Source organism: Vigna umbellata, chromosome 9, assembly GCF_029865625.1.
Source record: "Vigna umbellata cultivar VRB3 chromosome 9, Vumbellata_1.0, whole genome shotgun sequence".
Taxonomy (NCBI): Eukaryota; Viridiplantae; Streptophyta; class Magnoliopsida; order Fabales; family Fabaceae; genus Vigna; species Vigna umbellata.
The window spans coordinates 19,372,587-19,438,513 of record NC_142173.1 but is presented as its reverse complement, the minus strand read 5'-3'; the positions used below and the strand labels follow the sequence as shown (position 1 = coordinate 19,438,513).

At 39.3% G+C, this 65,927-nt stretch overlaps 3 protein-coding genes, 1 long non-coding RNA gene and 1 pseudogene across 5 annotated transcripts; 1 reads left to right on the top strand and 4 right to left on the bottom strand.

Annotated features, from left to right (window-relative positions):
• Window positions 1–20,128: 20,128 nt before the first annotated feature.
• Window positions 20,129–22,551, bottom strand: LOC148192820 (uncharacterized). Its single transcript, XR_015781830.1, has 3 exons — window positions 22,426–22,551; window positions 22,242–22,327; window positions 20,129–20,412 (listed from the first exon to the last, which is right to left on the bottom strand). It is a non-coding gene; the product is annotated as an uncharacterized LOC148192820 (long non-coding RNA).
• Window positions 22,552–24,122: 1,571 nt separating this feature from the next.
• On the bottom strand, window positions 24,123–25,746 carry LOC148192819 (notchless protein homolog). The gene is made up of 6 exons (XM_088099293.1): window positions 25,582–25,746; window positions 25,410–25,491; window positions 25,128–25,217; window positions 24,830–24,955; window positions 24,274–24,401; window positions 24,123–24,197 (listed from the first exon to the last, which is right to left on the bottom strand). The coding sequence occupies exons 1-6, from the start codon at window positions 25,744–25,746 to the stop codon at window positions 24,123–24,125; spliced, it is 666 nt and encodes a 221-aa protein (XP_087955419.1).
• A 1,895-nt stretch (window positions 25,747–27,641) lies between these two features.
• On the bottom strand, window positions 27,642–29,258 carry LOC148192818 (ribosome biogenesis protein BRX1 homolog 2-like). The gene is made up of 3 exons (XM_088099071.1): window positions 29,139–29,258; window positions 28,570–28,671; window positions 27,642–27,741 (listed from the first exon to the last, which is right to left on the bottom strand). Exons 1-3 carry the CDS (start codon window positions 29,253–29,255, stop codon window positions 27,667–27,669), a joined length of 294 nt encoding a protein of 97 aa, XP_087955197.1. The 5' UTR covers window positions 29,256–29,258; the 3' UTR covers window positions 27,642–27,666.
• A 91-nt stretch (window positions 29,259–29,349) lies between these two features.
• LOC148192817 (uncharacterized) lies at window positions 29,350–32,575 on the bottom strand (annotated as a pseudogene).
• Window positions 32,576–38,133: 5,558 nt separating this feature from the next.
• Window positions 38,134–39,771, top strand: LOC148192816 (uncharacterized). Of its 2 annotated transcripts, none has more exons than XM_088099792.1 (2): window positions 38,134–38,716; window positions 39,257–39,771. In XM_088099792.1, exons 1-2 carry the CDS (start codon window positions 38,152–38,154, stop codon window positions 39,679–39,681), a joined length of 990 nt encoding a protein of 329 aa, XP_087955918.1. In that variant the 5' UTR covers window positions 38,134–38,151; the 3' UTR covers window positions 39,682–39,771. The 2 variants fall into 2 exon arrangements, with proteins under 2 accessions (XP_087955918.1, XP_087955917.1); XM_088099791.1 differs by having other exon boundaries at window positions 38,134–38,746; window positions 39,290–39,771.
• Window positions 39,772–65,927: the final 26,156 nt, after the last annotated feature.

Genomic DNA, 65,927 nt, shown 5'->3' with positions numbered 1-65,927 from the left:
TCATTTTTCTCCTCCTTCTCTCTAGAACTCTCCGTCTTCCCTCTTCTGCAACTCACCCTCCTTTTCTCCGTTCACGTTTCAGCACCGTGATAATCAGCACTGCACCGTGAGCTTTCCATCAAACCGATTGGTTTTGGATTCTGAAACGGGTAAGTTTCACGTCCTCAACCACTCTTCATTTTCCACATGCAAGCTCGTTTTAAATCTGCATGCACCTTCTCTGAACCAGTATTGGTTTTCTGAATTTTTAGTTGAAGAGTTTTTGGGTTTTTGAACGAAAAAGGGTAGAAGAGTTGATACTGGGATCTGGTTTTCTTTTAAAGAACGAAAGCACGTTTCCAATCCAGGTAAGGGAAGCTTGTTAGAATTTAATTCACATGATCTCTGTACTGCATGCGCGTTACGTAATGTTTGAAAGTATGATTTATGATATTTGACTTTGGAGTTTAGGATTATGATTCTGAGATGATATATGAAAATGTTGCATGTATGTACTGGGAATTATATGCTGAGTGTATGAATGGTCTGTGACGTTGTACGTGGATGATTTTGATATTTGAATGTTAGTATATGATGTTGATTAAAAGCATGAGAAGTATGGAAAAATACTATGTTAAGATTGATTTAATGCATGAAAGTTTATACTGGAAAATGAGTTACTGTAAAAGAAGAATTATATGAAAAGTGCATGAATTTGAACGTTCGTATTGATACGGTCATTGACCGTTCGGTATTATCAGTAAATTCTTGTATTAGTCGGACCCTTTCATTTGGAAAGGACTCCCTTTGAGAACGAACGCCCTCTAATATATTTTTACGTTGTGCTTTCGGCCAGACGTAAACATCACGAGTGTTGTGTGAGAATTGAGAATTTTGATAATATCCCCGTGAACTTTTAGTCAAATTATTGAAACATAAACTTTAAATATCTCATCTTATATAAATCCCAATTTCTATGATTTTGAATTCAGCCAAGAGTCTCGATCTAAAAACGTACGTCCTAAGTGGCGTTCGGTCTTAGACCGAACGTTCGTTCAAAAAGGCAAACGATTAGTAGCGCTCTTTCTTTTGTCGAGCGTTCGTCTTTGGTGGCGTTCGACCTTATGTCGAACGTCCGTTCTTGATAGCGTTCGTTCTTATGTCGAGCGTTCGCCTGTGGTAGCGTTCGACCTTATGTCGAGCGTCCGTTCGTGATAGCGCTCGTTCTTTTGTCGAGCGTTTGTATTTGATAGTGTTCGACCCTTGTCGAGCGTACATCCTTAATAGCGTTCGTCTTCTGTCGAGCGTTGGTCTTTAAATAGCGTTCGTTCTGATCTTAAATAGCGTTCGTCCAAACAGTGAAATAACGTTCGTCTTTTTATGGAAGTGTAATTAAGAATGAAAATGTGATGTTGAGGGAAGTATAAATTGTGCGAACCATATATGATATGATATTATGATTTTGGAATTTGAACGAGCGTTCCAGGGTGGAACGACTCTTGACTGGATATTGATATTTGTAGTATGAACGTGGTAAGCTTAGATGGTGATCCATCCTGATATTCCGTGAGTGCTCGTTCTCAAGTAGAGAGGAGTAGGTCATGCGTGGGAATGGCAGGAGGTCTAGACCATAACTGTAACTTGGCAAAAAGACTAACCTCAGGTGGATACTGATGAGCATTCCAGTTACCCCACCTGAGTGCATGGACGCCTTAGCTACACAGGTTTCATACAGTCCGGACAGTCTGTCTAGTATCAGGAAGTTTGATTTGAGTTAATGTATGTATTGGATGCATGTGTTGTGATGTATTTGATATGATTGATAAGTATAAATTGTATGTTTGACTTGAATTAAATTCAATAAGCTTACCCTTGCATTTCCTTCGTGTTGTCTTGTCTATGTATATCCGTCTTGTCAAATGCAATGATCATCCGTGTGGATGTGAGCAGAGGGAGATGCGTCTCTGGAGCAAACTCTTGAAGAGGAACTCGTTACTGAAGAAAATTTAGTAGAAGTTGAGGTGAAGGCCGAACAGTGAGGCGTTCGGTTATTTAGTTAGTTTGATTAGAGTAGCGAGCGTCTGTGAGCGAGCGCTCTTTTGTTGCTGTATATATATATTGGAACGTTCGGTCAATTCTTGTAAACCGTTCGTCCTCCTTGTTTTGTAAACGCTCGTTGTTTTAAATGAAAGGCCGTTCGGCCATTTATTCAATCTGCTTACTGTATTATTAAACTGTTTTGCCATATTGATTAATGTGATTATTCTAAGTATATAGTTGATGACTGTATATTTCTGGGATGTTACATTATTGGTATCAGAGCAGTTTTGTTCTCTTAAGGACGCTGTAGGTTATGAGTGCATTGCATTTTGCTGTGTGCTTTTTTAATGTTTAATGAGTTACTGTTTTAACTCTTAGACATGACTAACGTTCGTTTTCTCTGATCCAGAAAACGATGGCGCCTAGATTACCTCCTCCCCCACAACCAAACGAGTCTGATGCACCTAATCACACTAGGTTGTTGGAGACAGTGATTGAGAGGCTGCAACAGCAAAATACTACCCTCATGGAGCAGAACGCTGCTGCTCTACAGAGTTTGGAGGCCGCACGCGCCAACTCTGAAGCCACTCAAAGACAATTGATGGAATTAATTGCCGCCACCAGAGGCACGCCAGGAGCGTCCTCTTCCAATGCTGTTCATCATACTGAATGGAGTTTAGAGAGCTTTCTTCAACACCATCCGGCCAAGTTTAGTGGGAAGGGCCTTCCGGATGAGGCAGACCAGTGGCTGCAGGATATGGAACGAATTTACAATGCTAAAAGATGTCCAGATGAGAATCGCTTGGCTTTCACGGAGTATTTGCTTACTGGAGAAGCAAGCCACTGGTGGGCGAGCGCTAAGGCTATACTGACGGACGCTCAACGTCCTATTACCTGGGAAGTGTTCAGAGGGAAGTTCTATGAAGAATACTTTCCAGATAGCGTTCGTTTTGCTAAAGAGGTGGAATTTCTTCAACTGGTACAGGGAGGGATGTCGGTTTCAGAATATACAAACAAGTTCAAACATCTAGTGAGGTTCTATACAATGGCTACTAGTGAAGAGTGGCAGTGTAGGAAGTTTGAAAACGGGCTGAGAAGTGATCTCAAGGTGTTGATCTCTAGCTTGTGCATTCGGACGTTTCCAGCCATGGTGGAGAGGGCTAAAGTATTAGAGAAAAATATGGCTGAGGCGGAACAACAGAAGAAGCAACAAGTATCAAGAGGACCAGTTCTGACAAGGACCAATTTGAATCGTAACAGGACCCCGTACGCTCGTCCAGCTCAGTCAAGTGGTTCACAAGCTATGGTAGTTGCTGGACAGTCAAACCAACAGGGGCCGGTTAGATGTTTTCAGTGTGGAGGACCTCATTTCAGATCATCATGCCCGCAATTGGTTGGAGGAAAGTATTGTAATCGGTGTAGAAGAACTGGACATCTAGAGAGTGAATGCAATATGGGTGGACGTGCAGTGATGAGGCCACCCAACACTGGAAGAAATCAGACTAGAGGTGGTGGACGAGCCCAAGCTGTTGGGCGTGTTTATGCGATCACTGGTGCAGAAGCAGCGAGCTCAGGTACGCTCGTCACTGGCACATGCTTGCTGTATGGAATAAATTGTTGTGTGTTGTTTGACTCGGGGGCGACACACTCCTTCATCTCGAAGGCGTGCGTTGATAAGTTGGGGATAGTGGAGCGCGAGATGCAGTTTGATTTGGTGGTGTCTACACCAGCTGCTGGTGAGGTGAGAACGTCTACCGTATGTGTTAGATGTCCTCTTGAGATTGAAGGGCGTAGGTATAAGGTGAACCTCATATGTTTGCCTCTCAAGGACTTAGAAGTGATTCTGGGGATGGATTGGCTTACTACCAATCACATACTCATTGATTGTGGAGCAAAGGAATTGATTTTTCCTGAAGAATATGAAGAGAAGTTGGGTGTGACACTCGGCCAGTGGAAAGAAGATATAATGGAAGGAGCCAGTTGCTTTTTGATCATGACTCACGTGGATAATGAATCTGAAGGTTCTGAACGAACGCAGTCTAATTGGAGAGAAGCAAGTTCAGTAGTAGGTGAATATCTAGACGTTTTCCCTGATGAGGTGCCTGGATTACCACCCGTTCGTGAAGTTGAGTTTACAATTGATCTGGTAACAACCGCAGCTCCCATATCCGTTCAACCATACAGGATGGCACCTGCTGAATTGGTTGAACTTAAGAAGCAAATTGAAGAATTGATGGACAAGAAGTTCATCCGTCCAAGTGTGTCACCTTGGGGAGCGCCTGTACTGTTAGTAAAGAAAAAGGATGGCAGCTCACGGCTATGTATTGACTATCGTCAATTGAATAAGCTGACCATCAAGAACAAATACCCACTGCCTCGCATTGACGACCTGTTGGATCAATTGCATGGAGCGAACGTCTTCTCAAAGATAGATTTGAGATCAGGCTATCACCAAATTCGGGTTAAGGAGGGAGACATTCAGAAGACAGCCTTTCGTTCACGTTATGGACATTATGAGTACGTGGTCATGCCGTTCGGTGTGACGAACGCTCCTGCAGTTTTCATGGACTACATGAACCGCATCTTCAGGCCATATTTAGACAAGTTTGTAGTGGTGTTTATTGATGATATTCTCATCTACTCCAAGAGCTGTGAAGAACATGAAGAGCACTTGAGATTAGTACTTGGAGTGTTGAGGGAAAAAGAACTGTATGCTAAGCTATCTAAATGTGAATTCTGGATGAAGGAAGTACAGTTCTTGGGACACGTTGTGTCAGCTGGTGGAATTTCAGTTGATCCTGCTAAAGTGCGAGCGGTCTTAGAGTGGGAAAGCCCACGTTCGGTCACGGAAGTGAGGAGTTTTGTTGGACTGGCGGGCTACTACAGGCGTTTCATAGAAGGGTTCTCTAAGATAGTAGCACCGTTAACACAGCTGACCAGGAAGGATCATCCGTTTGCTTGGACCGATAGGTGTGAATCCAGCTTCCAAGAGTTGAAACAGAAGCTGACGAGCGCTCCAGTTTTGGTGATTCCGGACACTGCCAAACCATTTGAAGTATACTGTGATGCATCTCACCAAGGTTTGGGGTGCGTTCTCATGCAAGAGAAGAAGGCAGTGGCTTACGCCTCTCGGCAATTGAAGATACATGAGAGGAATTATCCAACACACGACCTAGAGCTGGCAGCGGTCGTTTTTGCCTTGAAGATTTGGAGACATTACTTGTATGGATCCGTTTTCCAAGTCTTCAGTGATCATAAGAGTCTTAAGTATCTCTTTGATCAAAAAGAGTTGAATATGAGGCAAAGGAGGTGGCTGGAATTTCTTAAGGATTATGACTTTGAGTTGCTTTATCATCCTGGTAAAGCAAACGTAGTGGCAGACGCTCTAAGCAGAAAAGTGGTGCATGTCTCGTCCATGATGGTGCGTGAGATAAGCTTAGTGGAAAGCTTTAGGGACTTAAAGTTGCAGTTTAATATAGAACCGAACAGCATCAAATGCTGCAACCTTAAGATATCCAGTGATGTGTTTGAGCGGATCAGAATGAAGCAACTGGATGATGAGGAATTAGTGAAGATAAGAGGCGCGCTCGGCACAGATCAGGCAAAGGAGTTTAATGTTGGGACGGACGGTCTACTACGCTATATGGGTAGGACGTGCGTTCCAAATGATGGAGAATTGAAGCGAATCATCTTAGCCGAAGGTCATCACAGCCGTCTTAGCATGCACCCTGGCATGACTAAGATGTATCATGATTTAAAGCAATCGTTCTGGTGGCCAGGAATGAAGAATGATGTTGCACGTTTTGTAACATCATGTCTAACATGTCAGCGTGCTAAAGCTGAATATCAAAGACCAGGTGGACTACTTCAACCTTTGGAGATTCCAGAATGGAAGTGGGACAGCATCTCAATGGATTTTGTGACACACTTGCCTCGCACATTCAAGAATCACGATTCCATTTGGGTGATAGTGGATCGTTTAACGAAGAGTGCTCATTTTCTGCCCATTAACCTGAAGATGTCATTGACTAACTTGGCAAAGCTCTACATTAAAGAGATCGTTCGTCTACATGGAGTGCCATCCAGCATCATCTCTGACCGAGACACAAGGTTCACCTCTCGGTTTTGGCAGTCTTTGCAAAATGAACTTGGCAGCAAACTCCAAATGAGTTCAGCATACCACCCTCAAACGGACGGTCAATCCGAGAGAACGATCCAGACGTTAGAGGACTTGTTGAGGACATGCGTACTTGATCACATGGGCGTTTGGGATGAAGTCTTGCCTTTAGTTGAGTTCACCTACAACAACAGTTTCCAGTCAAGCATTGGAATGGCTCCCTTTGAAGCGCTTTACGGACGCAAATGCCGCACACCTCTTTGCTGGTTCCAAGAAGGAGAGAACATATTAACAGGACCGGAGCTTGTTCAACAAACAACTGAGAAGGTGAAATTAATTCAAGACAGATTGAGGACGTCCAGAAGCAGGCAGAAATCATACGCAGATAAGAGGAGACGACCTTTGGAGTTCAAAGCTGGTGATCACGTTTTCTTGAGGCTGCATCCAACTACTGGAGTAGGAAGAGCATTGAGATCAAAGAAATTATCTCCCAAGTTCGTAGGGCCGTACCAGATCACAAGGAAGATTGGACCAGTTGCATACGAGATGGCTTTACCTCCACAGTTGTCCAACCTTCATCCAGTGTTTCACGTCTCGCAACTTCGGAAGTACGTAGCTGATCCCTCGCACATATTGGAGCTGGAAAACATTCAACTTCGCCAAGATCGAACGTTTGAAATGAAGCCAATTCGCATTGAAGACGAACGCACCAGGCTATACAAAGGGAAGGATGTTCGTTTGGTGAAAGTGTTGTGGGACGACAAAACTGGTGATTCTACTTGGGAAGTTGAGGATGCCATGAAGGACCTATACCCTCATCTATTTCCCTGGTAAGTCTTCCATTTTCGAGGACGAAAATTTTTTTTAGTTAGGGGGATTGTCACGCCCCATTAATTATTCTGCTTAGTCACCTCCCTGCTTCCATTAATACGTGTGACACGTGTTCTGTGCCATTAAAGAAGCACACGCCCTCACTCTGCATGCCACCGCCAGGTGTCAAATTGGAAGGTTCTGAGTTTGATAGTGGAAGCCAAGTGGCAGCGCAGGAGAGAATGTCCGTTTGACTTGGGAAGAGAAACTAATTTTCTGAAACACTCTTCCCTTCTCTGCGTGCTCTTTCATCTTCCTCAGAAAACCAAACCCTCATTTTTCTCCTCCTTCTCTCTAGAACTCTCCGTCTTCCCTCTTCTGCAACTCACCCTCCTTTTCTCCGTTCACGTTTCAGCACCGTGATAATCAGCACTGCACCGTGAGCTTTCCATCAAACCGATTGGTTTTGGATTCTGAAACGGGTAAGTTTCACGTCCTCAACCACTCTTCATTTTCCACATGCAAGCTCGTTTTAAATCTGCATGCACCTTCTCTGAACCAGTATTGGTTTTCTGAATTTTTAGTTGAAGAGTTTTTGGGTTTTTGAACGAAAAAGGGTAGAAGAGTTGATACTGGGATCTGGTTTTCTTTTAAAGAACGAAAGCACGTTTCCAATCCAGGTAAGGGAAGCTTGTTAGAATTTAATTCACATGATCTCTGTACTGCATGCGCGTTACGTAATGTTTGAAAGTATGATTTATGATATTTGACTTTGGAGTTTAGGATTATGATTCTGAGATGATATATGAAAATGTTGCATGTATGTACTGGGAATTATATGCTGAGTGTATGAATGGTCTGTGACGTTGTACGTGGATGATTTTGATATTTGAATGTTAGTATATGATGTTGATTAAAAGCATGAGAAGTATGGAAAAATACTATGTTAAGATTGATTTAATGCATGAAAGTTTATACTGGAAAATGAGTTACTGTAAAAGAAGAATTATATGAAAAGTGCATGAATTTGAACGTTCGTATTGATACGGTCATTGACCGTTCGGTATTATCAGTAAATTCTTGTATTAGTCGGACCCTTTCATTTGGAAAGGACTCCCTTTGAGAACGAACGCCCTCTAATATATTTTTACGTTGTGCTTTCGGCCAGACGTAAACATCACGAGTGTTGTGTGAGAATTGAGAATTTTGATAATATCCCCGTGAACTTTTAGTCAAATTATTGAAACATAAACTTTAAATATCTCATCTTATATAAATCCCAATTTCTATGATTTTGAATTCAGCCAAGAGTCTCGATCTAAAAACGTACGTCCTAAGTGGCGTTCGGTCTTAGACCGAACGTTCGTTCAAAAAGGCAAACGATTAGTAGCGCTCTTTCTTTTGTCGAGCGTTCGTCTTTGGTGGCGTTCGACCTTATGTCGAACGTCCGTTCTTGATAGCGTTCGTTCTTATGTCGAGCGTTCGCCTGTGGTAGCGTTCGACCTTATGTCGAGCGTCCGTTCGTGATAGCGCTCGTTCTTTTGTCGAGCGTTTGTATTTGATAGTGTTCGACCCTTGTCGAGCGTACATCCTTAATAGCGTTCGTCTTCTGTCGAGCGTTGGTCTTTAAATAGCGTTCGTTCTGATCTTAAATAGCGTTCGTCCAAACAGTGAAATAACGTTCGTCTTTTTATGGAAGTGTAATTAAGAATGAAAATGTGATGTTGAGGGAAGTATAAATTGTGCGAACCATATATGATATGATATTATGATTTTGGAATTTGAACGAGCGTTCCAGGGTGGAACGACTCTTGACTGGATATTGATATTTGTAGTATGAACGTGGTAAGCTTAGATGGTGATCCATCCTGATATTCCGTGAGTGCTCGTTCTCAAGTAGAGAGGAGTAGGTCATGCGTGGGAATGGCAGGAGGTCTAGACCATAACTGTAACTTGGCAAAAAGACTAACCTCAGGTGGATACTGATGAGCATTCCAGTTACCCCACCTGAGTGCATGGACGCCTTAGCTACACAGGTTTCATACAGTCCGGACAGTCTGTCTAGTATCAGGAAGTTTGATTTGAGTTAATGTATGTATTGGATGCATGTGTTGTGATGTATTTGATATGATTGATAAGTATAAATTGTATGTTTGACTTGAATTAAATTCAATAAGCTTACCCTTGCATTTCCTTCGTGTTGTCTTGTCTATGTATATCCGTCTTGTCAAATGCAATGATCATCCGTGTGGATGTGAGCAGAGGGAGATGCGTCTCTGGAGCAAACTCTTGAAGAGGAACTCGTTACTGAAGAAAATTTAGTAGAAGTTGAGGTGAAGGCCGAACAGTGAGGCGTTCGGTTATTTAGTTAGTTTGATTAGAGTAGCGAGCGTCTGTGAGCGAGCGCTCTTTTGTTGCTGTATATATATATTGGAACGTTCGGTCAATTCTTGTAAACCGTTCGTCCTCCTTGTTTTGTAAACGCTCGTTGTTTTAAATGAAAGGCCGTTAGGCCATTTATTCAATCTGCTTACTGTATTATTAAACTGTTTTGCCATATTGATTAATGTGATTATTCTAAGTATATAGTTGATGACTGTATATTTTTCTGGGATGTTACACCACTCATCAGAGAATTGGAACTATCATTAACAGAAATTAAAACAGAATCTGAATCAGTGAAAGAAGGATTAGCGTATACAATTACAGAGGTGGTTGGACACTTAATCACTTGAAACTCTGGGGTAGCAGCTACCATCAGTGGTGCTTCATTGGTTGCTGCCTCTTTCTCCTTTTCAACTCTCCCAGTCAACTTGTTGACTACAGCTACTAACTCAGCCACTTGATTGGTTAGTCCTTGAAGTTCATACGCTGGAATCCCCTGTTGCCACTGATCACAGAATTGTGGCTGCCATGGCTGTTCTGAATGAATTTCCTCTTGCTCTGGTGCATCATAATGGAAAAAAGATGGCTGCCATGGCTGTTCCGACAGGAAATTCTCCTGCTCTGGTTCAGCATATTGGTCCCAGTATACGTGTGGCAGCTGCTGCTGCACTTGCAAGGGTGGTTGCTCATGATATGGTTGAAAACAATGTGGTGGTTGCTGCTGGAAAGCTTGATTGGCTGGCTGCATAAAAACCTCAGGAATAGGCTCATAAAACATGTCAAATCTTGGTGGTTGAGCATTATAAGGAAATGAGAAATTACCATATGCAGAGGAGTGATCCATGCTTAACAATTGCTCACAAGATAAAAACCAATCAGACCAATAAAGCCTCTATCACAGAATTCAACAAAAGAATTGAAAGAAAAGAAAATCTATACAAGCTATATTCACAATTTCTACTCTGCAGAACAGATCCTAATATACAAAAATGAAAACAAAACAAACAGATCCTAAACTAAAAAGGAACATATATGAACACAAAACAGAAATAAAATCAAGAAAACAAGCCTAAACAAGACTAACCTAACACTCTAAGACTTAACTCGCCGAGTCCCCGGCAACGGCGCCATTTGTTAAACTGATTTTTGTCGCCTAAAATCAGAACAAAATCTGGTCCCCACTAATGTAGCATAGGGCAACCAGAATATCAATCCTAGGACTCAACAAAATTAAGTTTTAAAATGTAGAGTTAAGTCTTGTATTTATTTACTAATTATTTACTTACTAACTACTACTAAACAGGTGGGGACATTTAAAATGAAAACACAGAAATTAAAAAATTAAGAAAAGCGAAACTATAATCTATTTTAAAATAAAAGAAGGAAGAAAATAAAGAAATAAAACCTAAGCTAAAGTGATGAAGAGATTAAACCTATTTATATCCAAAACAAAACCTATATACTAAAACTGGAACAAAATCAGAAATAAAACCAAATTGAAAAGAACTTAAAACTCAAGATTGAAAAGCATCATATCAACAAGAATGTAAAGGCTGAAACAGAAGTAAAGCAGATCATAAATTCTAAAATACTCAAAGTAAACAACTGGAACATCAAAACTCAAACTGAACTTCAACTATCACTATCAAAAGCAAAGACAGAATTGATTTCATAGGTGAATGTACATTGATATGAATAAAAGAGTGCTTAGAGTTCTCAAGAAGACATCATGATAATGTGAATCCCAATCCAGGGTATTCTAGTTCATATTTCAGAACTTTAATTTGACTCTTTCCACTCATTTTTCCAATCAAGGTTCATTAGCCTATTCATCAATCTAAAATTCACAAACAAATTCAAGAAACACAAATTTGAATCAATTTTTATGCATTGGACTTTTCTCTGTCTCGAGAAGACATCTCGATGAAAAATGCTCACTATGGAGACATTTAATTCCGAAAGAAATCATAAAATTGCAGAGAATCAGAATCCAAATCATTTTCTCAAAACATAACAATGGCAGAAATCAAGAACACAGAACAATCTCAACACAAACGAGAATACGAAATAGAACTTTATTAATATGAAAAGAAGATTACAACTATATCGGAAGTCACCAATATTCTCGCGACTGTCACTCTCGCAATTGTCTCAGCGAAATCCAGAAACAAGAACAATATCTCTACTCTAAGAAAAGCGTAAAAACCCTAATCTACAGAGCGTCTGAAAATGTATCTCAAAAGTATATGAAGAAGTGTTCTCTATATCTCCCTATTTACATGGTGAAGGCCCTTTATATAGGGTCAAAAACGAAAAGAGAAAAGGAAGGGGGAAAAGAAAAATGGGAGAGGGGAAACCTTGCTATGACGCTTCGAGCTTCACCTTGATCCAACGGTCTCCAAAAGCTTTGCTCTTCAAACCCTCCGATCCACTTAAGCTTCGGTCAGCTTCTTCTCTGGCGAGGATCGCGCTCCAAAGTGGCGAGAGCTTTTCTTCTCCCTTCTCTCGCACAAGCCCTAGCTTAAGTGTTTCTACTCTCTTCCAAATGAATGTGCTTGAGAGAATGAAATTTTCTCAAATGAGCTGCTCTGCAATGACCCCCAAAAGCTGCCTCCATTGAAACTCACCGTTTCACTTAAGTCCATACCAGCATTTGGCAGCCCAATTATCCAATCAGTAGCACTCTTCCAATTGCAGCACCATTGTAGCATGGCAGCGCTGCCTTCAATTTCACTTACAGCAGCTTAAGGGTGTTGCTCCCTTCACCTCCACAGCCTTCTCCCTCCACCTCCCCAATTATCTTTAATTCCAATTATATCTTTAAAGTTAAAATTTTTTATTTTTATTATTTTATTATTTTAATATTTTAATATTTAAATATAAACTAATATAAATATACATTATTAAAATACATTTGTAACATCCCAAAATAATGATAATTACCATTAACCAGGACTGATCACATTTACATAGATAAACAGTGCAGTCTTAAGAATATTACAGTAGCTCAGAATTTTAAAACTTAACATACAGCACGTACAGTAAAATCTGCAGTGTTCAGAATTCAAAAAAAAAATAAACAGAAACCAGTTCTGATTATCCATTCTGTAGAATTTAAATACAGAATATCAAAATACAGTCCAGCACTTGACAGAATTCCAAATTTTCAGATAAATACAAAACAGATCTGCAGAACTATATATATATACAACTGCCAAAAATACTGCACAACACACTAGACTAAAACTGCTACGGAATCGCGCCTCTACTGTTCAGCTTTTACTTCAACTTCAACCAGGTTTGCATCTTCCAAATTTTCTTCTTCCAGTAATACTTCAAGAGATGCATCACCCTCTGCTCACATCCACAACGGATGATCATTGCATTTTGACAAGACGGATTATACATGGACAGTAAACAGCACCAGGAAAATTGCAAGGGTAAGCTTATATTGTTTAATTAATACAACATACATACAGTTCACAATTTAATTCACAGATACATCAAACAACTTAATCATAAAATTTAACATATAAATCTATATAAAACAGACTGTACTGAACTGTATGAACCATGTAGTTACAGGCGTCCTTGCACCCAAGTGGTGTGGTAGCCGGGATATACCTAATCAGCTTCCACATGCGGTTAATCCTTCGCCCCTGCTAAGTGAGGGATACGAATGACCTCCACTTGAGGTTAATCATTCGCCCCTGCTAAGTGAGGGATACGAATGACCTCCTGCCATTCCCACGCATGACTACCCCCTTCTACGTGAAGATGAGCATCACGGAATATCAGGATGGACCAAGCCATCAGTAACTTGTCCATGTTCATACTTTACAAATTTAGCATTTAATACAACTGAGAAGCTCCTCCATGGAACGCTCATTCAAGTTCAAAATCATATAATCATATCATGTCGTGTTCAACCATCATATCCTTTCATAATTATAATATCTCCATTCTGTATTTCACTCTCTTAATATTAACGTCATGCATTCTTTAATCAAATAAAATGAACTTATCACAGAACCTTTGATTTCACGTTTCTGGACAAAAGAAACGAGTCATTTATTCACTTAATATGCTTCAACTCTTGATAATTTGAAAATACTGATCTTTAGAAGAGATGAATAATACATTGAAAGATTTTAAGTGTAAAGAATCTAGATAGAACCCAAGGAATAAAACCAGTGATAAGTGTTTAGATACACCAGCAATATAATTGATTTCAGAAGAACAGCACTGGCAGTCCAAGTACGAACGTAATTTAACAATTTGGACGAACGCCAGTTATGTTCGCTCAAAATTCAATAATAGGGACGAGCGTTCAGTTTAGAAACCGAACCCCGCTTTGGAACGAACGCTAAGTCAATGACCGAGCACAATCAGAACGAACGTTGGTATAAACCGAACGTTGGGTAGGACGAACGTTTAGGTATATGACCGAACACCAGTTATGAACGAACGTTCAATATAGAAACGAACGCTCTGTAGACGAACGTTCAACAGAAGGTCGAACTTCATTTAGGACGAACGTTATTAAGGACGGACGCTCTACTTAAGGCCGAACGTCACTCATTTATAAAGTTTTAAATATTTAAATATTACTGAGCTAGACGAACGCTCAGATCATCAACTAGGGACGCTCATTCTCGGGCAGAATTCTTTCCAAATGAAAGAATTCTAGTCTAAGTAAGCTTAACTGAAAACCGAACGGTTTAAGACCGTACAGGGACGAACGTCCTTTATCAGTACAGAGACCAGATTTCTCAACTCTTAACAGAATTTTCCAGATTTCGATTTTTATGAACTTGACAACTTTCCTTTCAGATTTAATACATCAAATCATACAGATTTCAACATTTGGATCATTCCAAATATACAATCACCATACTCCATTTATACAGAATCAAATCAATATACATTTAAATCAAAAATCAGCAACAACATATATAATACAATTAAGCAGTGTTCATTCATGACAGATTCAATCGATCTAATCATTCCAACTCTATAACATTCACACATCTTTCATGCGTATCCAAAACAACATGCAAATGAACCAGAATTTATATCTCATATCAGTAAACGTTCATAAGGCTCAAATATCAGATTTCATATACATGCAACTCAGATTATAAAATCAAGCAGTATGAATTAAACATATAAGCTTCCCTTACCCGGATTGAAGTTCCAACTTGTCCTAGATGAAAATGGCTTTATCCAACTATGCTTCTATTATATTCTTGATTCTTCCAAAACAAATCTAATCAAAAATTGCAGAACTCTGAGACTACATACTTGCATGCACTAAAACTCTATTCTTCCAGAAACCTAAGAACGAAATACAGTAAGAAGGCTTACCAGATTGGATTCAGTTTCTGTTTGGTCCAAAATGGAGATCACAGCAGTACTAACATTCCTATGGTGCTGCAATTGTGATCAGAGAGGAAACGTGAGTTTTCTGATAGAGAGAAGTTAAGGATTCTTAGAGAGAAATTTGGAGAAAATGAAGAGTTTGGTTTTCTGAGGAAGAAGATGAATGAGTGTGCAGGTGAAAGGGTTCTCAGAAAACTTTGGTTTTGTTAAAGTAACGTTTGCTTGAACAAACATGTCCAAGACTGACACCTGCATACTAAATTCTGATTTGTAAGTTTCTAACGTGACAAGTGGCAGGTGTGCATGTAAGGAGTGGTGCGTTTTTAATGTTGCAGAGAATGATGGTGGTTCAGTTTTCTGTGCATTGCAGAGGTGAAAATCAGAGTTGAAAGTGGGTTTTTAATTACCCGCAACAGTGACGTGGTGTGTGTGTTAGTGGTGTGATGTCAGGATTAAATTTGCTAATTATCCAGGGTCTCACATTCTCCCTAACTACAAAAATTTTCGTCCTCGAAAATTCAGAATTTACCTATGAATAAGTGTGGATATAAGTCCCTCATTGCACTCTCCACCTCCCACGTTGAATCTCCATTCTTGGCATCCCACACTACCTTCACCAATCGAACATCCTTCCTCTTGTGTAATTTAGTGCGAACATCATCAATGCGGATTGGTTGCAACTCCAGCGTTCGATCAGGTTGTAGTTGAATGTCTTCCAGTTCTAAAACATGAGAGGGATTGGCTATATACTTTCTGAGTTGAGACACATGGAAAACAGGATGAAGGTTTGATAGTTGAGGAGGCAAAGCAAGCTCATAAGCTACTGGTCCAATCTTCTTCAGAATTTGATACGGTCCTATGAACTTGGGAGACAGCTTCTTTGGACGAACAACTCTTCCCACTCCAGTGATTGGATTCAACCTTAAAAATACATGGTCTCCTGCTGCAAACTCCAAGGGTCTTCTCCTCCTATCTGCATAAGATTTCTGTCTGCTCAAGGATGTCTTCAATCTGTCCCGAATCAATTTCACTTTATCAGTAGTTTGCTGGATAAGTTCTGGTCCAGTTAGCACATTCTCTCCTTCCTGAAACCAGCAAAGTGGCGTTCTGCACTTCCTTCCATAGAGAGCTTCAAAAGGCGCCATACCAATGCTAGACTGGAAACTGTTATTGTATGTGAATTCCACTAGTGGCAAGACCTCATCCCATGCGCCTAAATGGTCCAGGACACACGTCCTAAGCAAATCTTCTAACGTCTGGATGGTCCTTTCAGATTGGCCATCTGTTTGCGGATGATACGCAGAACTCATCTGTAGCTTGCTTCCCAATTCACCTTGTAAAGATTGCCAAAACCGAGATGTGAATCTCGTGTCTCGGTCAGAAACTATGCTTGAAGGCACTCCATGAAGACGCACTATCTCCTTGATGTACAGCTTAGCCAAATTTGTCATTGACATCTTCAAATTCACGGCTAAGAAGTGGGCGCTCTTAGTTAATCTGTCCACAATTACCCAGATTGAATCGTGATTCTTGACTGTGCGTGGCAGATGAGTCACAAAGTCCATGGAAATGCTGTCCCACTTCCATTCAGGAATCTCCAATTGTTGAAGCAATCCACCTGGACGTTGGTGTTCAGCCTTGGCGCGTTGACAGGTTAAGCAAGATGCCACAAAGCGTGCAACATCACTCTTCATTCCCGGCCACCAGAAAGATTTCCTAAGATCTTGATACATCTTAGTCATACCGGGGTGTATGCTAAGACGACTATGATGAGCTTCTTCCAATATAATACGTTTCAGCTCTCCATCATTGGGAATGCAAGTTCTTCCCAAATAACGCAACATACCATCCGTTCCAGCATTAAACTCCTTAGCTTTTTCTGAACCGAGTGCATCAAATATCTTCAACAGTTCTTCATCCTCACGTTGCTTCATCCAGATTCTGTCAAACACATCACTAGAAATTCTAAGATTACAGCACCTTATTACGTTCTCTCCTAATTCAAATTGTAATCTTAGATCTCTAAAATTCTCCACCAAGTTCAGCTCCTTCACCATCATCAATGAGACTTGTACTGTATTCCTGCTTAGGGCGTCTGCCACTACGTTGGCTTTCCCAGGGTGATATAGCAGTTCAAAATCATAATCTTTTAAAAATTCCAGCCAACGTCTTTGCCTCATATTCAGCTCCCTCTGATCAAACAAATATTTGAGGCTCTTGTGATCACTAAAGACTTGGAACGTTGATCCGTATAAATAGTGCCTCCAAATCTTTAGTGCAAAAACGACAGCTGCCAACTCCAGGTCGTGTGTGGGATAATTGCGTTCATGAATCTTCAACTGGCGAGACGCGTACGCTACTGCACGTCTCTCTTGCATGAGCACACAGCCCAAACCTTGGTGAGATGCGTCACAGTACACTTCAAATGGCTTGGACGTGTCTGGAATAATCAAAACTGGCGCGCTCGTCAATTTCATCTTCAGCTCCTGGAACCGTTCCTCACACAGATCAGTCCAAGCGAATGGCTGATCCTTTCTAGTCAATCTAGTAAGAGGAGCCACTATCTTGGCGAACCCCTCTATGAAACGTCTGTAATAACCAGCCAGCCCCACAAAACTCCTCACTTCAGTGACTGAACGCGGGCTCTTCCAATCTAACACTGCTTGCACTTTAGAGGGATCTACTGAAATACCTTCAGACGATATCACATGCCCCAGAAACTGCACCTCCTTTAACCAGAATTCACACTTGGACAGCTTTGCGTACAACTCTTTCTCCCTCAACACGGTTAGTACTGTTCTCAAGTGTTCTTCATGTTCAGCATTGGTTTTGGAGTAGATGAGAATATCATCTATGAACACAACTACAAATTTATCCAAATAGGGTCTAAATATCCGGTTCATGTAATCCATGAAGATGGCTGGAGCGTTCGTTACTCCAAATGGCATTACCACGTACTCATAATGCCCATAACGTGATCTGAATGCTGTCTTCTGGATGTCTTCCTCCTTAACCCTTATCTGGTGATATCCTGAACGCAAATCAATCTTAGAAAATACTGTTGCTCCATGCAGCTGATCCAACAAATCATCTATTCTTGGCAACGGGTATTTGTTCTTGATGGTCAGCTTGTTTAATTGCCTGTAATCTATACATAACCGAGAGCTGCCATCTTTCTTTTTCACCAAGAGTACCGGAGCTCCCCATGGTGATACGCTCGGTCTAATGAATTTCTTCTCCATAAGCTCTTCAATTTGCTTCTTGAGTTCAACCAACTCTGCAGGTGCCATTCGGTAAGGTTGAACAGATATAGGAGCTGCCGTTGTCACCAAATCAATGGTGAATTCGACTTCTCTAACAGGAGGCAATCCTGGTATCTCTTCTGGAAAAACGTCCAGAAATTCACTCACCACTGCTCGTTCCGTACTGCTCTCATTGGACGTCCGTGCTTCCGTCAACCCTCCTAACTCCTTGTCTTCATGTGTCATAATGAGAAAACAGCTTGCACCTTCCATTATATCCTCCCTTAACTGACCGAATGTAACTCCCACACATTCTTCATCATCTTCAGGAAACACTAATTCCTTCTTGCCACAATCTATAATAATATGGTTGGTAGCCAACCAATCCATTCCTAGAATTATTTCCAAGTCCTTCAAAGGTAAACAGATTAAGTTCACCTTATAACTATGCCCCTCAACCACAATAGGACATCTAATGCACACGGTAGATGTTCTAAGCTCTCCAGCCGCTGGTGTTGATACCACCAAGTCAAACTGCAGATCTCTCTCTACTATTCCCAGCTTTTCAACACACGCCTTCGAGATGAAGGAGTGCGTTGCCCCAGAGTCAAACAGCACACAACAAGGCACTCCAAACAGCAAGCATTCACCAGTTATAAGATTACCTGCGTTCTCTGCTTCCGCTCCAGTGATAGCGTACACTCTCCCCACTGCTTGTGCACGTCCACCCCGTGGCTGATTTCTGCCAGTGTTTGGTGGTCTCATCACTGCTCTTCCACTCATGTTACACTCGTTCTCCACGTGCCCATTTCGTCCACATCTGTTACAGTGCTTTCCTCCTACCAGTTGAGGGCAGGATGAACGGTAATGCGGCCCTCCACAGTGAAAGCAAGTTACACTGCCTTGTCCAGCTTGTCCTACAGGAACCAGTGCTTGAGAACCACTTGTATTGGCTGATTGATTTGGACGAGCGTAAGGTAGTCTCCTCTGAACAGAACTTCCCCTGGACACAATTGGTCCCCTACTAACTTGCGGTTGTTTCTTCTGTCGTTCAACCTCTGCCATATTTTTCTCCAATACCTTAGCTCGCTCAACCATACTGGGAAAAGACCGGATACATAAGCTGGATATCAACACCTTCAAATCACTCCTCAATCCGTTCTCAAACTTCCTACACTGCCATTCTTCATTGGCTGCCATCGTATAGAACCGAACAAGGTGCTTGAACTTGTTGGTATACTCTGAAACTGTCATCCCACCTTGAACTAGTTGTAAAAACTCCACTTCCTTCGCAAACCGTACGCTGTCAGGAAAGTACTCCTCGTAAAATTTACCACGAAATACTTCCCAAGTGACAGGACGTTGAGCTTCTATCAGAATAGCTCTTGTGCTCGCCCACCAGTGGCTTGCTTCCCCAGTCAGTAAATATTCTGTGTAAGCCAACCTATTCTCGTCCGGACACCTCTTTGCATTGAAAATTCTCTCCATGTCTCCTAGCCACTGATCCGCCTCATCAGGGAGGCCCTTTCCATTGAATTTAGCTGGATGATGCTGGAGGAAACTCTCCAAACTCCATTCAGCGTTTGGTTGAGCAGCGTGTGGAGTGGCGTTTGAAGAGGATGCTCCAGGCGTACCTCTAGTGGCAGCAAGGATGTCCATCAATTGTCTCTGTGTGTTTTCAGCAGTAACACGTGAGGCTTCTAAACCCTGCATGGCTGCCTGATTCTGCTGCATCAGGGTGGTGTTCTGTTCCATAAGGGTGGTATTTTGTCGTTGGAGTCTCTCAATAACGTCCTCCAACAATCTAGAGCGGTTGGAAGTATCAGGTTCATTCGGTTGAGGAGGGGGAGGCAATCTAGGTGCCATTAGTTCTCTGGATACAGAGAAAACGAGCGTTAGTTATGTCCAAGAGTTAAATAATAATAACTCATTAAACATATAATAAGCACACAGCAAAACACAGTGCACTCATAACCCTACAGTGTCCTTAAGAGAACAAAACTGTTCTGATACCACTAATGTAACATCCCAAAATAATGATAATTACCATTAACCAGGACTGATCACATTTACATAGATAAACAGTGCAGTCTTAAGAATATTACAGTAGCTCAGAATTTTAAAACTTAACATACAGCACGTACAGTAAAATCTGCAGTGTTCAGAATTCAAAAAAAAATAAACAGAAACCAGTTCTGATTATCCATTCTGTAGAATTTAAATACAGAATATCAAAATACAGTCCAGCACTTGACAGAATTCCAAATTTTCAGATAAATACAAAACAGATCTGCAGAACTATATATATATACAACTGCCAAAAATACTGCACAACACACTAGACTAAAACTGCTACGGAATCGCGCCTCTACTGTTCAGCTTTTACTTCAACTTCAACCAGGTTTGCATCTTCCAAATTTTCTTCTTCCAGTAATACTTCAAGAGATGCATCACCCTCTGCTCACATCCACAACGGATGATCATTGCATTTTGACAAGACGGATTATACATGGACAGTAAACAGCACCAGGAAAATTGCAAGGGTAAGCTTATATTGTTTAATTAATACAACATACATACAGTTCACAATTTAATTCACAGATACATCAAACAACTTAATCATAAAATTTAACATATAAATCTATATAAAACAGACTGTACTGAACTGTATGAACCATGTAGTTACAGGCGTCCTTGCACCCAAGTGGTGTGGTAGCCGGGATATACCTAATCAGCTTCCACATGCGGTTAATCCTTCGCCCCTGCTAAGTGAGGGATACGAATGACCTCCACTTGAGGTTAATCATTCGCCCCTGCTAAGTGAGGGATACGAATGACCTCCTGCCATTCCCACGCATGACTACCCCCTTCTACGTGAAGATGAGCATCACGGAATATCAGGATGGACCAAGCCATCAGTAACTTGTCCATGTTCATACTTTACAAATTTAGCATTTAATACAACTGAGAAGCTCCTCCATGGAACGCTCATTCAAGTTCAAAATCATATAATCATATCATGTCGTGTTCAACCATCATATCCTTTCATAATTATAATATCTCCATTCTGTATTTCACTCTCTTAATATTAACGTCATGCATTCTTTAATCAAATAAAATGAACTTATCACAGAACCTTTGATTTCACGTTTCTGGACAAAAGAAACGAGTCATTTATTCACTTAATATGCTTCAACTCTTGATAATTTGAAAATACTGATCTTTAGAAGAGATGAATAATACATTGAAAGATTTTAAGTGTAAAGAATCTAGATAGAACCCAAGGAATAAAACCAGTGATAAGTGTTTAGATACACCAGCAATATAATTGATTTCAGAAGAACAGCACTGGCAGTCCAAGTACGAACGTAATTTAACAATTTGGACGAACGCCAGTTATGTTCGCTCAAAATTCAATAATAGGGACGAGCGTTCAGTTTAGAAACCGAACCCCGCTTTGGAACGAACGCTAAGTCAATGACCGAGCACAATCAGAACGAACGTTGGTATAAACCGAACGTTGGGTAGGACGAACGTTTAGGTATATGACCGAACACCAGTTATGAACGAACGTTCAATATAGAAACGAACGCTCTGTAGACGAACGTTCAACAGAAGGTCGAACTTCATTTAGGACGAACGTTATTAAGGACGGACGCTCTACTTAAGGCCGAACGTCACTCATTTATAAAGTTTTAAATATTTAAATATTACTGAGCTAGACGAACGCTCAGATCATCAACTAGGGACGCTCATTCTCGGGCAGAATTCTTTCCAAATGAAAGAATTCTAGTCTAAGTAAGCTTAACTGAAAACCGAACGGTTTAAGACCGTACAGGGACGAACGTCCTTTATCAGTACAGAGACCAGATTTCTCAACTCTTAACAGAATTTTCCAGATTTCGATTTTTATGAACTTGACAACTTTCCTTTCAGATTTAATACATCAAATCATACAGATTTCAACATTTGGATCATTCCAAATATACAATCACCATACTCCATTTATACAGAATCAAATCAATATACATTTAAATCAAAAATCAGCAACAACATATATAATACAATTAAGCAGTGTTCATTCATGACAGATTCAATCGATCTAATCATTCCAACTCTATAACATTCACACATCTTTCATGCGTATCCAAAACAACATGCAAATGAACCAGAATTTATATCTCATATCAGTAAACGTTCATAAGGCTCAAATATCAGATTTCATATACATGCAACTCAGATTATAAAATCAAGCAGTATGAATTAAACATATAAGCTTCCCTTACCCGGATTGAAGTTCCAACTTGTCCTAGATGAAAATGGCTTTATCCAACTATGCTTCTATTATATTCTTGATTCTTCCAAAACAAATCTAATCAAAAATTGCAGAACTCTGAGACTACATACTTGCATGCACTAAAACTCTATTCTTCCAGAAACCTAAGAACGAAATACAGTAAGAAGGCTTACCAGATTGGATTCAGTTTCTGTTTGGTCCAAAATGGAGATCACAGCAGTACTAACATTCCTATGGTGCTGCAATTGTGATCAGAGAGGAAACGTGAGTTTTCTGATAGAGAGAAGTTAAGGATTCTTAGAGAGAAATTTGGAGAAAATGAAGAGTTTGGTTTTCTGAGGAAGAAGATGAATGAGTGTGCAGGTGAAAGGGTTCTCAGAAAACTTTGGTTTTGTTAAAGTAACGTTTGCTTGAACAAACATGTCCAAGACTGACACCTGCATACTAAATTCTGATTTGTAAGTTTCTAACGTGACAAGTGGCAGGTGTGCATGTAAGGAGTGGTGCGTTTTTAATGTTGCAGAGAATGATGGTGGTTCAGTTTTCTGTGCATTGCAGAGGTGAAAATCAGAGTTGAAAGTGGGTTTTTAATTACCCGCAACAGTGACGTGGTGTGTGTGTTAGTGGTGTGATGTCAGGATTAAATTTGCTAATTATCCAGGGTCTCACAACATTAAAAAGATATTCAAAAATAATAAATCAAAATATTAAAATATCTAATAAAATAATAACAGAAACATAAAATTAAAACAAAGCTTAAACGGATGACATCCTTCAACGGATGTCAACATCCGTTTAAGGCGAAACGGATGTCGACATCCGTTTTGCCTTAAACGGATGTTGACATCCGTTGAAGGATGTCATCCGTTTAGGCTTCGTTTTCATTTTACGTTTTAGGGTTAAAGGATTATTGGAAAGATTATTGGAAGGATTATTGGAAGGGTTTAGGGTTTAGGGTTTAGGATTATTGGAAGGATTATGACTACGTACCTGGAGAGGAACCACGACAAGCACATTACACCACAAACGCACTGCACCACGTACTGCACCGAAAGCAAGAGTTAGATTGCTTGATAGTTCTTTTCACGATCACTGAGCTTTGCAGAAAAATATTTTACTCATACAAGGAACTACGTAGGTTATCAGTGAAATATGTTATAAATGAGTAAAATTAAAAAACAATAATTTTAAAAATAAAATTTTACTGAGGGATAAAATAATAAAAGGGAGGTGGAGGGAGAAGGCTGTGGTGGTGGAGGGAGCAACACCCGCAGCTTAATGTTAAAACAGTGACCCAAAACAGCGGCCCAAATTTAATCCAGCAGCTCATTTCAATTCAACACCTCTCAATCAACTTCTATTATGGCCCAAATGTTGTCCCAATCTGTAAAAAATCAAACATTTAAGAAAAAAAAGAAAAATTATGCAATTAAAACAAAACATTTTTATTGAAAGAATTTCAGAAAAATACAAATTTCCTAATTATTAACAAAAGCTAAAAATTACACCTAAAAACCTCTTTTTAACTAAAATTTTATAAAACTAAAGAATTAAGAGAAAAACATAAAACTAATCTAATTCTAAGAAATTAAAAACTAAAGAAATCTAAGAAATGATTTTTAATAGAGAAAAATATGTAAATCTAGAGTGTTATCAGTAACTAATAAAAAATAAATGACAATTCATATGAAACATCTCCAGAATAAGGCAGGATGTTCTTTTATTTACTTTTGGAATTAGGGCAAGGAAAGAAGGGGGAAGCTGTGTAACTAGAGTTGTGTAATTCTTATAGCTAAATCAATGTTGCCCCTGCAGCCATTGCTCCATTGCTCACTACTGTTTTCAATATGTACTTCACTACGATAATGTACTATTCAATGTTCAAAGCATCAAGTTTCTCTGTTTGAATCTTCAAATAGTGGAAGTTTGCAATGCTATCAATAAACTTAAATGAAAAAAATTTAAGAAAAGAGTAAACAAACTTTATAATGGATGTTTGTATTGGTGATCAAAGATCTTACAGTTAGTGGATTGCCTAATGACTTTCCAGTTTGAGGGTCCCAACAAATAAGTTCAACAGCCTTGCTCCCACTTACAAGATATTTTCCATCCAGTGACCATGCAATACAAAGTACCCAGTTCTTGTGTCCTGCATAAAATGTTAACAGCTATAATGCTATATATGACTCGTTAAAATTGTCGAAGCATTATGAAACTATAGAAATTGATATTAATTTAATAAGGAAGGATAAAGAATAGCTCTTTACAGCAGAGTAGACCATTGTAATTCTCTCAATACTATAATTCTCAGCCTTCACAGTCCCTATCCTTCCCTCTTATTATTTTCTCATTCCTTTGCAATAACCCCCACCCTCCCACTATTCTTTGCCAGCTTAGAATTCCATCATGATCCAGATTTAATAGCATGAACATTCCCCTTAGCAGTAACACACTGCTTCTCATCGAGAACCTTCAACTAATTCTAACTCCTTTTACAATTTAGTTAAATTGATCATTTATATTCCTGTACTTAATTAGCAAATACCAAGAACAACTTAACATTTTTAAATGTCAAACCTTTGCAAGTGTACAATGGTGTCTGAGTGGTCAAGTCCCAAAATCGAACACTGGTATCACCAGAACCACTTGCCAGTTGTCGTCCATCGGGACTGAAGGCAACACTAAGTACAACTTCAGCATGACCTAAAAATATAAACAACCGCAAAAATATGAATTCCAGAACATTCAAAGAATAACACAAACTTGTGCTACAATCATCAACATCCAAACCACACTGATGTCTCTCACAGTTTAGCAAGCACAATACAACATTGTGCCACTACGAATGGGAAAATACACAATATGTCTCACATACTAGAAATAGTTGCAGAACAGCGATTCACAGGACGAATCCAAAAAATAGCTTGAGGTTGACAAACTATAGGCAAAGCCTTCTCCACCGAGACTGGAATAGTGTTAAAGTAACATTGCAAAGGAAAAGAAAAACATCATTACAAGTGCGTAATTCTTTGTATCAATTCTTTAGAAAGATGAGGATTTTTTTTTCTCAAAATGTGTTAAAAGCAGGTAAATAAGTGAATTTACAACGAATTAAGAAAGAAAAAGAAATAATTTATTGTAAACAAACATGACTAACCTTTGTTTTTCTGCAAGTATGTTTCAAGTGGCACAATGAGCTCCTCATCTGATATATAGAAAGCATACGACAACTTCTCTTCCTAAAATGAAAGCATAGATAATCGCTCAATGTTATAAATAATAAACAAAATGTAAAATAGAATTTGAGAAGAATAAAGGGACTTGCTTACATTGTTTTGAAGCTTATTAACAATCTGATTAAGGTGTTGAGGGCCAGCAATCTGAGGTAGGTACATGGGAGAGCCCAAGGGAGTTCCATCTGGGTCTGTCAAAAGACACATCACGGTGTTGATTATCTCCCTCTTCTCCACCATAGTCTGTGTCTCTACCTCCATTTTTCAATCAGGGATTTTCCTTCTCTTATGCTGAGATTCTCTTATGGATGATGCTTCTTACTCTTCCACTTGGGGATCTATTTGGTTCTATCTTCGTTGTCGTGGTGAAACTAAAAAAAGTAGTGAAATAAAGTCACACCGGCACAAACCCTAAATTACGCAGGACCCAGGATCCATCATACAGAGACCTCAGACTTCCCATATTTATGTTTCTTTTTCTTTGTTAAATATCATCATTTTAAATTTTAAATTTTAAACTTTAAATTTTAAATTTTAAATGATGATATTCTCAACCCAACTCATTGGATTTATTTACGAAAACGACGGCAGATTTGGGATTGAGAGTGGTGTGGTTTAGTTGGGGGAGGAACCTGGGGGACCTTCATGGGGTGAGGAATTGACTGTGTACATAAGAGTTTTTCTCTGGCATTTTAACGAACACTTGAAGGTGTCACTTCTACAGTGAACAAAAATTAGACTCTCCCTATTAGAATTCAAACTCGAATTGAGAGCCTCGTGAACGCATTAACCAACACCCTTTCGGGCTTTTCTTCATGCACAAAAAAAAATTCTTACGCAGCCGTCGTGAACGATGCTCTACCACAAATCCTTCTCTCCGGTGCTACAGATGCGTCGGAACGTTCTCAAACAAGACATGCAGACGAATGGGGATAAAAATGCATGGTGATGGGTGTTTCTTCGTGCATCTTATCAAATTTGTACGAGTGTTACTCCCTCTACCACCATACCGTGCTTCCTCCACCTCTCCAAATTCATTTAATTCCAATTTTATCCTTCTTTTTTAGTTAAAACCTTTTTATTTTTACTGTTTAGGATTTTTTCATTAATTTGAAAACTCTATTTCGCGTCAATTTTGCTCTTCAGCTGCACCCCACCCATCTCTCACATATATCTCTCTTCCCCTTTTCCTTCTCACTTTCTCTCATTTCTTCGTCCTTTCCTTTTCTTTTCCTTCATTTGTCTCTTTGCCATTTTCCTTTTGGGTTTCATTGCTTCCATTGTTATTGCTTCCATTGTTGTTGATTTTTAGTATGAAGGAGCGTGGAGAAGCATCGAGAAACGTGATCCAGATTTTCTTCGGTTTATTTTCCTCTCCATTCAGGTTGATTTTCTTCACTAGTTTTCTTCAACATTATTGTTTAGCCTTGTTTGATAGTTTAATTTATGGTGTATTATTATTTTTTGGCTTTGGATCTATGTTGTTTTGCCGTTGCTTGTGCACTATCTTTCTGGTAGTTGTATTGTTGAACAGAACTCGCGAAGACCAAACAGATATAGGCCAAAACGGATGTGGGATATCCGTTTGGCCTTAAACGGATGTCCGACGTGCGTTTGTTGCGAAAGGTAATTAGCAGTGCAGACGCAACTCTGGAACAATAGGTTGCACCAAACATGTTATTTATTGCAAAGCGCAAGATTGCTATCAAGGACGTGTTTTACTTCTCAGCTAAACTCCCTAAAGGGGTTCCATTCTTAATTAAACTTACTAGTGATTGGAAACCCTGGCATCAAATGTGCAATCAAGTCTCCAACCCCTGAAATGTCAGCACTTTTCTTCGAAGCCATTGAGACTCTTCTCATGGGTTAATGGGTTTTAAATTTTGCCTTTTCTTTTAGTTTTGTTTATATATTGTATTTTTCTAGCATATTTGATATACAGGTGTGATATATCTTATCTGGAAAGAAAAATTCAAGGCATACATGAAAAATATATTGATTGGTACCTGATTTGGAGATACATAAAATGGATTCTCATATAATGTCGGGCCTCCAAAACTGCCACCAAATATTTTAATTGGGTTCAAGCAGAACCGTGGACCGACCCAAACAAATAGTTTGCTCATAGGTTAAATGAATGTTAGAAATTGAAAGATCAAAAGATACATGAAGAACTAGTTTTCAGACCTCAATCAATGTCATTTTATCAAGGCCTCCCCTTGGTAATTTGTCTGATTCATTATGATGAGTAGAAATCTGCAAGGGAATAAAGATGTAACATTCCTCAATAGGCATTAGCAACAGGTAGAAAATACTACAATATTGTCTCATGGAAAAATCAATATTATATAGTTGGAGAAAATGAGACCATATAATGTTCGAATTAAATAGGAGTATTGCGAACAACTAATAGTAACAATTGTCCTCTAATGACCATGTCATGAGTATAACACAAATGACTCAATCTAACTGTATATTGTCCAACAAAAACGGAGTATAACATCTATCGCAGGCATGCACAGGTCAAACCAAAATCCCCACTTGATTCGATCTTCACTGATCTGGTAAGACTGACCATAATTAAATGAATAAAGATGATCAATAAAATAAAACATTACATGCATCATAGTTTAACCTTTGAGCTTACAAAACAATACCATAACGGAACATATTAATGTATTTACAAATAAAATGTTTTACATCGGTAGTAGATAAAATTTAAACTCATTATAATGGTCAAATATCCTCCATCTTCAAAATTCCTGTGGTTAACCATTCTTTATATATTATCTAAGTCTTGTCAAAAACTAAAACTTCAAATTGAAATGTATAGATAAGTTGATAATTGAGTAATGTTTATAAGAAAGTAAAGGAGTAAAGGTTAAAAATGCTCGACCCAAACTTCACTTCAATCATTAACATGTGGCTAAAAAGAGCAATAAACATGTTTATAATAACAATGCATACACTTAATTTGTATAGAAATAGGCAGAAAAGATGCTCCTAACAATAATCTCCAGGATTTTTTAACCTTTGTCTTAATGCAAAAATAGTCTATGGTAATTCCGGAATACAGACACAAACCTGGTAATTCCGGAACCATATATGGTCATCAGCTATTGAGAAAACAAAAACATGATCATGGAAGGGCTTAGCCTTTCTATGGTCCTTTGGTACTTCAAATATCTAAACAAAAGGAAAGAAATAGTATATTAGAAATTATCAAATACAGTAAACAAACAACAGTATCAGAAATAGAGAGAACTGCACACAGAAAATATACATTAAACAGATATATGACATAAACTATGTAAAATAGATGGGCATAACAATAACATCAATTGAATTTTCATTGATCAGACATAATAAATTGAGAAAAAAATCGTAGGAAGATATATGACGACAAAAATGTAAGATTCCAATTAAATTGGTAGAAAGCACATGAAGCAGTTCTTAATTTGGCCGGAAATTCATGGTGTACAACATCACGAATCATAAAAATAAGATGAAATCATCAAGCTAACCTTTACCTTATATATGAAAGTGCACATATGAGAGTTATCAACATAAGTTTACAGAAATCCATCTTTCCTCGGATGGAACTAGATGGACAAAAACGAAAAAACTTGCAACGAAAGAAACCAACAACACACCTGTAACAACATCTCCTTTAACAGTTTCCAATGTGCATCTTTTTCAAAATTTGCAGAAAACGGCAAAAGTGGACGAGAACCTTTTAGGTGATTTCCCGTTAGCTTCAACTCCTCCATTGTATGAACTGAAAAAACAGGAGGAAAAAGGAAAATCACTAAAAGTGTATATAAAAAATGGTCGAGATAGAGAGAGAAACACAAAAGACATAGTTCACTGGGAAGAATGACCAGTGATGCCTAGAGTATACAGACATCAGAACTCTAAATAATTAGAGCAAGCAAACTAGTGTTATATTAACATTACAATGATTGAATCGGAATATACTTGCACTGACTAAAAACTTTACAGATGGGCCACTGGGGCATTTGGCCATCCAGAGATAAAGATCTTTTGCTTTCCTGCACTGAAATTAATACATAAAAAATGAGAGAAGACACTAATAGAATATAACAAGTTGACCAGACTCAAACTCACGACTACAACATCTCATTGAAATAGCATCAACAGTTGTGACCAACAAAGAATTCCCCTACCCATTAGCATGCTTCAGGTTTTCCAAATAGCGCAAAAAAAAATTGCAAATACTAGTCTAGAGAACAGCACAACATATCAATCCTAAATTGAAGTAACACGGCACTGAAAAAACCTTGTGGCATATAAATAAAATACCTCAAAAAATAAACACGAAGAACAACTTTTGAGCTCAACAAGCTCATTAAGGGTGGCGCCTTTAGTTTCTTTTGATTCAACCTTGTTATCCTTCTTGCAATGCGGCAAAAGTGACACCAAGTTCAACATCAAATGTCGGTACCTACAAATTAATGGAAAACAATCACTCCACCCATGAATACCATAACAATATACAAAACCTAACTCACTATCCAAGGTTTCTCTGTCCTTAAACTTTGCAAATCAAGACACAAAATTAGCGTAATCCAAACTCGAAAAAGCAACAAAAACTGTAACTAAAAGTTATGGGGTGTGTATTAGGTTGTACCTGTAACTGATACGCCTAGAGCAAGTGACCAAAACCTTCTCTTTGTTCCTAAATATTGGTGAAGCAACATTATTGTCTTCTACTTCATCAGTGACTTGACTCGTATCCTTCCAACCCAAAAGGGTCCTCCCGGTCTCTCTAGAGCAGCATCTTCCTGTTTAGGATGTGCAACAACTCTACCACTCTCACTGCGCTTTCTCTTCTTCACCATTTTCTTCTTCAAAATCTGCAAAAACCAAGAACGACAATCACAAAAACAAAACAAAACAAAAAATTGCAAACGACCCTTTAGCAAGGTGCCCGCCAGAGAATAAACGCACCTGGGGTGGGAAGAGATGATAGAAAAACTGGAATGGGATTTCGCCGGTGGTGGCGACAAATGAATAAACGAATGAGTTGCAGCAATGGGGGCAAAAGGTTTTTCTACTTAGCAAAGGGACTACGCTTAAATTGGGCCTTTATTCCCGATGGGCCTTACGGAAAGCCCAAATATACGACTTTTAGGGTGATTCTGCATCCACCACTACACCATGTTTCCTCCGCTTGCCCTTAGGTTAAAACTTTTTTTACTTTTATCATTTAGGATTTTTTTAATTAATTTGAAAACCCTATTTTCCCTCATTATTTTCTCCGCGCGCCCCCACCCATCTCTCATACGGATTCCTCTCTTCTCCCTTTTCGTTTCACTTCATCTCGTTTCTTCTTCCTTTCCTTTCTTTTTCCTTTTCTCACTCATTTGTTTGGTTTGTTTTTTTCTTCATCCAGGTTGGTTTTCTTCACTGGTTTTCTTCAGCATTCTTTTGTAGCCTTGTTTGGTAGTTTAATTTATGGTGTATTATTACTTTTTGGCTTTGGATGTGTGCTATTTTGTCGTTCTTGTCCACTGTCTTTCTGCTGATTGTATTGTTGGTCGCTTGAACAGAGCCAAAACGGTAGATCAATTCTGAAATTTCTTTTTCGAAAGACATTTAAAATGTTAACTTAGACATTTAAAAATGTTAAGTTGTTCTTGGTATTTGCTAATTAAGTACAGGAATATAAATTATCAATTTAACTAAATGGTAAAAGAAGTTAGAATTAGTTGAAGGTTCTCGATGAGAAGCAGTGTGTTACTACTAAGGGGAATGTTCATGCTATTAAATCTGGATCATGATGGAATTCTAAGCTGGCAAAGAATAGTGGGAGGGTGGGAAAGAATAATGGAAAACAATCACTCCACCCATGAATACCATAACAATATACAAAACCTAACTCACTATCCAAGGTTTCTCTGTCCTTAAACTTTGCAAATCAAGACACAAAATTAGAGTAATCCAAACTCGAAAAAGCAACAAAAACTGTAACTAAAAGTTATGGGGTGTGTATTAGGTTGTACCTGTAACTGATACGCCTAGAGCAAGTGACCAAAACCTTCTCTTTGTTCCTAAATATTGGTGAAGCAACGTTATTGTCTTCTACTTCATCAGTGACTTGACTCTTATCCTTCCAACCCAAAAGGGTCCTCACGGTCTCTCTGGAGCAGCATCTTCCTGTTTAGGATGTGCAACAACTTGACCACTCTCACTACGCTTTCTCTTCTTCAAAATCTGCAAAAACCAAGAACGACAATCACAAAAACAAAACAAAACAAAAAATTGCCAACGACCCTTTAGCAAGGTGCCCGCCAGAGAATAAACGCACCTGGGGTGGGAAGAGATGATAGAAAAACTGGAATGGGATTTCGCTGGTGGTTGCGTCAAATGAATAAACGAATGAGTTGCAACAATGGGGGCAAAAGGTTTTTCTTCTTAGCAAAGGGACTACGCTTAAATTGGGCCTTTATTCCCGATGGGCCTTACGGAAAGCCCAAATATACGACTTTTAGGGTGTTGCTGCATCCACCACTACACCATGTTTCCTCCGCTTGCCCTTAGGTTAAAACTTTTTTACTTTTATGATTTAGGATTTTTTTAATTAATTTGAAAACCCTATTTTTCCTCATTATTTTCTCCGCGCGCCCCCACTCATCTCTCACACGGATTCCTCTCTTTTCCCTTTTCGTTTCACTTCATCTTGTTTCTTATTCCTTTCCTTTCTTTTTCCTTTTCTCACTCATTTGTTTGGTTTGTTTTTTTCTTCATCCAGGTTGGTTTTCTTCACTGGTTTTCTTCAGCATTCTTTTGTAGCCTTGTTTGGTAGTTTAATTTTTGGTGTATTATTACTTTTTGGCTTTGGATGTGTGCTATTTTGTCGTTCTTGTCCACTGTCTTTCTGCTGATTGTATTGTTGGTCGCTTGAACAGAGCCAAAACGGTAGATCAATTCTGAAATTTCTTTTTCGAAAGACAGTTAGCACACCCCTGTTCCAGATCAAAATTTTCGGAAGCCTGTGATGAGGTGTAGGTAGAAATTCGATGGGATGCACGAAGAAACACCCATCACCATGCATTTTTATCCCCATTCGTGTGCGTGTCTTGTTTGAGAACGTTCCGACGCATCTGTAGCACCGGAGAGAAGGATTTGTGGCAGAGCATCGTTCACGGTGGCTGGGTAAGAATTTTTTTTTGTGCATGAAGAAAAGCCCAAAAGGTGTTGTTTAATGCGTTCACGAGGCTCTCAATTCGAGTTTAAATTCTAATATAGAGAGTCTAATTTTTGTTCACTATAGAAGCGACACCCAAGTGGAAGAGTAAGAAGCATCATCCATAAGAGAATCTTAGCATAAGAGAAGGAAAATCCCTGATTGAAAAATGGAGGTAGAGACAGAGACTATGGTGGAGAAGAGGGAGATAATCAACAACGTGATGTGTCTTTTGACCGACCCAAATGGAACTCCCTTGGGCTCTCCCATGTACCTACCTCAGAATGCTGGCCCTCAACACCTCAATCAGATTGTTAATAAGCTTCAAAATAATGTAAGCAAGTCCCTTTATTCTTCTCAAATTCTATTTTACATTTTGTTTATTATTTATAACATTGAGCGATTATCTATGCTTTCATTTTAGGAAGAGAAGTTGTCGTATGCTTTCTATATATCAGATGAGGAGCTCATTGTGCCACTTGAAACATACTTGCAGAAAAACAAAGGTTAGTCATGTTTGTTTACAATAAATTATTTCTTTTTCCTTCTTAATTCGTTGTAAATTCACTTATTTACTTGCTTTTAACACATTTTGAGAAAAAAATCCTCATCTTTCTAAAGAATTGATACAAAGAATTACGCACTTGTAATGATGTTTTTCTTTTCCTTTGCAATGTTACTTTAACACTATTCCAGTCTCGATGGACAAGGCTTTGCCTATAGTTTATCAACCTCAAGCTATTTTCCGGATTCGTCCTGTGAATCGTTGTTCTGAAACTATTTCTGGTATGTGAGACATATTGTGTATTTTCCCATTCGTAGTGGCACAATGTTGTATTGTGCTTGCTAAACTGTGAGAGACAACAGCGTGGTTTGGATGTTGATGATTATTGTAGCACAAGTTTGTGTTATTCTTTGAATTTTCTAGAATTCATATTTTTGCGGTTGTTTATATTTTTAGGTCATGCCGAAGCTGTACTTAGTGTTGCCTTCAGTCCCGATGGATGACAACTGGCAAGTGGTTCTGGTGATACCAGTGTTCGATTTTGGGACTTGACCACTCAGACACCATTGTACACTTGCAAAGGTTTGACATTTAAAAACGTTAAGTTGTTCTTGGTATCTGCTAATTAAGTACAAGAATATAAATGATCAATTTAACTAAATGGTAAAAGGAGTTAGAATTTGTTGAAGGTTCTCGATGAGAAGCAGTGTGTTACTACTAAGGGGAATGTTCATGCTATTAAATCTGGATCATGATGGAATTCTAAGCTGGCAAAGAATAGTGGGAGGGTGGGGGTTATTGCAAAGGAATGAGAAAATAATAAGAGGGAAGGATAGGGACTGTGAAGGCTGAGAATTATAGTATTGGGAGAATTACAATGGTCTACTCTGCTGTAAAGAGCTATTCTTTATCCTTCCTTATTAAATTAATATCAATTTCTATAGTTTCATAATGCTTCGACAATTTTAACGAGTCATATATAGCATTATAGCTGTTAACATTTTATGCAGGACACAAGAACTGGGTACTTTGTATTGCATGGTCACTGGATGGAAAGTATCTTGTAAGTGGGAACAAGGCTGGTGAACTTATTTGTTGGGACCCTCAAATTGGAAAGTCATTAGGCAATCCACTAACTGTATGATCTTTGATCACCAATACAAACATCCATTATAAAGTTTGTTTACTCTTTTCTTAAATTTTTTTCATTTAAGTTTATTGATAGCATTGCAAACTTCCACTATTTGAAGATTCAAACAGAGAAACTTGATGCTTTGAACATTGAATAGTACATTGTCGTAGTGAAGTACATATTGAAAACAGTAGTGAGCAATGGAGCAATGGCTGCAGGAGCAATATTGATTTAGCTATAAGAATTACACAACTCTAGTTACACAGCTTCCCCTTCTTTCCTTGCCCTAATTCCAAAAGTAAATAAAAGAACATCCTGCCTTATTCTAGAGATGTTTTATATGAATTGTCATTTATTTATTATTAGTTACTGATAACACTCTAGATTTACATATTTTTCTCTATTAAAAATCATTTCTTAGATTTCTTTAGTTTTTAATTTCTTAGAATTAGATTAGTTTTATGTTTTTCTCTTAATTCTTTAGTTTTATAAAATTTTAGTTAAAAAGAGGTTTTTAAGTGTAATTTTTAGCTTTTGTTAATAATTAGGAAATTAGTAATTTTCTGAAATTCTTTCAATAAAAATGTTTTGTTTTAATTGCATAATTTTTCTTCTTTTTCTTAATTGTTGTTTGATTTTTTACAGATTGGGACAACATTTGGGGCATAATAGAAGTTGATTGAGAGGTGTTGAATTGAAATGAGCTGCTGGATTAAATTTGGGCCGCTGTTTTGGGCCACTGTTTTAACATTAGGGTGTTGTTCCCTCCACCTCCACAGCCTTCTCCCTCCACCTCCTCAATTATCTTTAATTCCAATTATATCCTTGAAGTTAAAATTTTTTATTTTTATTATTTTATTATTTTAATATTTTAATATTTAAATATAAACTAATATAAATATAAACTAATATAAATATACATTATTAAAATACATTAAAAAGATATTCAAAAATAATAAATCAAAATATTAAAATATCTAATAAAATAATAACAGAAACATAAAATTAAAACAAAGCTTAAACGGATGACATCCTTCAACGGATGTCAACATCCGTTTAAGGCGAAACGGATGTCGACATCCGTTTTGCCTTAAACGGATGTTGACATCCGTTGAAGGATGTCATCCGTTTAGGCTTCGTTTTCATTTTACGTTTTAGGGTTAAAGGATTATTGGAAAGATTATTGGAAGGATTATTGGAAGGGTTTAGGGTTTAGGGTTTAGGATTATTGGAAGGATTATGACTACGTACCTGGAGAGGAACCACGACAAGCACATTACACCACAAACGCACTGCACCACGTACTGTTCCGAAAGCAAGAGGAGGATTGCTTGATAATTCTTTTCACGATCACTGAGCTTTGCAGAAAAATATTTTACTCATACAAGGAACTACGTAGGTTATCAGTGAAATATGTTATAAATGAGTAAAATTAAAAAACAATAATTCTAAAAATAAAATTTTACTGAGGGGCAAAATAGTAAAGGGGAGGTGGAGGGAGAAGGCTGTGGTGGTGGAGGGAGCAACACCCTTAACATTAAGCTGCTGCAAGTGAAATTGAAGGCAGCGCTGGCCTGCTACAATGGTGCTGCAATTGGAAGAGCGCTACTGATTGGATAATTGGGCTGCCAAATGCTGGTATGGACTTAAGTGAAACGGTGAGTTTCAATGGAGGCAGCTTTTGGGGGTCATTGCAGAGCAGCTCATTTGAGAAAATTTCATTCTCTCAAGCACATTCATTTGGAAGAGAGTAGAAACACTTAAGCTAGGGCTTGTGCGAGAGAAGGGAGAAGAAAAGCTCTCGCCACTTACCCAAAGAAGAACCTGACCGGTGAAGCTGAAGACGTGACCGGAGCGCGATCCTCGCCAGAGAAGAAGCTGACCGAAGCTTAAGTGGATCGGAGGGTTTGAAGAGCAAAGCTTTTGGAGACCGTTGGATCAAGGTGAAGCTCGAAGCGTCATAGCAAGGTTCCCCTCTTCCATTTTTCTTTTCCCCCTTCCTTTTCTCTTTTCGTTTTTGACCCTATATAAAGGCCTTCACCATGTAAATAGGGAGATATAGAGAACACTTCTTCATATACTTTTGAGATACATTTTCAGACGCTCTGTAGATTAGGGTTTTTACGCTTTTCTTAGAGTAGAGATATTGTTCTTGTTTCTGGATTTCGCTGAGACAATTGCGAGAGTGACAGTCGCGAGAATATTGGTGACTTCCGGTACAGTTGTAATCTTCTTTTCATATTAATAAAGTTCTATTTCGTATTCTCGTTTGTGTTGAGATTGTTCTGTGTTCTTGATTTCTGCCATTGTTATGTTTTGAGAAAATGATTTGGATTCTGATTCTCTGCAATTTTATGATTTCTTTCGGAATTAAATGTAGCATTTTTCATCGAGATGTCTTCTCGAGACAGAGAAAAGTCCAATGCATAAAAATTGATTCAAATTTGTGTTTCTTGAATTTGTTTGTGAATTTTAGATTGATGAATAGGCTAATGAACCTTGATTGGAAAAATGAGTGGAAAGAGTCAAATTAAAGTTCTGAAATATGAACTAGAATACCCTGGATTGGGATTCACATTATCATGATGTCTTCTTGAGAACTCTAAGCACTCTTTTATTCATATCAATGTACATTCACCTATGAAATCAATTCTGTCTTTGCTTTTGATAGTGATAGTTGAAGTTCAGTTTGAGTTTTGATGTTCCAGTTGTTTACTTTGAGTATTTTAGAATTTATGATCTGCTTTACTTCTGTTTCAGCCTTTACATTCTTGTTGATATGATGCTTTTCAATCTTGAGTTTTAAGTTCTTTTTAATTTGGTTTTATTTCTGATTTTGTTCCAGTTTTAGTATATAGGTTTTGTTTTGGATATAAATAGGTTTAATCTCTTCATCACTTTAGCTTAGGTTTTATTTCTTTATTTTCTTCCTTCTTTTATTTTAAAATAGATTATAGTTTCGCTTTTCTTAATTTTTTAATTTCTGTGTTTTCATTTTAAATGTCCCCACCTGTTTAGTCAGTAGTTAGTAAGTAAAATAAGTTAGTAAATAATACAAGACTACTCTACATTTTAAAAACTTAATTTTGTTGAGTCCTAGGATTGATATTCTGGTGCCCTATGCTACATTAGTGGGGACCAGATTTGTTCTGATTTTAGGCGACAAAAATCAGTTTAACCAATGAAGCACCACTGATGGTAGCTGCTACCCCAGAGTTTCAAGTGATTAAGTGTCCAACCACCTCTGTAATTGTATACGCTAATCCTTCTTTCACTGATTCAGATTCTGTTTTAATTTCTGTTAATGATAGTTCCAATTCTCTGATGAGTGGTGATTGTATGAATGCATCTGTTGATTCTGAATCTGTATATGAACTTTATGTTGGTGATGAGAGTACTGAACCTCATTCTGAAATTGATTGTATTGTTGATTTGAACTCTGATTTTAAAATTGAACCTGCTGAGCTTGAAGTACAAATTGATTTCAGAAAGTCCAAAGAGTATTTGAAAAAAATGAGGGAAGCTGCCAACCATGTTTTGGTGCTTCAGTACTATGAAATGGACTTTTATGCTGATGTATGTGATCCTAAAATTGATTTGACTACGTTTGATCAAATGCTTGATGTGCCTGTAGAGGTTGTTGATTTTAGTCCTTGCTTTGATCATTCTAATATCACAAATTCAGTATTTAACATTGATAGAGTTCATATACCTGCATCTAGTGTTTTTTATGATTGCACAGATTTAAATGCACCTCTTGATGATGAATCAGGTGCTCATGATGATAGATATGTAGTTTTTGATGATGTGAAAGTTGATATGACTGATTTTGAAAATGCCTGTACTGATTTAGGATTAGAACTTGAACTTGAGTTTGCTGGGTTCTTAAACTCTTTAGAACTGAGTAATGAAAAACTCACTGGTTGTACATGCCTTGGGGGTGGTTGTGAAGTTTGTGAAGAAATCAGTTCTGCCATATGTTCTGCTTCTAACTATTTTGCAGGCGCCAAGGAAGAGATCATTATGTTCAAGCTGGATGGAAATGACCTTGATGAGGTAGCTAGTGATCAGAGAACACAGGTTTATTCTGAACTTAGCATTCCCATAGAATTCTCTAAGGTTCAATATGAATTTAATGCTTTGGATCTGTTTAAAGTTGAACCCATAGAACCTGCTCCAGATTATGTTCCTGTTATGCCTGCACACAGTCATATTTTAGATTCAGCCTGTTCCATTGAAAATATTGACATGCCTTATGCTGTTTCAGAGTTATGCACTGGTTTTGACATTATTCCAGTTGATGATAGCTTCACAATAGGTGTTCATTTAGCTGCTGATTTGATAGATGCTAGTGAGGTCATTTTTGAGGAGCCAGTACAGGTTGATTTTAAATTTGAGCTTCCTGTCTGTTTAGGTGAGGTACAAACTAGCTTTGATAATCTTATGGATGAGAAAACCTTGCCAGATATTCTTGCTGTTATACCTGATTGTACTGAAAAGCTGGATGAAATTTGCGTTGTAGAACATATTGATATTTCTGATGATTTTTATGATGTGTGCATTGGTCTGGACAACAATTTTGAGGATAACTTTATGGACTGTGTTGAGTTCACTATGGATTTTGTTGTTATTACTAAGGAAGAGCCAACACAGGTGTTGTTTAACCTTGAAATTCTAGTTGTCTTATCTGAGTTTCCTTTGCAGTTTAGCTCATTTGATTGCCTATGCATAGATCCTTTAGAGCCTGTTGTTAACACTGCAGTAGTTATTGATTCTAAGGTTCTTAGAGCACCATTTGAGATTGAATGTATCCATACCCCTACTGTTTGCACTGATAATATTTTTCCCACCTTTGATGCATTGGTTCTTCATGAGAATGATCTTGATTTCAGTTTTAACAAAGCTGAAATGTTTGATGATTCACTGATGAACATTGACTTTGATTTTGCTGTTGCAGCTGACATTACTAATATTGCCACTCATCCAAAGGAAGCTGCAGACACAAAGGAAGTGGTCATGAATGCAAGAGAAGGTATAAATGATGCTCAAAGAGCCTGGAATTTGCAAAATCAACAGCAAAGGCATGAGGAGATCTGGTTGCTGCAGCTGAAAGCATTGAATGGAGAACTGATGATGCTAAAGCAGAGAGCTGGGAAGGAGCTAATGCACATCTTGGCTGACAATGGAGAAAATCCAATAAGCTCTTTCTTGTCCCTTCCTTTAAATAGTAGTTATAGGTCTTTTATAGTAGTTTACATAGCTTTAAGTAGCATAATAAATAGTAGGGTAGATAATATGTTGTTTTTCATAAAAATAAAAAGAATTAACTTTGATTTGTGGCCAATCTGAATAAGTTCTTTGCCTCTTTAGTTTTGTAGTTTTACTTTTAAGTCTTGTTTCTGTTCTTGTTCAATTGCTGTTTTTTTTTGTGTTTTTCAGTTTCTATTCTTGTACATATCTGTTGCTGTTTGATCTGAGTATGTTTTTGTTGATTAGAAAACCTTACTCACTCACACATTGAGGGCAATGTGCCTCTTAAGTGTGGGGGTGAGGGGTTGTAGTTAAAATTTTTGCTTTTACTTTGATAGATGTGTTTAGTATCTGTTTTAGCAATAAAATAGGGGTATTTTTTTCTGAACTGTTTTTCTCTTAGTTTAGGTCTGGTTTGGTTTATAAATCCCTAGAGTAGTTTACTATTCTTTCTTTAGTCTGTAAATACTTACTCTTGTTACTGATCTGTTTTAGTTTAGTTGTTAGTTTTGTTGATAATAGTTCTCAGGTCTTTTAAAGTTCATTCATTTTCTGGTTTATGTTGTTTTAGCTTAGGTTCTTTTGCTGTTTTTTAATCTGTTTTAGAACTTATTTTAGGTCCCTTTTCTTGGCTTATTTCTATTATTTTGTTTTCCTTATGCTAGTTTCTTGCTCTGTTTTAGTTCTTCATTAGTTTCTATTCTTCATTTTATTTTCATGCTTTGCTTCAAGTTTTAATTAGGATTCTTTTCATAATTTGGTTCTATTTTCTTTCTGCTACTGTTTTTGAAATTTTTCTGAATCTGTTTAGCTTTCTTTTTGTCAATTCTCTATTCTGGTTATATTGCATATGTCAGGTAGCTTATAAGAATAGTTTAGGTTTATCTTCTGTCAATATATTAGGTAGTTTAGGACTGATTCCAGGTTCCTTTTATTTCTCTAACCTTTGTTTCTATTCTTTTAGATTCTGTTTTATGCTTATCTTCATTCTTTGGTGATGTCATTCAAATTTTAGCTTTATTTCCTTATATTAGAATTGTCAAGAGTAGACTTAGCTTTGGATTTGGGCAGAAGTAGTTCTAGCTTTAATTTTTACAGTCTTTAGTTCATTTCAATTCAGTAATTTTTACATAGGATGAGTAGCAAGTCAGTTTTAACAAATTTTAAACCCTTGAGAGATTTTGGGCCAGTTTTTGTCTTTCTTGTGTGATAACATGCATGTTTAATTGTCATTCTGATTTTGCATTGATTCTTTGTGATGTGCTCGCTCTTGGTAACTTTAAATGTGATCTAGGCATCCTTCATTTTTCCAGTTTAGCTTATCCATTTCATTCCTTACCATTGCACCTTATATTGAGCTTTAGTTTTTTTTTCTTTGCTTTTCATCCATTTCAAGCCATTTCCCCCAACCAATCATTCCTTAGAGACTTGTGAGATGTAGGAAGAAGTCTAGAACTTGGTGAGTGCATGAAAAAGAGTGAGGCCAGAAGTGAAAAAGAAAAAAAAATGTGTTGAAAAAAAATCTGGTTTGGTTGAAAAAGAAAGAAACAGGTTTGGAAATGAGAAAAATCAGAAAAAGAAATTGAAAAAGAGACCTGAAATGAATGAAATAGAAAGAGAACCAGAGAAAAAGAAAGAAAAAATCATATGGCCAAAGTCTGAGAAAAATAGTATGTTCTGAGTTCTAGTTTTATCCCTTTTTCTTCACATTTCTCTACTCATTTCAGTTCCCATTCTTTTCTGTTTTTCCATTTCATTCCATGAACATTACAAGCCAATTAAAGACCTATTGATTTAGAGAAGCCTTGAGTCAAGCACTGTCATTTAGAGTCTTTTCAAAGTTGTGAATGGTAGTTGGCATGACATGATTGAGTGAAACAGGATTACATACTGTATTTTGTTTGATTGATTGAAATATACTGTATTTTGTTAGGAATGTAAATCTAGAATCACAACTGATTTAACTGTCATTAGACATTTACTTTTTGTACATATATACTGCTGACTTCAATAAGAAAATTAATCGTTTTCTCTAAATCTTTTGCATCTCTGTTTTCATTGCCTATCTCTCTCGGTTCCGCTTTTCCAAAATATCTTCCTCTCTTCTCTGATAAGCTGCCACTCTAACAGTGGTATCAGAGCTTACAGGTTTCGAATCTGGGAGGAGTAGTCAAGTAAAGAAACTCTGCAGCAAAATAGATTTTACGCTGAAGTATGGCAGGGATGATCCAAAGTAACCTACCGGTATTCGACGGAAAGAATTTCGAAGATTGGTGCGTAAAGATGGATGCTATATTGGGCTTCCATGAGATCGATGAAATTGTCAAAGATGGGTTTAAAGATCCTGCAAAGAATGCTACAGATGAAGAAAAGAAAGCGTATAAAGAGAACAGAAAATTAGACTGCAAAGCACGCATGATCTTGCATCAATGCATCTCGACGGCGATATTCCAAAAGGTGTCAAAGGCGACAACGGCCAAAGAAACATGGGAGATCTTACAAGATGGGTACGGAACTGCTGGAAATATAAAGGAGATTAAGCTACAGTCACTACGGCGGCAGTATGAGCTCCTGAACATGGGGGAACAAGAAACCATTCAAGGGTACATCGGCAGGATCCAAGTAATTGTCAACGCAATGCGTGCATGCGACAAAGTTGTCAAGGACAAGAAGATAGTTCATAAGATCTTGCGTACGTTAACGCCCCAGTATGACCACATTGTTGTGGCGATTGTAGAAAGTAGAGATTTGGAGAAAATGAAAGTCGAGGAGTTGCAAAACTCACTTGAAGCTCACGAACAGAGACTGCTAGAAAGGAAAGCCGCAGAACAAGATGCAACACAGATCAGCCAAGCATTACAAGCCAAAATACAAAAGGGTCGTGGATTTGGTAGAGGAAGAGGCAGAATGCGAGGTGGTCGTGGAAGCCGAAACGGAGGAAGGTCCGCTAATAACCAAGATCAGAACAAAGATGACGTTAACTATGATCAAAAGGAAGGAAACTTCAGAGGAAGAGGTGGCAGAAGAAATGTCGACAAAAGAAACGTGCAATGTTTCACATGTAGTAAATTTGGCCATTATTCGTCTGTATGCTGGCATAATGAAAACACCAAGAAAGAGAAGAATGACGAAGCTAATCTAGTGAAAGACGAACAAGAATCAGATTCTGATCACGTAGTGCTAATGACTGTTACAACGCAAGGAAGAAATACTGATGAGAATCTGATTAGTCAAAGAAAACAAGTACTTGAGACAAGCGAAGTTGAAGACAACTGCACAAAGAATGCTGCAGAAAGAGAATACGTGTCTCTTGCTGGGAAGACGAGCCATGCAAATGAGGGATCATCGTGGTATTTGGATACAGGGTGTTCCAACCACATGACAGGAAATCGAAATTGGCTGATCGATCTTGATACTAGTGTTAAAAGCATAATACGGTTCGCTGATAATAGTACCATAAGAGCTGAAGGCACGGGAAAGGTATTGATTGCGCGCAAAGATGGAAGGCCAGTATACATGCATAATGTTCTTTACGTACCCACCATGAGAAGCAACCTCCCGAGTCTTGGTCAGTTACACGAGAAAGGATACACCATGAAAATGGAACAAGGGCACATCAAAGTGTTCGACGAAAAGCAACGAATGATACTCAAAGCTCCTATTGCCAGCAATCGCACGTTTCGTGTAGATCTGAATACAGCGGAGATACAATGCATGAAAGCAACAAGTGTTGAAGGAAATTGGCTGTGGCATTATCGTTACGGGCATCTAAACTTTAGAAGCTAAAGAAAAGAAGCTTGTGAGTGGAATCTGTACGATTGAGGCACCTAAGAAAGTTTGTGAAAGTTGCACCATAGGAAAGCAAACAAGATCAGTATTCAAGAAACGTGCCTACAAGAGAGCAAGACAGCTGCTAGAAGTGGTGCATGCTGATGTATGTGGACCATTCGACGTGTCGTCTCTGGGAGGTAACAGATACTTCCTACTTTTTGTGGATGAGCTTTCTAGAAAAATTTGGGTTTATCTGTTAAAAGGAAAAGGTGAAACTTACACTTACTTTGTTAATTTTTGCTCCATGGCCGAGAGGCAATCGGGCAAGCAGATCAAAATTCTCCGCACTGATGGAGGAGGTGAATTCAACTCAGGAGAAATGTCGAAATTCTGTACTGAAAAAGGGATTATACACGAAGTCACAGCCCCCTACACTCCTCAACATAATGGATTGGCTGAGAGGAGGAATCGCATGCTTCTTGATATGGTCAGATGTATGATCAAAGGAAGGGGTCTTCCGCATCATCTGTGGGGAGAAGCAGTTTCAACTGCAGCATACCTACTGAATAGGAGCCCAACCAAAGCTTTGCCAACTAGCACACCGGAAGAAGCGTGGTCTGGAAACAAACCTGACGTGCGACACCTGAAGATTTTTGGATCAGTCTGTTATAAGCATGTCCCAATTGAATTGAGAAAGAAATTGGACGATAGAAGCGAAACTTTCGTTTTTGTTGGTTATCATCCAACTGGAGCATATAGACTCTATGATCCAGTGAAATCAAAAATTGTGATAAGTAGGGAGTGATTGTTGATGAATCTAATGTGTTCAAGTGGAACACATGTGAGACTACCCCAGATAATTCACCTAGTACTATGATTACTACGTTGTTTAAGGAGAGAAACTATGATAAAGACACTCCGACAGTTAATACAGAGGATGTAAATAATAGGCGGTCAAAAAGAACGCGTTTCCCATCGACAAGACTGGCAGATCATGAGCTATTCCGAGACAGTGACATTACAGACACAGGTGATATATTGCATTATGCTTTACTTGTAGGTACTGAAACCATAGCATGGGAGAAAGCTATCAAAGATGATAATTGGAAGGATGCTATGATTGAGGAGATTTCAGCTATCGAGAAGAATAAAACATGGACGTTGATGGACTTACCTGCCTACAAGAAAGCCGTAGAGGTGAAGTGGATATTCAAAACTAAGTACAAACCCGATGGGAGTGTGGCAAAGTTAAAAGCTAGACTAGTTGCTAAAGGATTTCTGCAACAACCTGGGATCGATTTCACTGATGTGTACGCCCCTGTTGCAAGATTGGAAACGGTGAGGATCGTGGTAGCTATTGCCAATTCAAATAATTGGAGTATCAGCCAGATGGATGTCAAATCAGCATTTCTTAATGGGACTCTCGAAGAAGAAGTCTACGTATGTCAACCGCCTGGTTTCATCAAGAAGGACAATGAACTGAAGGTTTATAAACTTAACAAAGCTCTCTATGGTCTTCGTCAGGCACCACGAGCATGGAACAAGCATATTGACTCGTTGCTCACCAGGTATGGATTTCAAAGATGTATTGTTGAATATGGAATATATGTCAAGTTCTGTGATCAGCTAGGTACCTTGCTCATATGTCTGTACGTGGACGACCTACTGGTCACTGGAAGCTCAGTGCAAGAGATTGAAAAATTCAAAGTTATGATGAAGAATGATCTGGAGATGACAGACCTTGGCTTCTTGGGATACTTCCTTGGATTGGAGTTTATACAAACCAAAGAGGGAGTACATATGAATCAAAAGAAATATATTCTCGAAACTCTTGGAGAGGTTCAAGTTAAAAGACTGCAACATCGCATCAGTTCCAGTTATTGCCAACATGAAGCTCTCACTGCAGCAGGATGAAAGCAAAGTAGATGCAACGCTATACAGACAGATAGTCGGGACACTCCGCTACATCTGTAACAGCAGGCCAGACATAAGCTTTGGTGTGGGTCTCATCAGCCGTTACATGCATGATCCCAGACAATCGCACATGACAGCTGCAAAACACATCCTTCGATACTTGAAAGGTACCTTAGACTACGGAATTTACTTTTCCAGAAAAATTGATAGCACTACCAACATCTTGGAGGCATGGTGTGACGCGGACTGGAGCGGTGATCTTGTAGACAGGAAGAGTACTTACGGGTATTTGTTCAAGCTTATGGGAGCCCCCATCTCATGGTGTTCTAAGAAGCAGACAGTCGTGGCACTCTCATCGTGTGAAGCCGAATACATCTCAGCAGCAGAGACTGCCTGTCAATGCACTTGGATAGAAGCCATTTTGCAAGAGCTAAAGATCAAGCATCACGGACCAACATGCTAAAGGATAGACAACAAATCAGCTATTAATCTAGCCAAAAACCCAATATCTCATGGACGGAGCAAGCACATCGAAACAAAATTTCACTATCTCAGAGAACGGGTCAGCGAAGGAAAACTGGAACTGATCTACTGCAACACGGATGAACAGGAAGCTGATATATTCACGAAAGCCCTACGACAGAATAGATTTGAAAAGCTTAGAAGATCACTTGGAATTAGGTCTCTTAGTGATTTAGATTTATTAAGAGGGAGTGTTAGGAATGTAAATCTAGAACACAACTGATTTAACTGTCATTAGACAGTTTACTTTTTGTACATATATACTGCTGACTTCAATAAGAAAATTAATCGTTTTCTCTAAATCTTTTGCATCTCTGTTTTCATTGCCTATCTCTCTCGGTTCCGCTTTTCCAAAATATCTTCCTCTCTTCTCTGATAAGCTGCCACTCTAACATATTTGATGCAAATCTGGGAATTTGGGGATGAAAAATGGGGTTTCTGCGTTTCTGGAAACTCTGGTGCGATTCTGCAGAATTCTGCAGAAACGCGCGTACGTCCAATTTTGGTCAAAATGGGACGTTCGTCCAAATGGCTCGACTAAACAGTGGTCGGCCAAAATCTGTAGAGCGTTCGGTCTTGTGTTCGACGAGCGTTCGGGTTCGTCCTTCATAGTGAGTTTAACGTTCGGTTGATATTTAGTACCGTTCGGTTACAATTGGCTTTAGTACCGTTCGCACAGGCTTGATTTAATACTGTTCGGTTAAAGTGTTCATATGGTACTGGATTAAGTGTTGATCGTTCGGTCAGGATTCTAAACGATCGTTCAGTACCTTAGGTATTCGACATAGTTCTCTAGGTATTCGATCCATACCCAAAACGTTCGTCCCAGTGGTGTTCAATTTAATAGTGGTTAATTTGAGTTTTGGTCTCTTTGTACTACTAATTGTATGCGTTCGGTCTTAAATTCATAGGCTTCAATCTTGAGCTTTCGGTCTTTGTGAAATAGTGGTCGTAGGCGTTCGTCTTCAATTGGTATCCTCCGAAAGTGATATTTAGCGTTCGGTCTGGGTTCTGTATGAGAAATTATAAGCGTTCAGTTTTGTGGTAATACTGATTTTAAGCGTTCATCATAAAGTGTTAGTTTCAGGAAGTGATCCTGAGCGTTCGTTTTGATAAATTAGTGATTGTAGTCGTTCGTTTAAGTTGGTATTCTTAGGTTTGTATCTTGAGGGTTCAGTTATGGTTTAATTCTGATTGTGAGCGTTCGGTCTTTGTTCATTTAATTATGGTCAGTCTTACCAGATCAGTGAAGATCGAATCAAGTGGGGATTTTGGTTTGACCTGTGCATGCCTGCGATAGATGTTATACTCCATTTTTGTTGGACAATATACCGTTAGATTGAGTCATTTGTGTTATACTCATGACATGGTCATTAGAGGACAATTGTTACTATTAGTTGTTCGCAATACTCCTATTTAATTCGAACATTATATGGTTTCATTTTCTCCAACTATATAATATTGATTTTTCCATGAGACAATATTGTAGTATTTTCTACCTGTTGCTAATGCCTACTGAGGAATGTTACATCTTTATTCCCTTGCAGATTTCTACTCATAATGAATAAGACAAATTACCAAGGGGAGGCCTTGATAAAATGACATTGATTGAGGTCTGAAAACTGGTTGTTGACATTGATGGTCGAGCGTTGAGGCTGAACGACCAACTTTGTGAACGTTCGTTGAAATTTGATTGTCGAGCGTTGAGGCTGAACGAACGACTTTGTGAACGTTCGTTGACCTTGATGGTCGAGCGTTGAGGCTGAACGACCAACTTTGTGAACGTTCGTTGACGTTTGATTGTCGAGCGTTGAGGCTGAACGAACGACTTTGTGAACGTTCGTTGACCTTGATGGTCGAGCGTTGAGGCTGAGCGACCAACTTTGTGAACGTTCGTTGACATTTGATGGTCGAGCGTTGAGGCTGAACGAACGACTTTGTGAACGTTCGTTGACCTTGATGGTCGAGCGTTGAGGCTGAACGACCAACTTTGTGAACGTTCGTTGACGTTTGATTGTCGAGCGTTGAGGCTGAACGAACGACTTTGTGAACGTTCGTTGACCTTGATGGTCGAGCGTTGAGGCTGAACGACCAACTTTGTGAACGTTCGTTGACATTTGATGGTCGAGCGTTGAGGCTGAACGACCAACTTTGTGAACGTTTGTTGACATTTGATTGTCGAGCGTTGAGGCTGAACGAACGACTTTGTGAACGTTCGTTGACCTTGATGGTCGAGCGTTGAGGCTGAACGACCAACTTTGTGAACGTTCGTTGACCTTGATGATCGTGCAGATGAAACCAAATGACGAACGCTTTCGATGTCGAACGATAGAATGTTTAAAAACTTGATGTTCTTGGGCGAACATAAGCTAGGTTAGGGGATGGTTCCCTAGGTTTGATGGTCTGGGTGTTCTAGGGCGAACATCTACCAGCGGGAGTGTATCCCGTAGAACGCTCGTGGACATGGATTGTCGAGCGGTTGATGTTCTGGGTGTTCTTGGGCGAACAACGACCAGAGATAGTGTTCTTGGGCAAATTCCTTTGAGTCCGAACGACCTCCTGTTTGAGCGCTCGGTTTTCGGTTGATCGTCTACTGCGACCTGCACAAGATATATAATATATATGTAAAAATATGGAGCGTTGTAAACCTGGCGGTCGAACGTCAATAGGATCGTATGGTGGAGCGTGCGTGCCGATAGATGATCGAGCTGTAGAGGTCGAGTTGAACGTCAGGGAGGTCGAGCGTTCGTGAAAACGAATGCTGGAATACTTGAGGTGCAAATCGTCGAACGACTGAGGCGAAAGGGTGGAGGCCAGGCGGCTGAACGTCATTGAGACCTACAGCTGAACAATTGAGGCAAGCGGACGAACGTTATTGAGTCCGACTGGCTGATCATCAATGGGGTCGAATGGCCCAAGGCTTGAGTGCTCGTGTAGATGTATGGTCGAGCGGTAGAGACCGAACGTCAATGGTGAGCGAAGTGCCGAACGCTTTAGGTTGAACGACCGTCAGAATGAATGCTGAAACCCTTCATGCTGATTTTCCGAACGTCAATGACAATTGTTGGTCGAACGATTGAGACCAAGACGCTGAACGTCATTGAGGACCAATGGGCGAGCATCATGTTAGTCGAATGGGCGAACGCTTGTGGATCCGACTGACCGAATGCTGGAGTGTTCGAGGCCATGGATGACCGAACGATTTGAGGGCGAGCGAACGAACGTTATTAAGGACAACGTCTAGACGCTTGATGCTGAATATTGCCGAACGGCGGTGAGACCGAATGGCCGAACGATTGAGTGTTGAGATCGTGATTGAGCGAACGCTAGAGGCCGAACGTCAATAAGAAAGGCCGAACGGTCCATGCGAAGCTGCCGAACGTCGATGAGACAGATGGTCGAACCACTGTTGGCCGAACGTTGGAGACGGATTTCTCGAACGTCGATGAGACGGATTGTTGAACGATTGAGTCCAAGCTGCCGAACGTCATTGAGGACGACTGGATAACATTAGTGGCGTCGAACGGCCGAATACTTAAGCGCTCGTGGCCTTGGATGTCGAGCGGTTCAAACCACATGACGAACACTTTTGAGGTCGAACGACAGAATGCTTGAACTTTCGTTGACATGGATGGTCGAGCGACATAGGCTGGAAGGTCGAACGAAGTGACGAACACTTTAGGCCGAACGTCCGCGAGATCTAACGGCCGAACGATTGAGGCCGAGAGAACGAACGTCATTGATGTCGGACGACTAATCATCAGTTGGGTCGAACGACCGTGTCGCTCGAATGCTAGAACGTTCGTTTCGAGGTATGGTCGAGCAGTAGAGACCGAATGTGAGGCCGAGGTGGTTGACAGCAAGGACGCTCGTACACAGGGATTGTCGGGCGTTCGAATCCGAAGAGCGAGGCCGATCGGCCGATTGTCTGGACGCTCGTACACACTGATTGTCGAGCGTTCGAGTGGTACGCGAGGTCGGGCGCTAGGTTGAACGTCCATGATGAGCGAAGTGATGAACGCGAGACCGAACGTCGATGATGAGCGAAGTGATGAACGCTCTAGGTCGAACGTCAGAGAAATCTAATGGCCGAACATTGAGGCCGAGAGAACGAACGTCATTGGCGTCGAGTGGCGAATGTTGGAACGCTCGTAGCCGTGGATTGTCGAGCATCCTCGAAGCCGAAAGGCCGAACGTACGCGAGGATGAGTGAGGGACATTTCAGGACGAACGTGATTAACGTACGCGAGGCTGAGTGCGGGGCGTTTCAGGACAAACGTCATGGAGTTTCTGTTACCGAGCGTCAGTTTGGTCGAATAATCGAACGTTAGTGGATCCGACGGACCGAATGGTTGAATTTTGGAGAATAGAATTTGGGTTGAATGACGTGGAGGCAGAACCGAATCACGCGTGGATGGCGCGAGTGTTGCGGAAGACGTGGAGAATGGGTCTGCGATCAGTTTGGCGATCTTTCGTGTGGGAATCTTCCGCACAAACGGCGAGTCTGCTGATGTGACTGGAACTGAGTTCAATTTGGGGATTTAGGGTTCCACTTTTCCCTGCGCCTGCTGAGAAACGATCCTCTGAAGCTAGGGATTTCACTAAACGGAAGAGAATATCATCTATCCGTTAATCAGGCTTTGATCACAGAGTGTTTGTTCATCCACCAGATTTCAATTCCTGTCTCCTTACGAATTGGGGTTGGTTTTGATTGCGCGTGTAGGAAGATTGACGATAGTGATGTGCTGCGAGGATGCGCGATGGAGAACTCGCGTCTGAGGGTTCCATGGCTGCACGATTTGGGGTTCTGTCGCATTGAGAAAATGGTTGTCCCTAATCACGATTTGGGTGCAGATTGCCATAAAGAAGGCACGATTTCACGACGGCGTTGTTCGAAGATTGAACTAGGATGTGCGAATCGAGTTTTCAGAGGTTGGGTTTGAGCTTTGTGTCTTGGATTATTGCGTTTCAGTGGTTCAGGTGGAGATGGATGGTGGATTTGTGGTTCCGATTTAGGTTGTTGTTGTGATCTCCATGGTGATACGAACTGAGTTTCGCGATTCTGGAGGGAAAATGTGAATTTGATAATGGCTTCCTAGTTTTTGGGTTTTTGCAGTTTTGGTTTTGTGGCTTTGATCTTCGCAGTGGCGATGATGAAGGCGGCAGCCCTTTCCGACGAGGATTTTCCGTGTTCACCGACAAAGGAGACGGTGAAACTAGATATTGTTCCGAAGCGTCATGGTCCCTGCAGCAATCTTCATTTCGTTCTTGAATAGTTGGATCGTGACCTTGTTGTTTCCTCCAAACGGAAGGAAAGACTGGGGTGATGACGTCGAGATTCAAAGAGGCAGTGGAAGAAGTTTTCTCTCATTTGTCTACCATCGTTGAGGGAGGTGAATGATGAATTTAAGCATGTTTTTGCACTGGATCTGACCCACAAAGGGGTGTGATTGCAAGGGGGGCGATTTCGCTGATGTGCTCACTGGCGTGATTTCGCAGAGGTGCACGTGCTGGCGTCAATGGCTCGGAGGTGGTGATGGAGTAGCTTTATCCGAAGAAATGATTTATCGAGACCGAGGCTCCTCTTGTGGCTTCTTTGGGTTGGCACTCGGCCCCACGGTGGGCGCCAAAATGTTTCGGTGTAGATATTTTCCGGTGTGTCTTCGTTGCTCCTGGCTGTCTGGGATGCTGTCTGGGACGCTTGCTCTTCTCCAATTGTTGTTGTTCATACTCGCCAAAGGAGGGGGAGGTACCTGCAAAGATACTCCGACGCTCAAGTCAGATGTGAGTTATGGAGCCTCAGCTCTCAAGAGAGTGATTATGATACTGCTCTGAAATATTATTTAGAGTCTCTAGACATAAAAAGAACGTACCTGGACTTTGGCCATGTTACTGTATTTATAAGCAAAATAAGAAATAACCACCTTACATAAAAATGTGGTTAGTGGCTTTATAAATATCTTAACCGTTTAAGATATTTTATGTAATAAATATAATATTTAAGATAAAATATCTTACTACATAACATTTATTTTAAAAAAATAATTATTATAAATAAAGTTTCTTTAGCTCGTGTCAGTAAGACCTAACAGTGTAATACAAATTAATGTATGATTAGGTCGTTATTGGACAATAAAAGATAAAGACTCATTACAACTATTATAAATAAAAGTTTCATATATGACTTTAAAATCATCATGCACATTATATGCATCACTTATTGTATTAATTGGTCGGTCATATTATTGACTTGAGGATCGAAATATCTTTGACAAGCAACTTATCTTAAGGACAGTTTGGAATACTTTGAGTAAGGGACCTCAATTCCGTACCTGAAAGACCTTGTGTGATGGACGAACACCGAGGAGAGATCGATTGAAGATGCGCGAACACGAACCAGACCTCCTCGAAGCTCTCTCCGACGAGTGAAGACGCAGCGGAATGGAAACGAAGCTCTAAATTGAGAGCTGACTCGAAGGAAAACTGCTAAACTATGAACAGACTCAAGAAAACCATAAGATCTAAGGTTTAATCGGGAGATAACCTTAGAGACACGAAGGAAACCCTAGAAAAGGGGAAAATCTCAAAATGATCCGATGAATCGGTTCAAACTCAAGATTAAACGGTAGGAAAGCTATATTACTCAGAGGAGAGTGGATTAAACGGTAGAAAAGGGGAAAACAATCGATGGAAAGTCTAGATCTAGGATTGCAAAATAGAAATTGAATGTGGAATGTGACAGAGGAACTCTCGAGTGGACGGACTCGAGAAATATGCAAAGTGGACTCTGAGGTTGAAGAAAAATGAGCTTACGAGAGAGGAAATTGCTCTCAAAGATGAAGTTGCGAGCGTGAAATGTAAAAATGAGGATGTGTACCTCTGATGCGTAAGGGGAGAAGAGGCACGGGACGCTGACGCGATAAGTGGAAGATGTGGCCTCTGACGAGTGGTGCAGCGTGGAGGAGTGAGAAGCACAGTGAATAACGTGGAAAAATGAGAGAATGAAGAAGGTGCTTGGAAGGTGGCTAGAGGTAGTCTTAGGACTCTCTAGCCTGACTTTCAAGAGAGAATAATTTCTATTTCAGAAATCCTAATTCTCATTAATCTCAAAAGTCCTAATACAAGAGAGGAGTTGGGTATTTATAGTAACCCATGCTCCTTAAGAACTAAGCTAGGAAAGATAAAAATACAAAAGGAAGACTAAGTCAAATAGGATTCCATCATGCCCTCCCTCTTAAGATAAGATTTGTCCTCAAATCTGGCAATCGCCTTATGAAGAAGTTCCACACAATCTTTGGGAGCATGGCCATCTTGGAGTGGCCTTATTCTTTTAGATCTAGTTTTCTTCCTCCTGGATCAAACACGAATCTGCAATACACATCAAATATATCTTCGGTTAATATTAATCCAAGAAAGAATTTTTCTTTAAAAACAAGAGAATAAGAACTTCTAATACTTTGATTTGTAATCTTTGAAAATTTTAGAAGTCCAAATTCAATTTTATCTTGAGTTAATTGTTTTCTTAAAGATAACAATAACTCAAGATTTGAATTGTCATATTTTGAAAATGTTTTCATGACAATTGGTTTGAAAGAGAAGTCAAAAATTGAAAAGTAATCAATTATTGGAAAAGAAGTAAAGATTTGGAAACCTTCCCTTTTAGGTCCCACAGTCTTTGAAAGAATAGGATTTGTCATCAGTAACAATTTCTCCTTTTCTTTCTTCTCTCTTTCTTGCCTTTCTCTCTTTTCTTCTTTTCTCTCTTCTTCTCTTCTTAATTCCTCTCTTCTTCTCTCTTTTCTTTTCTCTATTTGTTCTCTCTCTCTCTTTCTTCTTCTTTCCTTTCTTCTTTTTCTTTTCTCTCAATCTCTCTTTCTCTTTTCTTATCCTTGATCTCCTTAAGTCTTGCCCCAAATTCTAATTCTCTACGAAGAAACCCATGATCATTTAAACTCTCAAGAAATAATTTTCCATCATTAATGCAATCCCTAATTATTTCTAGGTTTCTTTTAATGCTTGAAGGCACAAACTTTCTTCTCATGCAAGCTTTTAAATCATGCCAATCACGTATGGAGGACTTTCTACCTTTCTTAACATGATATTGTCTTTCATTCCACCACTCACTTGCATGCTCTTCTAACTTAGAGAGATATATGCTAAGGACATAATATTCACTCTCTTCATAAAACAAAGGATTTATTTTATCAATTTCTTTCTCCCAAGCTAGGTATGTTAATGCTCTTATGTATTTACCAAATGATGGAAGATTCCTAGCTTGTTTAAACATTTCATCAACTTTATCTAACCTAGAAGACCTATATGAACTATAAGAAGACATCTTTGTTTTTAAAAGTTTTCTTAATCTAAAGGGTTCAAAACTTTCACTTAGACAAGTCCCAGGTAAGAGAGGTGAGCTAAAGAGCTGCTTAAGTACCAAGTCTTGCCTTGCCAGAAATGTCTTAGGCTACTAACTAATTACCCCTTAAACTAAAATCACCTTTAGAAACAAAGTACACAACTCAAACAATCACAAACAATTAAACACAAAAAAAACTAGACTCTTCGGACTCTAATGTGATAAGGCTTAGAGTTTAATCCCTTTTAGCCTAATCATCCTAACCGTGAACACAAAATCAGATAAACACAACACTTAAGAATCCAGCGGACTCTAATGACCCCTACGAGAAACACAAATCAAATCACACATTCATCTATCTACCTATGCTAAAAAATAAAAGCAAATAAAGTTGCCAAGAGTTTGAAAGAGCACCAAGGACTCTTCCAAAGAACTTGGACTTTATAAAAGGCCCTTTTACACAACAAAAATGAAACTAACAGTAGGCTAACACAAGCCTATTACAAACAAATTAAAGGAAAACAATTACAAAAGAAAATAACTATGCTAGGCTGCTACGGTCTTGGTACTGGTCCACTTCATGCTCAACTTTGTTGTTCCACTTTGTGCTTCGGCTATCAATTCTCTTGGTCTTTCCTGATCAGTTTCCTACAAAGTAAATGCACAGAGCTGCAATCAAAATTTTCTTAGCTAGAATGAATTGCACAATGAAAACACATAACAGTAAGAACTTCCCTTTTATTCTCTGGCCTTCACGTGTGCACTTGTTGATCCTGGCAGCTAATAAAATTGTTTTTGCTCTCAAATGACAAACTGCAATCAAATATTCACACTCAATTCAGCAGAGCAACCATCAATGCTATCAATTTCTAGCTAAGACAGAAACAATTAAGTAATCCAGAGGCAACAAAATTAAACAACTCCCCTAATTAAATGGTTGGTCTATCTTGCTGTAAACTCTACTGATATTCTGCTACTGCTTAAAATTCTTGACTCCAAATGTTTATCAGCTTTGCACACAACAACACACATATTCTACACTTTCTCCCTACACTGATTCAGTTCAATTCTGCACACAGAAATTATACCAATTCCAGCAAAATACACATAAACATGGATATTAAACCAGCTGCAAATGGGTGTAATTCAAGACTGAAACCAAACTGATTAAACAATAATTCCAAATTAATCAAACCTGATCAAACCAATGGACAAAAAGTGATATAATGTAATGCAGAACATTCAGCTAAGATTAAACAATGAATTTAAACAGAATAGAAATCTGCACAAATAAATCTCAGCTGTTTAAGCTCTCAAATCATTTTATTGAAATTCTGATATGCACTCATAGGCCAATGTACTCAATTTTCATCAGATTCAAATATATGAAGTTCAAACCTTAATCCAACTGATTAGACAACCACCACAAGCTAATCAAATCAATGGAGAAAGATTAACATGATGCAATGCAGAAATTGGTAGTTAAAACAATGTTGATGCACTTCCAGAAATGCTCATAAAACAATCAGCACATTATTTGAAAATCCTATGCATCTACCAAGTTCCCATAGGTCTTATCAAATCAGAATCAACATTTAACTTGCCCAATTAAACCATGAAATCACAATTCATTTTCAAAACAGTGAATACATCATGAATTCAGCAGGCAATGTTCTAACTAAAATGAATGCAATGACGGTTTAAAGATTCACAAGCACAAATAACAGTTCCAGGAAATCAATAATCAATCAAAAAAAAAAAACAGTGATTGCAGTTCCAGTTGCAACAAATCACAGTTGCTCCAATCTAATTGATCCAATTTCTTTTCCTGCACAATGAACAATCACAAAACAGTTACATTAACAATGAATTCTCTATTTCAAAGTGCCAAGGAATTTAGGCCAAATTAGCCTTACTAAGCTCACAGCACTGAGGTTTCTTTTTAAAAATTTAAAGCACATAAATGAAAAGGTTTGGAAGGGAGATTCTCCCTTGGCAGTACACAGCTGGAGAGTATTCCAGACCACCACGACCTAAAATGCTACCAAGCACACAAACCTCCTTTCAATTTCCAGAAATCCAGAGCGAAAAAAAAAACTTCTCACGTAATAAAGAAATGGCTAGGCAAAGATCAAAGTCAGAAACCAGAACAGGACAGCCACAAATAAGGACAACACAACAGATCTATTGCTTAAGAAAACTCTAGATCAGATTATGAAAGCAAACAAAAGCTCAATTACAGAACAGCAGATCAGAGTTTACACGTGCACTGAGACAAAACCAGAGTTATCAACCAAGACAAGCAAGAAACAAAGCTATTTAAGAAGAAGGCACAAAAACTGAACCTACCAAAGGATCTAGAACAGATTCATAAAACAAGAAACAGAAACAAGTTGCAATATCATCAAAATTTTAAGCTCAAAGCAATTGAGTGAAACTGTTTGATGAAATGCTAATAGAGAACAACAGTTTTCTGGTGCATCAGATTTCAGAAAAGTTAATTGCACTGGTCTTTCAGCTTTTTATAACTATGTAAATGTTTCTTTTGTCAATTGTTTTTTTTTTATATGAAAACAGAACGACCAAGCTTTTGCTGCAATGACAACTCATTTTCACTTGCACCAATCACAGATTTCAGAAAAGGCAACCAACTAGCAACTTGTCAATGAAAAATGCCAAAAATTTGGTGGTTTAAAGAGTGAAAATGCTTAGGGAAGTTATAACTCGTGGTTTCTTTGCATCATCAGTTTCAAACAACTAAAACAAACTTGTTTGTAAAGCAAATAGGTGCAGAAACACACTATCTCAAAATTTGACTTAGTCAGCCCCCAAATTACTCAATGTAAGCAACTTAACCACTCAAATTTTGACTCAATGAAATCAAATAGCTTTTGATCAGCTAACTAAACTCAAACAACAATTAAAATTCAAACAAGACACTAGGAAGTTAATGCAAGATGTCCAGCAAAGATCTAATGCTAAACCAGATTAAGAAACGCAAAAAAAACATAGACACAAGCAAAGTAATGCAGATCGGCCAACTGCTGCAACAAGGTTAAACTGTGTTCACAAGTGCTACTAATCTAGGCTATGCCTTTCATTGATCTTTGCAGTATGCACTTGCTTTTTAACAGCAGCTCAAAATCCAGAAATGAATTTATCAAAAGAATCTTGACTAAAACATTTTTCAACTTTAAAGAATCAATTGGACTGGCCAATGGATATCTATCAACCAGCTCATTCATTTAAATGTTTCATTGCTTTTGCGGTGTGATAGAGTTTATACCAAGGCTCAAACACAATTTGACGATCAAATGCACAACTGAAATCAGTTTTAGGACATTCAAAAACTACATCAGTTTCAACCAATGCACATGACTTTTAGACAAAACTGAACTTGGATTTCAAAAGAAAATTTACTCAAAATAGAATGCACCGATTTAAAATGATGAAACACTGACTCAAACACAGAAAAATGCACAGATCAACCAACCTTATCAGAATTTGGAAACCTAAACATATGAAGAGATTCAAAACACGAAACACAACACAAGACAAAGAAGGAAAATGATGACACACGTAAATGAAGAAACGCAACAGAGAAGCGAAACAGAAACGCGAGACAGAACAAGATGAATGAACAAAGACGCGAATACCACTGAAACAAGAATCTAAACAGAGATACTTACCTTCGAAGCGTGTTCGACCTTGCTCTGAATACCACTTGATGGACGAACACCGAGGAGAGATCGATTGAAGATGCGCGAACACGAACCATACCTCCTCGAAGCTCTCTCCGACGAGTGAAGACGCAGCGGAATGGAAACGAAGCTCTAAATTGAGAGCTGACTCGAAGGAAAACTGCTAAACTATGAACAGACTCAAGAAAACCATAAGATCTAAGGTTTAATCGGGAGATAACCTTAGAGACACGAAGGAAACCCTAGAAAAGGGGAAAATCTCAAAATGATCCGATGAATCGGTTCAAACTCAAGATTAAACGGTAGGAAAGCTATATTACTCAGAGGAGAGTGGATTAAACGGTAGAAAAGGGGAAAACAATCGATGGAAAGTCTAGATCTAGGATTGCAAAATAGAAATTGAATGTGGAATGTGACAGAGGAACTCTCGAGTGGACGGACTCGAGAAATATGCAAAGTGGATTCTGAGGTTGAAGAAAAATGAGCTTACGAGAGAGGAAATTGCTCTCAAAGAAGAAGTTGCGAGCGTGAAATGTAAAAATGAGGATGTGTACCTCTGATGCGTAAGGGGAGAAGAGGCACGGGACGCTGACGCGATAAGTGGAAGATGTGGCCTCTGACGAGTGGTGCAGCGTGGAGGAGTGAGAAGCACAGTGAATAACGTGGAAAAATGAGAGAATGAAGAAGGTGCTTGGAAGGTGGCTAGAGGTAGTCTTAGGACTCTCTAGCCTGACTTTCAAGAGAGAATAATTTCTATTTCAGAAATCCTAATTCTCATTAATCTCAAAAGTCCTAATACAAGAGAGGAGTTGGGTATTTATAGTAACCCATGCTCCTTAAGAACTAAGCTAGGAAAGATAAAAATACAAAAGGAAGACTAAGTCAAATAGGATTCCATCATTGTGAAAATGTGAGTCTCGTTAAATAAATTAAGCTGGTTTAAATATTTATTTTTTTCAGCAATATAAATTCATAGAATCGTTTACACTGTGAAAGAGGAAACATGAAGATCTTTTGGTTGAACGACAACAGTGCAGCAATTGATAGAAATAATGATAATAATTATTATGGTCTGGCATTGGAAAACAGTGGAGAAACACATAATGGGGTTAGTTTTTTTTTGTAATGGAATAAGCTAGTTAAGAGGTTTAATTATGTGATCCATTGTACTCTAACAGGAGAAATCTGTGGACTGACATAATGGATTTGGTGTGTGACTAATGGGGTTATGTGGAAAATAGAATGGTCACTTAGTTGGTGGATTAAGGTGGAAAAAGGAAAATCTTTTGTGGGGTAAATTGGAATAAAATAAGTGAGTGGGAGTGGTTGATGGAAGGGTCATTGTCTTTAAGACTTATGAACTGATGAGGTTAAGAAAATTGTTGGAGGGCCACCCAGCACTCACATATTCCAACTCCACATAAACATATATTTAAATATAACATGTCTCAGTTCATGTCTCAGGCCAATTGGAACCAGAAATGTAAAGAAGAAATGGTGATTGGATTTTTGGTTTAAGAGTTAACATTGGAATATGTTCTGTTTCTTTTGGAGTTACATGAGGCCAACATTTATTTTGTGGCCGTGACTTTAAGTGCTAACCAAAGACTACACTTCTAGAAAAGTGATTCCCATTAAGAAAATCAATGATCATATCAGATAATTTTAAGTCATGATTGAGGAATATCATATCTATTCACCTGGCTAAAGGACAAAAATGTCATGGTTAAAGTTGAGATTCACGAATAAATAATGTGAATCTAAATCATATTAAAAGGACTGGTTAAAGTTGAGATTAAAAAAAAATGTGATTTAAATCGTATTAAAATTATATTATAAATGATATTATATCATCATCTAGATGGTGTTTATTCATATACTTAAACGAAATATTGTAGTTAGTGAAAACGTATCTTAACTATGATGTTTCAACAATTAATCAATCAAAAAACTAATCAATTGAACACTCACCAATTACTTAAATATTTCTTGTAAAACCCTCTATAATTAGCAATAATAATTCTGTGTCAAATCAAATTAATTCACACCACAATCAATGTTTAAATTCTCTTAAAAACCCCCTCCCAACTCTGATTTCATCTCTGCTGTGCACTGAAAAACCGTGCCACATCATTCTCTGAAACACGCACCACGTCACACACACTCAGTGCATTAAAAACGCACCAAGCTCTGCATGCACGCATGCCATCTGTCACGTGAGAAGCTTCTAAAAGCTGTAGTGGGATCCAGGTGGCAGTGCGGGAGTGCACGACCGTTTGACGAGGAAGAGAAAATGATTTCTCTGAAAACATTTCACTCCATTCTATGCATTCACCTTCTTCCTCACGAAACCCTGGCCATTTCTCTTCTCCAGCTTCTCTCTAAGAACCTTCATCTTCTCTCTACCATTACTCACTTCTTTCAACTCCAATCAACTTTCTGAAACCGTAGAAACGTTCACGGGCCAGTAAGCTTCATTTTGAGCCGAACTTCTTTTGATCCTGTAACCGGTAAGTTTCCAGCCATAACCTAGTTCTGGAATTTCTAGGAACACTGTTTCAGTTGCATGCAAGGATAAAATCTGAGTTTCTGAGTTCTCTTTGGTTAAACCTAGTTGAGGAGCGTAAGAAAGAGCTTGTCGGGTAGAAATTCCTAGTTGGGAAGAATCAAGTTACACTGTTAAACGTTCACTGCTAGACCAGGTAAGGGAAGCATATATGTTTAATTTATACTGTATGTTGTATGATCTGAGTTACATGTATGAAAAGTATGAAGTTCGAGCTGTTATGGACGTTTGCTGATATCTGATATGATTTCTGGTTTTGATTGATCTGTCATGAACGAACACTGCTCGTATGTACTATATATATGTTGTTGATTTTGATTTAAATGCATGTTGATTTGATTATGTATGGATGGAGTATGGTTATTGTATAGTTGGAATGATTAAAATGTTGAAATCTGTATGATGATAATGTTTACAGTGAATTAAATCTGAAAGGAAAGTTATGAAGTTTATAAAATTTGAAATCTGGAAAATTCTGTTAAGATTGAAAGATCTGAAATTTCAAATCATCCCCTCTGATAAATGACGCTCGTCACTGTACGGTCTTAGACCGTTCGGTTTTCAGTAAAATAACTTAGATTGGGATTCTTTCATTTGGAAGGAATTCTGCTCGAGAACGAGCGTCCCCAATTGAATTATCTGAGCGTTCGTCTAACTCAGCAGTATTTAAATATTTAAAACTTTATGAATAAGTAACGCTCGGTCTTATACCGAAGCGTTCGTCCTTAATATCGTTCGACCTTATGTCGAACGTTCGTTCTACAGGGCGTTCGGTCTTATACCAAAGCGTTCGTCCCAAATAGCGCTCGGGTTTTGCCAAGCGTTCGTTCTGATTTATGCTCGGTCATACACCTAGCGTTCGTCCAAAGCAGGGTTCGGTTTTATAACTGAACGCTCGTCCTTATCATTGAATTCTGAGCGAACGTACTTGGCGTTCGTCCAAAGTTAATTATTGAACGTTCGGTCATTGACAGTAAGTGTTGTTTTCTGAATTAAACATACTCTGCTTATTTATCTAAGTTATCCTGTAAGGTATTTATCCTCTTGATTCAACCTAAATTCTTTGTACTCAAAATTTTCTAAGTATTATTCTGATCTTCTAAACTCAATCCCATTTAAATTATTTAAGTATTCTTAACGTCCGTAAGTGGACAAGAGATCGTTTCTTTTGTTCAGAAACGTGTAGACAAAGGTACATTAATAATTTCGTTCTTATTTGATTAAAGGAGGCATGTTGTTAATGTTACGAGAATGGAACACTGAATGAAAATGTGAATAAGAGAACTGGTTAATATGGGCGTATGATATTTTGAATGAATTAATGGAAGTGGATTTTAACGAGCGTTCCAAGGAGGAACGTCTCAGATGTGTTGAATGTGAAATTTGGTAAAGTATGAACCTGGATAAGTTAAGCCTCGCGGTCCATCCTGATATTCCGTGATACTCCTCTTCAAGTAGAAGGGGGTAGTCATACGTGGGAATGGCAGGAGGCCCTAGTCCATTGAGTACTTCGGGCAGATAGGGTTAACCTCGAGTGGCAGCTGGGAGATTTGATCAGTTACTACACCACTCGGGTGCAAGGACGCTTGTAACTACATGGTTCATACAGTCCGGACGGTCTGTCTTATATACGTATTTCTATGATTATTATTTGATAAGATACATGTCGTATGTGTGATTAAATGTAAATGTATGTGTTGATTGTATAAATTAAATATTATAAGCTTACCCTTGCATTTCCATTGTGTTGTCTACTGTCCATGTACTTTCGTCTTGTCAAAATGCAATGATCATCCGTTGTGGATGTGAGCAGATGGTGGTGCATCCCTTGAGCAAATGCTGGAAGAAGAAAATTTGGATGAAGCTAATCTGGTGGACGTTGAAGTAAAGGCGAGCCTTAGAGTGCTCGTTAGATAGAACTGTAAATGTTAGTGTAGTTTGAACGTTCGGCCAAGTATTTTGTTAGGCCGTTCGTCTTAATCTTATATTCCTCTATTTTGACGTACGTTGTTTTATTATCAAAGAACGTTCGTTCCAGGTTTTCCCTTGTATGCGTTATGCGCGTTCTTTTGTACTGATGCCGTTTGGCTTTTAATCCTGATTTAATGCAAAGACTGGTTATGTTACTGTTAATTGTAATTAATTCTCAATTATGGTAATTACTGTATTTTGGGATGTTACATTAGTGGTATCAGAGCAGTTTTGTTCTTTTAAGGAACACTGTAGGTTATGAGTGCACTACGTTTTTGCTGTGTGCTTATTATGTGTTAATGAGTTATTGTTTTAACTCTTGAACTTTACTAACGCTCGTTTTCTCTGATCCAGAGAACTAATGGCGCCTAGACTTCCTCCTCCTCCCCAACCGAATGAGTCCGATACGTCCAGCAACACTAGGTTGTTGGAAACCGTAGTTGAAGGCTGCATCAACAGAACACCACGTTGCTGGAGCAGAACGCCACCCTGATGCAGCAAAACCAAGCTGCTATGCAAGGTTTGGAGGCCTCGCGTGTCAATTCTGAAAACACGCAAAGGCAGTTGATGGAGATCTTGGCTGCAACTAGAGGTGCGCCTGGAGCATCTTCTTCAAACGCTGCTCAACCGAACGCTGAATGGAGTCTGGAGAGTTTCCTTCAGCATCACCCTGCCAAGTTTAGTGGGAAGGGTCTACCGGACGAAGCTGATCAGTGGCTGAGGGACGTGGAGAGAATTTTCAACGCCAAGAGATGTCCGGATGAAAACCGCTTGGCGTATACAGAGTACTTGCTAACTGGAGAGGCGAGCAACTGGTGGGCGAGCGTCAGAGCCATTTTAACGGACGCTCACCAGCAGATTACTTGGGAAGTGTTCAGAAACAAATTCTATGAAGAGTACTTCCCTGACAGTGTCCGTTTTGCAAAGGAGGTTGAATTTTTACAGCTGGTCAGGGGGGAATGTCAGTTTCTGAATATACGAACAAGTTCAAACACTTGATTCGCTTCAATACAATGGCCACTAGTGAGGAGTGGCAGTGCAGAAAATTTGAGAACGGTCTACGCAGTGATCTGAAGGTTGTGATTTCCAGTTTGTGTATCAGAACGTTCCCTGCTATGGTTGAGAGGGCCAAGGTGTTGGAGAAGAACTTGGCAGAGGCGGAACGGCACAAGAAACAGCAAACAGTAAGGGGGCCGATTGTCTCAAGGGGAAATGTGAATCAGAGAGGATCTCCTTACGCTCGTCCAGCAGCCAACACGAGTGGATCTCAAGCCTTGGTTCCTGCCGGACAGTCTGGGCAGCAAGGTAGCGTGGTATGTTACAAGTGTGGGGGGCCACATTACCGTTCGTCATGTCCTCAACTTGTTGGAGTAAAATATTGCACTCGGTGTAGGCGAAATGGCCATCTGGAGAACGAGTGCAACATGGGCGGACGCGCAGTGATGAGACCGCCGAACGCAGGAAGAAATCAGCAAGGAAGGGGTGGTCGAGCCCAAGCTACTGGGCGTGTTTATGCAATCACGGGAGCGGAGGCAGCGAGCTCAGGTACGCTCGTCACTGGTACCTGCTTAGTGCATGGAATACCCTGCTGTGTGTTGTTTGACTCTGGGGCGACGCACTCCTTCATCTCGAAGGCGTGTGTTGAAAGGCTGGGATTAGTGGAGAGAGATATGCAGTTCGACTTGGTGGTATCAACACCAGCGGCTGGAGAGCTTAGGACATCTACCGTGTGCATTAGATGTCCTATTGTGGTTGAGGGGCATAGCTATAAGGTGAACTTAATCTGTTTACCTTTGAAGGACTTGGAAATAATTCTAGGGATGGATTGGTTGGCTGCCAACCACATTCTCATAGATTGTGGCAAGAAGGAGTTAGTATTTCCTGACGAAGATGAAGAATGCGTAGGTGTGACGCTCGGTCAATTGAAAGAAGATATTATGGAGGGCGCGTCTTGCTTCTTGATCATGACGCATGAAGATCAAGAGCTGGGAGATTTGAGGCAAGAACGAACGTCCATTTTGGAGGAGTTTCAGGACGTTTTTCCAGAAGAAATACCAGGGTTGCCTCCTGTTCGGGAAGTTGAATTCACCATTGATTTGGTGACCACGGCAGCCCCTATATCTGTTCAACCATACCGTATGGCGCCTGCAGAGTTGGTTGAACTCAAAAGCAGATTGAAGAACTATGGAGAAGCAATTCATAAGGCCGAGCGTATCACCCTGGGGAGCGCCTGTGCTCTTAGTGAAGAAGAAGGATGGCAGCTCTCGGTTATGTATAGACTACAGGCAATTGAACAAGCTGACCATCAAGAACAAATACCCGTTGCCAAGGATTGATGATTTGTTGGATCAACTGCATGGGGCAACGGTGTTCTCTAAGATTGATTTGCGTTCGGGATATCACCAAATCAGGGTGAAGGAGGACGACATCCAGAAGACTGCTTTCAGGTCGCGTTATGGACACTACGAGTATGTAGTGATGCCATTTGGAGTAACGAACGCTCCTGCAGTGTTCATGGATTATATGAACCGCATCTTCCGGCCATACTTGGACAAGTTTGTGGTCGTTTTTATAGATGATATTCTCATCTACTCTAAGACGCAAGCTGAACATGAAGAACACTTGAGGGCAGTGCTGAGCGTGTTGAGGGAAAAGGAGTTGTATGCAAAACTGTCCAAGTGTGAATTCTGGATGAAGGAGGTGCAGTTTCTGGGTCATATTGTGTCCGCTGGAGGGATCTCGGTAGACCCAGCAAAGGTACGAGCGGTTATGGAATGGGAACGTCCGCGTTCAGTACGGAGGTGAGAAGCTTCGTTGGTCTTGCGGGCTACTATAGGCGTTTCATTGAAGGGTTTTCTAAGATAGTAGCACCACTGACGCAGCTTACAAGGAAAGATCAGCCGTTCGCTTGGACTGACTTGTGCGAGGAGCGTTTCCAAGAGCTGAAAGTGAAGTTGACGAGCGCTCCTGTACTAGTCATTCCGGACACGTCCAAGCCCTTTGAAGTGTACTGTGACGCTTCTCATCAAGGGTTGGGTTGTGTGCTCATGCAAGAGAGGCGGCGGTAGCGTACGCGTCTCGTCAATTGAAGTTCATGAGCGTAACTATCCAACACACGACCTGGAATTGGCAGCGGTCGTTTTTGCACTGAAGATTTGGAGGCACTACCTGTACGGATCTACATTCCAAGTCTTCAGTGATCACAAGAGCCTCAAGTACTTATTTGATCAGAAGGAGTTGAACATGAGGCAGAGGCGTTGGTTAGAATTTTTGAAGGACTACGAATTTGAGTTGCTCTATCATCCCGGGAAGGCCAATGTAGTGGCGGACGCCCTAAGCAGGAAGTCAGTGCATGTCTCTTTAATGATGGTGAAGGAGCTGCACTTAGTGGAAAGTTTCAGAGATCTAAGGTTGCAGTTTGAGCTGGAACCGAACAGTATCAAGTTGTAACCTTAGAATATCAAGTAATGTATTTGACCGTATCTGGATGAAGCAACGTGAGGATGAAGAGTTGGTGAAGATCTTTAGCGCGCTCGGTTCAGAT

Excerpts from the sequence above, each read along its gene's own strand:
- LOC148192819 (XM_088099293.1), bottom strand. The coding sequence starts at position 25,746 with ATGGAGGTAGAGACACAGACTATGGTGGAGAAGAGGGAGATAATCAAC. Across the intron at positions 25,218-25,409 it reads ATACTTGCAGAAAAACAAAG|TCTCGGTGGAGAAGGCTTTG; the intron begins GTTAGTCATGTT and ends ACACTATTCCAG. Across the intron at positions 24,402-24,829 it reads ACCATTGTACACTTGCAAAG|GACACAAGAACTGGGTACTT; the intron begins GTTTGACATTTA and ends CATTTTATGCAG.
- LOC148192818 (XM_088099071.1), bottom strand. The coding sequence starts at position 29,255 with ATGGAGGAGTTGAAGCTAACGGGAAATCACCTAAAAGGTTCTCGTCCA. Across the intron at positions 28,672-29,138 it reads TAAAGGAGATGTTGTTACAG|ATATTTGAAGTACCAAAGGA; the intron begins GTGTGTTGTTGG and ends CCTTTTGTTTAG. Across the intron at positions 27,742-28,569 it reads TATGGTTCCGGAATTACCAG|ATTTCTACTCATCATAATGA; the intron begins GTTTGTGTCTGT and ends ATTCCCTTGCAG.
- LOC148192816 (XM_088099792.1), top strand. The coding sequence starts at position 38,152 with ATGACTGATTTTGAAAATGCCTGTACTGATTTAGGATTAGAACTTGAA. Across the intron at positions 38,717-39,256 it reads TGAGGAGCCAGTACAGGTTG|TGATGAACATTGACTTTGAT; the intron begins ATTTTAAATTTG and ends TTGATGATTCAC.